This window comes from Haliotis asinina, chromosome 4 (assembly GCF_037392515.1).
Source record: "Haliotis asinina isolate JCU_RB_2024 chromosome 4, JCU_Hal_asi_v2, whole genome shotgun sequence".
In the NCBI taxonomy this organism is placed as follows: domain Eukaryota; kingdom Metazoa; phylum Mollusca; class Gastropoda; order Lepetellida; family Haliotidae; genus Haliotis; species Haliotis asinina.
Window position 1 is genome coordinate 64,190,032 of NC_090283.1, and position 69,503 is coordinate 64,259,534.

Below are 69,503 nucleotides of genomic sequence, written 5' to 3' on the forward strand. Positions count from 1 at the left end.
GAGGATACATTTGGGTAGTTTCACAATTTGTAAGAGAAGATGCAAGTGTACTACATCAAAAAGCAGGCAATAGCGATTTGGATGTCCCTATCCGATACATATTTTAGTTCTTAGATTCCCATATTCTCCTGTTTGTGTATATGTATTTTTATTAATTTTCCATCATTATTAACGGAGTAACAGCCACATTCTCAAACGTAATGAAATAACTGAAAATAATGCGACATTTTAGTTGACGTCACGGCATGTTTTGTGCATTTTGTGACGTCGGAAAAAGACTACTCTGGTTGCTGATTAGTATATATCTAACCTAATTTCCACTCAGTGTGTAAAAGATCTCGGCTTCTGTGTCAGAATTCAACACTTTTTAGCCAAAATATAAAATGAATGGTTTTATCACTGAAATAGTGTCCTGAATATATCAACAATTACATGGTTTTACTACATATCTTATTGTGAGCAACACGCGCACCTGCCTAGCATCAATTTAGCGTAAATGAAAATTTCATAACACCTGAATATTCATTGAGTATTCATTTAGGAAAAAGACTTTCCTTCTCATGATTATGAAATCAATCCCCTTCATAAGTATGCAATGAAAGGTACAAAGAGATCGCTTTTTCAGTAAAGAAGTATTAGAAAATGGACGTAAGGCTTGTCCAAATTAAGACTTGACCTGATTTATATATTTTTAACAATTTCCGTATAAATATTGTTTGAGTTAGACATTCTGCCAACAGATATATTTTAATCGCATTTGAATTGACTTTATTATCGAAAAACAGTGATAATGAATCATGAAACGTTTTGACATTCGCACCTGGTCAATTAATATTCATAATAGTTTTGTCTATAAAAACGACACAAATCAATACAATGAACAAGACAATTCCTTTAAATAGTAGTATGTGTGCCCCTACATTTCATAAAATGTACAAATCATTTTCATTAATATTATCCGTTTTACTTATAAGTTGGAATTAAATCGCTGTCTATTAACCTGTTCATATGAAACTGCAATATTTGTGCCAACGTATTGAATATTGCACATGGCGGGAACTAAAGCACATGTTGCAGCAATGGCTACCTGTGATCTTCCTACACTTGTGTAGAGGCTTAAAATGTGGATAATACAGTTACTGAGTCAATTTCCCATGTAAATAATATTCAAACAATCAAAAGCTTTCAAAGAATAAAAACGGATACCTTATATCCACACATGATATGGTGTTGAACATGGATATATGTAGATACTGAAATCAATTTCATGAACAAATATCTGAACGATGCGCAAAATATACATCACAATACTAAAAGTGCAATCGGAATGGTATGGGCATTGTGTTTACTCTTGTTCAACCGACCTTCACCTCAAAGAAATTGCCTAATATGTGCAACAATGTTGACGTGTGACATCACTACCGATGATCGATTTCTTTCAAAATGACGGCTTCGCTGAGAAGGGTACACGGGATTTTGCGACGACTTTTTGCTTGATTCAGGGATCTTTTGTACATAAATGTGAGATGTAAGTAATCAGAATTATTCTGACTATCTGTGTATTGTTATATGTTCTTATCGTTTACATTGTAAATGACGGAGGAAGCCAGAAATACCGATAAGTACCGTTGTCGTTCTGCGTGATTTTGCGTCAGTCATGGCGTCACGCTGCTCTAAAAGTTTGACAGTTTCTTATGAATTACCAAATTATTTCATTGTATCTATTTTCAATTTGCTGTTTTTTGCCACGATACTCTTCCCCTGAATATACTAAGCGTATTGAGCCATTGTAAGCAATGATTAGAGGGCTGGATGTTGGAAAATTTCCGAAAATGCTAGGCAGTGTAAAATTGGAAATTTTCTTTGTTTACATTTCAGTCAAGCGCTGTCTTTTTTGCACAGCGATCGTTTTCATACAAAGTATATTTCATTTCGTTTTGTCTAGACAGTTGGTACTGGTGACAAAGACCATTTGTAATTTGATTCTAAGATGCTTGGGGAGTTCAGTGATCCATTTGTCGCAGCTAACTATGAAGTATACATGATGTAATAGGCTTCTCAATACCGGCCTTCTCGAAACGTGATTTTGTAAACACTATCCAACATGGCGGAAAGCGCACTTCGGCGTTCGTGTAAGTGTATTTTCGAAAACATCCCAACCGATTCTGGGTACATCGGTGACGTTTCAGAATTATCATTCCTGGTTACATGAAAACTTGATATCAGTGATCATTAATATGCTATTTTTAAAATTCATTACTCCCAGTAATTATCCGATTTTCACATTTCAAAACATTCTGCAAATAATTCTGTGAATCTCGATTTTGTACAGTTTGAAAAATGGCGACATTTACGATGAAGCCTATTTTGAAAGGCGATTTTAAGCACTTTAGCTTGGTCTGAGATAATAGTGGATGGTATCAAGAAACTGGGAATTTTCCGCAGAATTCAAAACTGTGAAGTATTTATATATGCGTGGTATATTTATAATTTCATTGGACTTCCAAGTGAGGTATGTAGAGGAAGGACATATATGTCCCTGTGGCATCCAGGGGGTTAAGCACGCGCAATACACGCTGACTGTGGCGTGAGCTCAATGCCGCCTCTGTTTAACACGTATCCAGAATCAAACACGATTCGCACGAGGAAACTGAACTTTTCAATATTTAGACGACAACATGTTTCCCTCTTGTCTCAAATGGATATGATATATTAACCATGGTAAAACTGCACTCCTTTCCGTTTTAAACACGCTGTCAGTTTTGAATCGCGTTTATCAGGAAAGACGACCAAGAGTGACCGAGCTTGGCCACCGATTTATTAAGGTTTCTCTTACCACATATAGAATTGGCTTGAAAATTTGTTAAAGCTCTGAACTCACACGGCGGACTATACAGACAGCTAGTTCTGACGCTCGATACTGAGTGTACCCCACTTATACGGTAATGCAGGTCGGCAATATCACATCCATGCACACGGGTTACACCTATTTACACACTTTCAATAGTTTTGGCTCCGGTAGATAAGATAATCCTGAACGTAAATTGATCCACAAGTACAGATCCTCAATGTGCTGGGATATCCAAAACAATCTTCCGATGACGACTGCCAGCAAACGGTTACGATGACGTCACTCTCAGAAATGCATACGCTTGCAAGAATTAAAGTCATCCATATTTCCTGGTAACATAATCGTATTGCAGTGTTTAATTACTTTTCTGTGATCCATCTATTTGCACAATGACTATTGCTTTGAAGACGTGAAGATGTGGTAGAATATTTTGGTGGAGTGTCACCATAGGCAGGAGTAGTGATTTGGAAGCGACGTGACGTCACTCATTCGTAATGTGTTCTGTATTATTGCGCAGGTACGGTGAGAAAATATCACATTTGAATCTATTCGATAATAAAGAGGAACCGTCGCCTTGTTGAGTATGCTCAACGTTTATGAACGTCCAGGGAAAGATCATTCCATTGCGAGGAAGGATTAGCGGAGTTCCGGAGCGATGGAGGATTTAGAGGACGTTCCATTTCATCCTAGCGTGTTCAGTGGGCCAACTGTCACTGTGTGCGTCGCTGACGTCATACGTCAAACATGGCACCACCGCATGACGTCATATATGAATCACGATACTTCTGTATGACGTCATATTTCAGACACACCCAGCGTAGAAAACTGGTATCACACATATGGGTGAGATCGATTTCTAATCCCGTGAATGGTGATGACCTTAGACGGTGAAGACACTTTCCTGGTTAAAATTGGGAACCGATGACATGTGTCAACCAAGTCAGCGAGCTTGACTAGCTAATCCCATTAGTCGCCTCTTACGACAAGCATAATCTCTATTTTACTGAAGAGATGCCACAGGTGTCATATGATATGTGTCGTCTTGCAAAATACCTGGCACGACATAGCGTCAGTACTAGTGCCTGTCCATTGGCAGGTCGATTTACCTCATTTTTGATGAATTGATGACGATGACACTTTTCACTGATACACATGATGATTCTATCGCTAAAGATCTACCTCCCGCTCCGAGCTACTATCTCAATCGGAAGCAAAACATACTTGTTGAAACAATGTACAACATGGGACGTTCGCAAGGCTTCATGGGTGCAAATGGGGACACACGTCCTTTCTATTCAACCTGAAATGTACAGGAATGGTTAATCTACACATAGGGTGTTGTTTTTAAGACATTCCTGCGACGCATGATAATGCGAAGTTCATGTCTTCAGAACATGTAGGATGTAATCAACCTACATACCATACTGACAACTCCGTAAATTCCGTAACATTCCGAGTGGCAGTTTCTGGCCCGTGAAAACGAGAAGTCTGCAACCCGAAGAGTGGTCCCCCCTTGACAGTGAACCTAACCTCAGCAAAGTTACATTCGAGCATACGGGGTACGCCTAACTGCACGCACTCAATAGTTTTGAATACGGTAGATGGGATAACATTGAACGTAAATTGGTACATAAGTACAGATCTTCAATGTGCTGCGATATCCCAAACAATCATCGGATGACGACTACCAGCAAACGATTGCGATGACGTCAAACGCTTAAATATTTTATGCTTGCAAGAATTAAAATCATCCATATTTCCATGGTAACATCATCGTTTTATAGTGTTTAATCACTTTTCTGTGATCCTATCTATTTGCGTTATCGCTATTGCTTTGATGACGCGAAGATGTGGCAGAAACATTTTGGTGGAGGGCCACCATGGAGAGGAGTAGTGATTAGGAAGCCAAGTGACGTCAATCATTCGTAACGTTGTGTTCTGTATTATTGCGCTGGTACGATGAGAAAATGTGACATTTCAATCTATACGACCATAAACTAGTGCGTTTTTATGATGTTTAAGAAATGAATTACTCTGTCTGTCAGATACCGTTTATCTCACAACCTTGCACTACGTTAGATAGGGTGACATTTCAGAAAAGAAGGTAAATAAAGATCTAAATGACATATAACGGTTGAGTGTATCCTTAGGGTATTCCTCGATTCCATATGGGCGGTAGGATAGCCTAGTGGTTAAAGTGTCAAGCCAAAAACACAGGTTCGATTCCCCAATTGGGTACATTGTGTGAACCCACTCCTTGGTGTCTCCCGTCGTGATTTTGAAAGAGTGTTGCTAAAGCACGTGGAACATTTAACACAAACTCTGAAAAAGCTCAGTGATATGCAAATACTATCCAAAATAAACTCAGGATCACTCGACTCGCAACGGATCGTCTCCAAATGGATGGGAAGTTCCGATAGGCATGAATGTTTTCGAGTTCTGTCCGTCGGACACAAAAGCGGTCTGGCGTCCGCTCGAACTCGCAAACTAATAAACATATAATTCATGTGTATTCAATGAAACGTTGATCATAATCATCACATCAGGCCAACTCTATCAGGTTTTATTAGAAGTTATGTCGTAAAAATACATAAGTTTTTAAACTAAGTATCATTAGAAATTTAACTCAGTTTTCCATTTGTTACAAGGGAGGAGTGCAGGGAAAGGGACAGTCAGGTGTGTGAGAAAACATGGAGACAGCACAGCACAGGTTAATGAATAAATAAATTTGTCGGCACTTGTGCGTGCGCTTGTTGAACACCAGGCTGTCCCTTTCTCTGCACTCCCTGCTCGTAACAAATAGTGGTAAGTCAATATTTTCATGATAATTTGTTACACATTTTTTGTTTATTTTTAGGACATAAATTCTGCAAAGCAGAGTTGGTCTGAGGTTTTGATTATGATCATCGTTTCATTATGTATTTTAGGTTTATTAGTTTTCGAGTTAGATTGCAATTCATCGGTTCAGTTTTGAGCCGAACAAACTGTGGTATATTATGAGGTGACTGAGATTTAAATATGTGCCCCTTAATATGAAGATAACGTGTTTGGTGTGACTCATTCGCATAGCATATGAATGACTCCTGATATATCCCACGCGTAAGTTAACTTCAGTAGACAGCCTCTTCTTGTTCATGTACCACAGTTCCTGGAGTCGATGATTGAGCAGATGACGTAAAGACTCGATGCAATACCAAGGTGACAAGGTGCATAGCCTTTGTTGCAACAACGCCTCAACAGATGTAACTGTCTGCCAATAGTAAACGCGTCATAACTGGATTTGACCAATTGCAACATTACTGATGCGTTATTAGACTGAACACAGCCCCGGAACACTTCAAACGTGAAGTATGTAAAATGTCACAACGTCAGTTTATAAATTATGACATTGAAGGGGAATACTGCAAAGTTGTGATAACTCAAAATCATCAGACCTATGTACATAAGTGAGTTTAATTTACTTTTACGCCGCACTCAGCAATACCCCAGCTATACAGCGGCAGCCAGTAAATAACCGACTCAGGACCAGAAGATCAATATTGTTGGAACTGGTCGTCTGCTTGAACATGGCACATAGAGGGAAAGAATTGAGTGACGATGTGAAAAAAAAATAATACAGTTGTCATTGATGGTGTTGGTGGTTGTAAAATTTCTGAAATAGCATGAAAGAACAGATCAACCATCTCCACCTTTCGTCAGCGGTACACACCCGTGGTTTGAAAGAGAACACACCTCAAACTGGACGGACGAGAAAATTTGATACTCGTGCAGATCGGCAACTTTTACGGATTGTTAACAGCATGGTGGCGATAAACCGATGGCTCGAATCAGCTACCACCACCACCACCACTACTACTACTACTACTACTACTACTACTACTACTACTACTACTACTACTACATGGGCGATGGGATGGCTTAGTGATTAATGCGTTGGTTCGTTACGCCTACACTTGTCCACCAAACTACCCATCTTGTGCTGGCATATTGTTAAACACAACTATAGTCCGTTTGGCTCAAAAGCGGATCATAGAACTGCAGTCTAGCTAGAAAACGAATAAATATTACCTTCTCAATGAAACGCTGATCATAATCAGAACATCATACAAACTCTGTGAGGCTTTTGCAGAATATTTTTCCTTAAAATAAAAAGGTTGTTTAACAAACTATCAATAAAGTATTGGCACAGTTCACTATTTGTTACGAGGGAGGAGTGCAGAGAAAGGGACAGCCAGCTGCAGGTGTGCGAGAAAGCATGGAGACAACAGAGCACAGGTTAATGAATATATAACTTTCCCGGCTCTTGTGCTCGTGCTTCTCGAAATTCGCGGTGTCTTTCATAACTGCATAGGACTCTTAACACGTATTGGAGATGAGTGATATTCTCTGACGAAGATTGTGGAGGGAAAGACAGTAAAGTTCATATGTGGAAATATGACAGCTCATAATGAGGTCTTCGGTATCTTGGTGAGCATGCCCATGCTACTTAACAGTTGCAATGGAGTGCTTGACAGTGTTATGTTTTGGGGCTGCATCACATACGAATCTGTTGGCACTTTGGTATCTGTTGAAGGCAGTAAAAGTTCGCGAAAATATACTCATAAAAAAGTAGGGGGACTGTACATGTTATGCACGTGCCTCCCATGCAGTAATATTGTGTTTGCGGGTAGTGATAACGTGAAATGATGCTGCATACACAAGATGAATGTCATTGTAACGTTCCTCAATGGGTTTTCTTTCTACCAGGCTACAAAGTTCAGGTTCCCCTACTTTTATTGAAGAGTATATGTAGATGTACTAGAGGAACATTTGTGGCCTGTAGGTTTTTTCCACACGGCTCGTGGTTTTTTCGGGACGATAATGCGACACCCCACAAATTTAGATTCACGATGCAGTGGATAACTATCACATACCCACATTGATGTGGCCATGAAGTGCGGTCAGGGTGGGGTGCACACTTCAAGAGAGTTTCAATAGTCATTTAATAACTTTGGGGACAATAGCTGGGGGTTGCCATTGTGGGGAAAAACTGAACAAAAACTTTCACACCTGGCTGTACATAACATGAAACTGTTTTCAAGACTTATATGAAATATGAAACGTAAAACATGAAACATGAAACAATTTCATTGCGAAACAGTTTCTTCTGCCTCGTCTTGAGCCACTACCATATTCTGCTCCTTCGCCGTGAGCCCACGTGATATGTGACGTCACGACCATGCACAAGCTAGTCGACCAAGCCCTACGGTAATGTAAATCGCTTTGTTTGTCGTTTTCGTAACTGCTAGGATTGGGTATTGTGTTGCCTGGGGTTGCACCGTTCATTGCAATTCTTATTATAATTTCTCTCGTTCTTTGGATTTATGGCAAATCTGATTGAAAGATGAACAATTTATATGACGAGTCGGTAACTTTCAGTCCGACTGGCGGTAGAGCCTGATGTTGCAAATGAATCACTCTCTACGACTTGTTAAAATCAAGTATGATTACGGACTGATGAAAATTATCACCATATTATAGTAGCTTAATGATGAAACCGGTGTCTACACTGAATTTTGGACCAGTGATTGATATTAAAGTTAGGGATATTGGTATTTTTATGACTGATATTTTATCACTATGTCAGTGAATAAATACATTATTATTCATAATTTAAAAATTTTACAACTATCCCTAGTATCCCAGTATCCCAGTATATTTCGTGGGCCAGTAACTTTCAGACATAGCTAGCCCGACTGGCAAGCAAAATTTGGAAACTATTTCACACACCGGTTCTCTACGATATGTTCATTGTGGATATGCCATAACCAGAGTTTGCACCATCAGGTATTTAAAACACCAAATCAGAATCGGTCGTTCAATAAGCAGTTTCTTAGCATTCAGTCCAGACAGAATTGGGTGATTGGATTATTGTGTTACGTTTTCGCTTTCTTTAAACGCACACTCATCTCCAGCTGCATAGAAGGGACCATAATAAATACACTGGACAAAATAAGTTAGGGATATATTTTTTTTAATGACTGATATTTTATCAGTATGTCAATGAATAAAGACACCATTATTCATAATTTCAAAATTTACATATATCCCTAACTATTGTTTTTCCAGTATATTTGTGTCCAATGAGATTTTAAGCTGGTGTCATCTTGCGCAGAACTGGAGTTGGTCTTTTCAGCCTCCTATATTGGGACAAACTGTTTGAGCTAGTCATTTTATTTTTTTGCTGAGGCCCATCCCAGCAATATCAAGGCGGTTGACACCAAAAATGGGTTTCACACAATGTAGTCATGTGGGGAATCGAACCCGGGTCTTTGGTGTGACGCGCGAACGCTGTAACTTCTAGGCGACCTCATCGCCCCCGCTGCTCTAAGATTGTGAACAGATGTACATGTAATAGCTGTTTTAAATTTAGTTATTATAATTATATTATCTACCATGACTTCAGTAAATACTTGATTGTGATTGGATAATCAATGTCATTCCGAGGTAAATAACGACGTTATACATATCTCTGTTATATCATACATATGATACATATCGTTATACATACATAGTATGCATTTTCTAAAGTATCTTAACAACGCGGTTACAGTAGAATGAACATAAACTTTCTGTGTTGAAAATCAGAGGTATATACCAAATGTTTCATGACAAAGCTACGCGTTCGGTTTTAAATCTTATTTGGAGCAATTACAATTTATTTGTATACCTCTGATTTAAAAAAAGTATGTTTATCTTCTAATTATGACGTTGCTTAAAATATTATTTGGAACATATTCATCACCAACAGCACAACACACCTTGACGTCTTGTGGACAGTGGGCGGAAGTTCTGTGTATGGCAATGAAACGTTATTGAATTGAATGTGTGATACCACTTTTGATAAATAGCACGCGCGGGGTAATAAAGGTTATAAATAGTATGTGTTCTCGTGCGTTTTTCCACTATAATACTATAAACGTCCGTGTTCAGAAATGATTACAGCCGTGAATTATTTTTTGTCGCCAATTCTCTCGGCGAATTTGACATGATATATATTGAGAATCCTTGTCGGTTACGCGGGTTTCTAGAAACGAATTCCCGTCAAGTTAATACACACAGACACTTGTGATGATGGATCTACACGTACTGGGTCAAAGTCGAGCCAATTAAAATATTCTGTCAAGGGTTTATAGATGGTTGATAGAATAATTTTCAAAACTATGGTTTATGGTTTTTTCGTTTACCTCACCGACGTGACATCCAACTACAAGTGTGTGCACAATTGTGTGTTTGTGTGTGAGTGCGTTCGTGCGCGCGTGTGTGAGTGAGAGTGTGTGCTGGGATGGTGAGGGGAGTGAGTGAGTGAGTTTAGTTTTACGCCGCACTTAGCAATATTCCAGCAATATGGCGGCGGTCTAAATAATCGAGTGTGGACCAGACAATCCAGTGATCAACAACATGAGCATCGATCTGCGCAAATGGGAACCAATGACACGTGTCAACCAAGTCTGCGAGTCTGACCACCCGATCCCGTTAGTCCCCGTTTACGACAAGCATAGTCGCCTTTCATGGCAAGCATGGGTTGCTGAAGGCCTATTCTACCCCGGGACCTTCACGGATCGGGTGGTGAGGAGAGGGAGGCTTGTATATTACAATCACTTAGTAGATAAACATACTGTGTTGGAAAGTCAGAGGTATATAACGCGGGAGGTTTTAAACACAAAATTTAGAGCTATTATAATTTCGTTATATACCTCATGGTGGAACTACTAATGATGTGATGACGACATTGACAGCACGAAGTCGCATAGAACCAAACCAAAAATATCCACGGGGTATTGGCCATTTAAAATTTAATACCTGGTTCTACACTGATATCACATCAAAATGCAACGTCGCCGGCTCCTTACGTTCCTCGACCAACGTGGACGATTTATGTGATGTTGACTCGTTCATGACAAGATCCGAAATAGTCGATAGGGCCGAATGCCGACAATGTCATCATGGCGACCAGACGCTGTTGCTGATGATGACGTCATTGCTAGCATCCGGTTGCGCAGACGGTGACACGCGCAGGTGATGTGAGGTCATGTTGCCGGTGGTCACTGTCGGTGTTCCAGTTCTGGGACTGTCAGATGTATGGGCAGTCAGGCTGAAGCCTTCCACAGTTGAACGTTCTGGCAATATGTATGTTCGAAGTCTGAAACTTTCCAGAGGCTCGGATAATCTTGGCATTTTCAAGTGTACCTTTAACAGGTGTTCCACTCACAATCTGAATGGACGTTCGTCCCTAACACGCACTTGCACTTCAGCAAACAGCAAAAAGGTGTTTTGTCAACAAATACAGAATACTTGTGATTTGTAAGTCATCAAAAAGTATTAATGTTGTCTTATTTCAAAACTTACAGTGTCACTCTTTTGTAACGACAGTCTACATATTACTATGATTGCTTTCATAGTTCATTGCAACTTAGGTCTTTGTTTTGACTATTATGTATATGTTAGGTATGTATCGGCATCTTATCCCAACTGCGTATATCCATGTTCATACTGTCAATCACCGGATTTTCTGGTCACGCGAGTTAGTGAGTCCTGTAAATATTTCTTGTCACCACACTAAGAACGTAGCAGCTATTCCCGACCAGAAATGTCTTTTGTTTTATGAAGCAATGTTGGAAGTTTACCTAGAGTATAATATTTTAAAATATGCAGAAAGGGGGTTAGAAATTCCTCTAAAAATGTCAAATGGTAGAAACGGAAAACTATTGATAGTATGTGTGACTATCGATAGTTTAGTTTTTGACTTCCTTTGATAAATGCGCAGTGCAAAATATACGGGATGTTTTGGGGGAGATTTGTAGTTTTATTGAGTTAAATTTGTTTTACCTGTTTACTTGATCTGGGTTCAAAATATCGTGTCACTCCTCAAAAAAGACTGAATCTACTTAACTCATATAAACCCTACATTAATTTGGGAAATGACTTCAAATGAGACAATGGAAGGAGAAAAGGTTGATCGCAATATTTTTGTCCCTCAATAACCATCCCTACAAATAATAATCCCATGGCAAGGGGGTGCACTGAAGTAGGCCATCTCCTTCAAGGTAAAAGAATTAGTACAGTAACTGTGGCCTAAAGAAAACCCTGACCTTGACGAACTCTTGAACATTGAAACTCAGCTGTCTGATAGTAGGTTCTAAATCGCTTATGAGAGGTTCGTGCTGCCAACTGATATACATAACATCCAGGTACAGTTTAAGTAAAGAAGCGTCTCCTGGATTTTTAGCGGCACCGTGTGTTAGTGTGGCCAATAATGAGTACATGTGCGCTCATTATACAACGGTTGATTCTTAACGACGCATGCGTGACAGGAAGGCTGATGTCTTCTGGGCCCGTGGTATCTGTACACGTGATTAGCGAGATGACGAGATGTTATGTGGAGATTAAACCAGTCTCACGGACCATCTCCCATTTAGATAATACAGAGTACACCAATCTGCCACATTACCGCACTGTGCCCTGGGGTCGGGTGTCTTGGGGCCCGGGGGTGAGGCAGGGGAGAAAACAATTCACCGTGTCTCATTATCTTCTGGAAATAATGGGCAATCGTTTTCTTAATCAAAATGTGACGTTTTTATGACGTCTTCGCAACAAATTGTATGATGGTGTTTGACTGGATTAGAAAGGTTTATTTATTTATTGTGTGTTTTGTAATAATTAAACGCTGGATATCTTCCGTGTTGTGTTATACTGACAGCAGAGAAATATAGACACACCACTTGCGCTGAGTGTTCTATTTATGAAATATTGTAACAGTAAATTTGCCAAATCATTGATGTTTAATTCACATATTGAAGCGTGTCGCTTGTCACGTGTAACGCACCAGCAGTGACAGATTCAGATGGGCGTATGTGTAAGAGGGCGACAAGATCAGTGTGGTGTCTATAACAATCCATGGACAGCCTAAGTATTCAGTGCTGTACAGGGGCCGTATAAGTCTAAAACATAAAGAGTACATGTGCACTTATAGTAGGCCATTTCCTTGTATTTCCATGAGCCCCAGTGAAAATAGCATGAATAGGGTTAAAATATTTGGTAAGTTTTGACAAGTGCCGAAGATGTAACGTAACAAACGTATTGAAATACTTACAAACATTAAAAGGTAATTTCACATGTTTTCCTCTTACACAATTTTCGCCGATCATGTAATCATTAAAACAAACCCGTCATAACATGGTAAAATGCTTTGAAGAGTTACGAACGTCCGGACGCATGTTCTGCTCTAACTAGTCATCTACAGGAACGGTATATAGTATTATCAGACCCAGCTATCGGACACTTGCAACTGTATGTATATTATGCGTCTTTATCTGGCCATTACGTCACGTACGTGACCGGCTAACATGCTATCTACACCGATCATCGCAACGCGTCACAGCTACGCACACATGATGACGTCGTGCGTCTTGATAGAGCAACCATGCGAGGATTTGGAATGTCACCTTTTATCAGTACTGCTCTAAGATTAATTTTGCAAATGTCTGTAATTTCAGTAGTACTTGAATTTGTCACTGAACAAATTATATGTAACCACAATCCACACCATGTGCTATAGACGAATATAACATTTAAAACACTAGACGCATGAATTGGTATACAGTGACATCTTGTGCATTTAACTTTTTATACATCATTGGATTTATGACACATATACACCGGTACGCCTATTCCTCCTTATGTAAACTAGTATACAAGTTAAAATACAGCATATATCATACAATATACTGTCAGGGAAATGAAGAGATTATAAACTTACAGTAATATAAGTTAAATCTTAGACCATATTCTACGAGACACCTGTCAGATATAAGTTGTCGAAATGCAGTATCAACAAAGTATACTCATGGAAACAAATAAGGGAACACATGAAAGTACAAATGCTCCTTTATTTCTTTCCAGTTTTTTTTCAAGGTATGTATTGCACTGTGGGTGAAATTGTTGAAATAATCAAGGGAACACCCGTAGTTTCATATGTTCCCTTCTTGGTTTCCATGAGTATATATCTCTTGACTCATTCTTGATAATATACTTGAAAAGCTTGAGCATGCAGACATTATTTAATTATTAATTTGAAAGGTTGCTTTTCGGCAAAAGAAAGTATATTGAAATGCTCAAAATTGAAAATAGAATTGATTATAGGTTCAAGACAGTTGCAGAAATACTGCAAACCAAATCAGGCGCCGTACGACCATGATCCCGCTAATACCTCACTGTGGATGAGCCCTTTCCTTCCTCTCGTTACAATCAAACCTGCGCATGATATAGTCATGGCAACAAATAAGTGAACCTTTGAAAGTGCTAGTGAAAAGAAGAGAAGTTGTCGAATTGCAGGATTAACAAAACATTCTCATGGAAACGAAAAAGGGAACACAAAAAGTACTAGTGATCCTGTCTTCTTTTCTAGGTTTCTTCACAAGGTTTGTATTGCACTGTGGGTGAAATTCTGGACATTTATAAAGGAACGCTTGAACTCTCATAGTTTCCCTTATTTGTGTCCATGAGTATATCTTAAGGTATGAACATATACATCGTTACATACTCCATTCTTGTATCAATCAAACACACGTGCGTAATATCTTAATATCTGAAAATATATGTCATTACGTATTTCATCCTTGCCAAGATCAAACATAAGTACATAATATCTTAACATCGGAACATATATTCCATTACATCTTTCATTTTCTTCACGATAAAATAAGTGTGCATGATATCTTAATATGTGAAAATATGTATCGTTACGTATTTCATTCTCGTCATGATCAAACATGTCTGCTTAATATATGAAAATGTACACCGTTACAGATTTCATTCCTGCCACAATCAAACATGTGCGCATGATATTATAATGTGTCAAAATCCATATCATCATATCTTATAATTCAGTATTTTTGTATTTGTATATGTATGTCATGTGATCGATCAAGGTTGGAATAACGGGGCAAGGCGTGGCTGTAGACTGTAGTGATTTTACTATGTAGAATTTCTGAGTATACGAACATGCCAAAAGTGCGTTCAAGAAATCATTAAAAATATTTAATATCTTTGAAATGTGTGATACATATGTCCCCATACATCACGCTGGTGAGAATGAACGTAGCCGCTTGTAAACTGGATATTACACTGTTTTTCATATATTTAGCTCTGGGCAAGACATGAATTATGACTTTTGAAAGCTACAGTCAAGTAAATTCAACTGCTCATGTGTGAAGAAATTGATTTTGATGAGGGATACTCCAGTCAGTATTCTGCTCTTTCGTTGACGAATTCGGTTACCTTCTGAAAGCCACACTCTTGTACGTGTGTTTGTTTGTTGTCAACCAATCCAGACAAGTGGGCCCGTGAAGATCCGGGTTCGGACTTGTCTTCTGGAACCAATGCTAACGGGTTCGGTTGGTGAGGCTCGCTGACGTGGCTGACACACGTCATCGTATCCCATTTGCTCAGATTGATGTTCATGCTGTTGATCACTAGATTGCCTGGTCCAGACTCGAGTATTTACAGACTGTTGCCATATAGCAAGAATATTTGCTGAGTGTGGTGCATACTGAACCGAGGATATAGTTCAATACTTGGACGAATCAAATTCAGATTTTCACAATGTGCTTTAAGAAAATATCCGAGTCGTTTCTCTTACCAAAGCTCACGATCTTGTACAAATTTCATTCATGACATATAAAACGTACCTCGTGGAATTTCATTTACCATCTCTGCCATGTTGAATTAGGGCGAGGGGCTATGGTCACATTAAAGTGCTCAGCGTTATTCCGTCACAATCCTTTGAGCGTGACGGGACCCGCCATAAAGAGATTTTACTGTCAAACTATCGTAGATGGGAACGCACATTCCACGCACTGCCCGAGGCGACGTAATATGAAGTCCCAGTCATTCTTGTCACAGGCGTTGAGGGGAGACGTTGAGCCTATCGGCAGCCTGTTGCTCCTGGTGAACATTGTGAGTAATCATCACCTGTCGCGGGGACTCTCGTTGAGGTAGGGTTTGGTGATTGTTAATTTAATGTCACCCGACATTGCCGGTTGTCTCTACGCTGCTCCACAAAGACACGTCTGCTGTTTGCTGGATAGATCCAATCGCCGGTGAAAGCGGATACAGTTTGCTTCGTCCTTCCTACTTGGACAACTTTTTATCCTTCGTGCACATGAACCTTAAGTGCAAGTGATATTCATTGGACGATGTGTCAGTGAAATATTGACCTTTGAAGAAGAACTATAGGCTCAGTTCAGAACCGTCTGCTCCGATCGTCTGCATCAAATGCGGTCGGCAGCTCAGGATTGATGACACTTCGTGACACGACAGCTGATCGCTGTACAACGTTGTATTATACAACGTACAATTATAACACTGTTTTAACTTGTATCGATAATTGTGATAACGGCAGATTATCTTGATTGGATGTTAAACGCGCTGACGCCACAATACGAGAGTGAGTAATCCACATATCGAGGACTTCACCTTGAGACAACTTGTGATCTGTTATTTTGTCGTAAACATACAAGGCACCTGTCAAGAAAGTTATTCTGGTATCATTCGTGCCTTAGCGTATAGCTTGTCAACAGAGCTTGTCCATCAGTGACCCTGTGTGGAGTTTGTGAGACAGCGTGTACAAGGATATCATCTACGGCATGGATGTAGAAACCAGATAAGTCGACAGCAGCAGCAGAAATGGCGGAGTCCCCATCATGGGTGAAACAATTCGGCGCTAGCCAGCGTCCACGATCGCAGTCCATGCAGCCGGGGTCATCGGCGTTCTGGGATGCCAGCAGGACAACGGTGAGTACTACACAGTAACGGTCAAGTTCAGCTTGGTGTCATAACTATCATCTGACTTTGTTTTTAAATAGTAGGCATAAACGTGTACGCTTACTTTTATGTGGGCCCGTGAAGATCCAGGGTAGGATAGGTCTTCAGCAACCCATGCTTGTTGTAAGAGAAGACTAATGGGATCGGGTGGTCTGGCTGACTTGGTTCTCAAATGTCATCGGTTTCCCAACTGTGCAGATTGATGCTCATGGTGCTGATCATTAGATTGTTTGGTCCAGATCCGATTATTTACAGACCACCGCCATATAGCTGAGCGTGGGGTAAAACTTGAATCACTCACTCACTCGCTCATTCACTTTTACGAGATTTCATTTTTTCGAAGCTTGCGTTTCTTTTGCTGTTTAGTATTTAATGTTATTATAGGCAGTCTTCCTCACTGCCTCCAAAACTTGCTATAACAATAATACTCGTAATCAGTGTGCAGTCGAAATATAATGCCGTGTCCTGGCGGAGTATGTAAATAGGTGCCGCATGAACAGCTACAATGTCAGCAGATTACATCTATCTCTCTCCCTCTGTCTCTCTCTCTCTCTCTCTCTCTCTCTCTCTCAATCACACACACACACACACACACACACAAACAGGTGCCGTTGTTGTGAACTTTCTGACTGACTTTTAAGACACAAATTAAATAAACTTTGCAAATTGCGCATAACGCACCTGCACTACCCTTCCATCCAACACCACCCCTCAAACCCTAAAGCCCCACCCCACACTAATTCATGGCACTGTTCTTTGAAGTGTGGCACTCTAAGAATGAATATTCCAGAGATTGTTGGAATAACGGAATCATCTTCCTCCGATAATTCAATATGGCATAAATTATGAAACATTTGTCAGTCTTATTACCTTCAACATGACATGTCAGATTAACCGTACACCCTCGGCTACTGACAGAGAGGTTTAGAAAACCCAACATCCCTACATGATGTATGGCCTGGTGTTATTTCTGAGAGTTGTGACTTCATCGTAGAGACTTTAATTTATTTATCTGTTTCCAAAAAAATCAAACGTTGATCGATCCCACCTTACTCAATGCATCATGTAGTTTTTCCAAGCGTACCTGATTGCTTTCAGTGAACATATGGACACACCCACTCACCGTATAACCATTAACTTATCGTGACACGGTTATATACAACGGACGGCTTGTCATAAAAGAATAAATGGTTTATGTAAGTTGTTAAGCATCAATATAAGTCAGTAGACTAGTCTTTGAACCTGTTTCCTTTCATAAAATGAATCAACGCCTCCCTGTGACAATTATGCTGTCAATGAAATATTTGTGCGCAACTTGAAACTGTCCACCGGGAATTCTTGGCCCTTTAGTTTTGTTTCTGTGCATGTGACAGGCGTGCGAATAAATGGCTATCCTTAAGCTTTCAATTTTCAATTCTGTTTGCTTAAACACGTGTATATGGATCTAATGACACATTTACCTGTAAACTATGCAGCGCGGGTGATATAGTCTTGTGTTCCTTGGGCAAGTGGGTAGCCCAGTGGTTAAAGCATCCGCTTGTCACACTGAAGCCCCAGGTTCGACTCCCCACATGGGTACAATATGTGAAGTCCATTCTGTTGTTCCCTGTCGTGATGCTGCTGAAATATTGCCAAAAGGTGCGTAAAACTAAAATCACTCACTCTTGTATTTCTATGTCTCACTATAAAACATAAAAACCAAACGTTTTGTGTGACATAGATAAAAAACATCAAGAGCTGAAGTATGGAACACATTTCATGTGATGAAGTATGGCGATACTGTGTCTTAAACGCGCAAGCGTTCGTGCATGCATGTATATGTATGGGTGTCCTAGTCCAGATTAATTCTGGCATGTGGTGCTAGTATACTGTGATGTCATACTATGCAGCAGTGCAATGCGGATAATCCGCTCAGACATAAAGTTAGGGCATGAGCTCCCCATGCCTTGTTTTGTCTCCAGGCAAGGTAACGACAAGTGCCATATTTCAACATATGTATGTATGACGCTGTCTTTTACTGTTGCACTGCGCCTTTGGGTGTGACATGCTACAATACTACCCTGTGTCCTCACTGAGTAATTGAGGTTTATTTGTTTGACGCCTCATTCAGCGATTATCCACCCACCTGACCTTGACCTGTAAGTAGTCAGGTTCGGACCAGACAATCCGGTGGCCAATATTTTGAGCTAGGGTTATGCTGACACGTAGTGAACCCATATATCGACCCACCCGATCCACTGAGCGCGTCTTGTGACAGCCATGGGTTGCTGGGCAGCTGTGTTACTTTACTCCTAATTCATATCAAATAATAACGGCCTTAGTTTACTGTTATGTTGATGTAAACATGTGTGATACAACGGACATTTAGAATAGCGTTTAAACGATGAATCAACTTTCCTGAGTTTGGCAATTTGTTTAAGGCTTTGTTTACGTAAAAAAACCAAATGGGGTTGCCATTTCACAGTGTCATTGCTACACAAAAACAGCCTCTTAAATCAACAGCACTCTTGTCACAGAAATTATGAAAACCCCTTTTATAAAAAAAATTATCCAAATGCAAATCCAGAAACAATTTAAATCCGATGCCGTTGTTATACTACTCACACGACGTTAGGGGTCATCGAATCTTTCCTATGTATACTGTTATTATTATAAGCATTGGGTAGACCTTACCCTCTTTTGAGTAGTATACGTAAAACGTGCTAAGGTGTTGGCTGAATAGTTGTATGATATAAACGTCACGTCACTGGAAACATTCTACCTGTCAGTCTCGCGCATTAACTTTACACGTTATCTACAAGGGACATCACTTGGCCACGTTATACATACGATTACCGCTAACCCGGCCCAAAGACATTTGTCATATTTTTTTGTCGTGCGTGAACTGGTTTCTAGGGGGGAGGTGCGCAAATGTATGCTGCGTAATACAAATTAATAACATTTCAAGCGAGGTTTCTTACGACCTGTCACAGAACTTCTATCATAAGTTATCCAAGCTTTGTATGTATGCAGATATATTAGACTTAAGTCGTTTTTATGTAAACGGAAACGCAGCATACTGTTTCCACGGCACGTGGTTAGCACATAAGTTGAGGATAATATCCATATGAAAAAAACGTGTTTCTTTTTGTTTTGTTTTGTTTTTGAATAAAAGAATAATAAAACAAAAGTGCCTCAATTCACTGGGCGGATCCGCAGTTACGGCCCTTTGCATACCTGAATCTTGTGATACCATGGAAGAATTTCAGTATCGGCGTAAGCAAGAGCCTTACTCATGATATTCACGATATTCATGCCAGCAAATTGTTAATTACACCTGCACCAGTTTCCCTCACTCCCTTTCAGCCATTCATCTGAAATGTGATGTTGTTGATACTCAATGCGGCTTAAAACAATTCAGTAATCCATATAAATCTATATATAACTCCATTGAATGACCTGCCGAGATAAATGCCGTAAATAGTTAGGGAAACTAGAATTGAAATTCTTTCAGACGGATCACCGTAAATTATCCGTGACACCAGGTGTTCGCTTTGAGACACCTGCGTGGAATAATCGTACGGCATGTCAAGGAACATCCCAACACCACTACGGGACGTATCTCTTTATGTTAACATGGGATCATTCATGAACCTTTTAGTATAACATACCCAACAGAAGTTAATTTGATAACAGTCAGGTCTGAAATACGGCAAGACTACTCTCAACGAATCTGTTAACAAGTTTCAGAGAGAATATTAACTTGTTAAGCTCCTCAATGTCCGGTAACAGTCGTCACGGTGACGTAATCAACACGACAGCTGTCACAGCTCTCCATCACCGTTACGGGTCTAATGACTCGGCGGTAATGTTCAATGATAGGCAATGATTGTTAACATGATATACGACTGGTAAATTCCCTTTGTATAACCGCTGATAAGGTAATCCATATGTCTGACCTTCAGAAGACCTTGACAACAGCCAACAGGGACTATTGGCATCTTAGAGAAACATCTCATTCTCATGATTGTATATGAATGAGAGATTCAATCATATTTTCTAGGTTACAAACTTAAATAAGAAGTTAACTTGGTACTGGTTTGGCCACGTTAAGCGTTTAAAGTTTCAAATTGTTGGTAAACGATTTAAAAAGCGAATTAGTTTGTTTTTTCTTATAATTAACACTGCAGGTACTTGAATACTGATAAACTATACGGATAACAAGTTCTTTTATTTTGTGAGTGCGACGTTTGGATACAAACCGTTGTCAAGCAGGACCTACATTTTCGAAGCTGTCTCAGCGCTAAGATAGCCGTCAGTTAATGGTAGCCTATAGCACTCACGACTATCTTACAGTCCCTCCTGGATTCCTGGATTTTCCTGGAGAAAATCGCGCAATTTACCTTTCCATGCAGAAAAACGTCTGGTGTGCGGAAAACACATTTTCGTGCAGAATCCGTGCAGAATTTGCCACTTTTTTCGGCCGCGGAATTTGCTTATTTTAAAAATCGAGTGAAACTGACTGACAGCCGAAATAAAAAGTAATGTCAAAAGAAGGATCGGTTACACATAAAACAAACTGACACATTTACTATGACAAGATTTTCAAAATAATCATGATTACAGATGCTTTATTAATAAAGCAAGGCTTAGGCATCGTTTCAAATAATATAAGATGAATTTGGCACTACAATTACGTTCTCAAAATCGATCATTTTGAAAACGATCATTTTGATTTCGTTTAAATATAAAATTGTTACTTGCATGAAAGCGGAAGTTGTTCATCTGCATCAAAGTTACAAATTAGAGGAGAGAAATAACATTTAGCAAGTGTTTAGTTCTCAAACACGGAAAAAGTGTGGTTGCTTTTACTCAGGATATGATGTGTACTGTCGACTTAACTTTATATCTGTTTTTGAGAATTAAACTATGAAGACTATGGTCTGTATAATGTTTTTGTTGCTCTTTCTAAATGTTTAACCGCAGAATGTTTTGCAGAACATTGAAAAATGGGATGCAGAATTTGCTTAAATTTACCTCGGAATCCATTAGGGATTGATCTTAGCGCTGTCCCCTTAGCGCTAAGAGAGCTTTGAAAATCTAGGCCCAGGGCTATGATATGTTTTTATTGAACGTACAACATAATTAGCATATCTGGCGTAATGTCTTAAATTTCGAGAGTTCGTAACTGAAATTTATAAAATTAAAACTTGAAAGTAATAACATTTTCACAATACTTCATAACAACTAGTGCTATTTAAATTACTCTTGTTTAAGCTACTCTTGTTCTAAAATTAACATACATATTTCTTGTGGCGTACGTACAGCTGACGTGAATATGCTTTTGTGTTACGGCAGGAATATGAAAACTACAGTTGTCTAAATTGATGACTCGCGTAGCTAATAAATTATATTAAAACCTCGTGAAAAGTGACAGAAAAAACACCACACCTTTTTCTATGTCACCTGTTCTTATTAATCCTATTACTCTCAGTACAGCTTGAATGTGTTTCTCGGCAATTAATATACAGGGAGAGCTCTCCTGGTATTGTTCAGGCATTGTTCGTGTGTCATCAATCAGGTGACAATACACCTGACAAAACCGACAATCTTATACATTGACAAGAGCATTCAATTAATCAACTTGTGTCTGCACGTGTTTAAGTTGAACTCGTGACTGATCGGCGGTCAATAATGATTCGTCACAACCCTTAACCATATTAACTGATGTGTATAATTTCATTATCACCGTCATTTTGCATTTGACTGCATTTGTTCGAAAAACGACCACCCAAACAAACAAACAAATGACGTATTTCAAGCTTCACTATTTGTTGTATAAGTGCGTCGGTTTGGTTTTACGCCTTATTTAGTAATACTCCACCAACACCATGACGGGGGGCACCAGAAATGGGCCTTAAACGTTGGGGAGGGGTGGGTGGGTGTCGAACCTGGGTCTTCGGCGTGACTAGCGAACGCTTTAACCAATATATATCACTTTTACCTCACCGCGGCTATATAAAATCCATTACTTTGCAATCTGAATTCACGCTTGGTATGTGAATATTTTGTAAAAAGAATAAAAATACTGAAATTAAACTGCAAACCAGCCCCACTGAGATTCCTGGGAAAATATAGTCTTACTTTGCAAAAGACTGTAGCATTTCAGAAAGGGCGTGGCGAAAAGGAAAGCGCTATTGTTCAGGAAATATAACTTTGACTAACCCATTTTGCCTTCACTCACGTGTGCTGTCCCTTATCCCAGCCCCCGAGACATGGCGATAGCATTTCCGCGTGCATGGCCACTCAGCGTTCACTGTGTCACGGCCACCTCTGACGTCCATCCTAATGTGGATGTACCAGATGTGCTTAGACTATCATTTCATCTCTGCTGCACATCCCCCGCAGCACGTATTTAGCGGCAAAGGTGCGCCCGATGTCCCAGTCATTAAATTTATTTACGATCCTGTGATATGGCCTGCATGTACACACTCACTTCCATATAGATATATAAATATCGTTTTTAATGTACTGGGATGGGATTAGCTATCTGTTGTATGACTTTATATGTTAAACTGATGTAACCCCTCTTTGATGTAACAGGGTAAACACCCGTGAAGATTCGAGCTAGATTGGATCTTCAGTAATCCATGCTTGTCGTAAGAGGCCACTAACGGGATCGGGTTGTAAGGCTCATTGGCTTGCTTGACGCATGTCATGGTATCCCAGTCACGTAGATGGATGTTCATGCTGTTGGTCACTGGATTGCTTACTCAACTCCAGAAACGATTATTTACTGAGTGCGGAATTAAACAACAAACAAACAAAACAAAACAGTGCATAGACGGGTAGTCAACGTGTCTCCAAAGACTTAGAAATGGCCTCATATATACTACTCAAGATCCTTGTGCAGGTAGGGGATGGAACTCTATGACTTACGACTAAAGGCAGAAGAGTTGCCATTTCTGTCATAAAATTTCTGAAATGTTCATTTTCAAGAACTATAAGCGACTTTTCGCTTGAAAACACAACATCTGACAGCAGACACGCTCTCCTAAAGCTTCACATTGCCGCAACATTCTTAAAATGTTCGTGTACATTCAACACGTCATAAGACGTTTCTGTCACATTCGGGACAAGACGAAAAGGTTTTCTTTTGCACCTAGGCTGTCCATATTTATTTCTGTGTGTCCCTTCCCCAGGCGAATAGCATGAAAAGTCTTTCATTTCCTTCAAATCTATATAAATATACTCTTACGGGTAGAGGCCCGTGAAGGTCCCGGGGTAGAATAGGCCTTCAGCAACCCATGCTTGCCATAAAAGGCGATTATGCTTGTCGTAAGAGGCGACTAACGGGATCGGGTGGTCAGGCTCGTTGACTTGGTTTACACATATCATCGGTTCCCAATTGCGCAGATCGATGCTCATGTTGTTGATCACTGGATTGTCTGGATAGCAGTAATAGTGTTGAGCGCGGTGTAAAACTAAACTCACTCACTCACTCTTACGTGAAGGGAGGTGGCACCGGCTGCCTAGTGGTTAAAGCGTTCAATTGTCACACCAAAGGAGCTGATTCCCCACATGTTTTTTTGTGAAACGTATTTCTGCAGTCCCTCGCTTTGACGCTGATTTAATATTGCTACCTGTAGCGTAAAACCACACTCACTCACTCTTACACTAAACGTACATTAATAAAAAGATAAAATTTAAATATAAAAGAAAAAGTTTCAAAGGTATATGACTCGATCCACATCAAACATTAATATAAAGACAATTACCAAATTGCTCTTCCCGGGTAGAGCTACACGTGAAGATCCAGCTACAATATTGATTTTCAGTAGCCGATGCTTGTCGTAAGAGGCGACTAACAGGATCGGGTGGTCAGGCTCGCTGACTTGGTTGACACATGTCATCGGTTCCTAATTTCGCAGATCGATGCTCATGCTTCTTTGAGCGGCAATTTAGAAGTTGGGGAGTACAAGATTGACAAACTTTATAGATAACAACTTATTTATTCCGATAGTTCGACGTTTCGGTACAGATTCATTCCTGTTTGACAACGGTGCAACAATCTGTACCGAAACGTCGCACTATCGTCATAAAGAAGTTGTTATCCATAAAGTTTGTCAGTCTTGATGCTCATGCTGTTGATCACTGGATTGTCTGGTCCGGACTCAATTATTTACAGACCGCCAACGTATAGCTGGAATATTGCTCTGTGCGACATAAACTAAACTCACTCATTCTCGCTGACTGAGATCGGAGAGAAACATATATAATGTATGGTTTGGCTTACATGACAAAGAGTCTGGCGAGAAACACATAGATCTACCTGCTGTGTTTTTTAGGGGGTTTCGTGTTCCAAATACGACTTGACAGTCTGAAAGGTTTCCTTGACGAAGATGTCACAGGCTTACATGCATTCCTGTCAATTAGGATTGTGACTCTTGTCAAAATGAGAAGGTGCAGGGATTATTTAACATGGGCAGGATGGAAGCATATGGGCGCGTCGACACAGCGGCACTTTCATCGTGATTTCATGTAATGCATCTCGCCCTCCTGTCATTCACAAGAGTTTTTAGTGCACCTTTTTACTTGTCTTTCAGTATTTTGTCCCAAATGATGTAATCCTTCTGTCAAGCCCCATAACGAATCCTAAAACATACGTTTGATTAATACCTCCATTTCAGCTGTTTTACATTCTTACACCTTTGGCGACATTCCACGAAAGAAATTAACAAGGGTGTGTTAAAAAATTCCGATCCGTATTTAACGGAATAAATATTCAAACAGCACCCAATGCCACATTCAGTGTACGTTTGCTTTAGGGTGAGTGGGTTTGGTTTTACGCCGCACTCAGCAATAATCCCACTACATGCCAGCGTCTGTAAATAATCGAGTCAGGACCAGACAATCCAGTGATCACGAGTATCGATCTGCGCAACTGGGAACCGATGACAAGTGTCTACCAAATCAGTGAGCCTGACCACCCGATCCCATTAGTCGCTTCTTACGGTAAATATAGTCACTTTTTATGGCAAGCATGGGTTGCTGGAGGCCTATTCTACCGGTCATTTTGCTTTGGATTCACTTCAGGTGAAGAGTTTGTTTTGCAAGGTAATTTTCCCTTCGATATTTGTGATTGACATAATAAAGGTTTTAGCAATATTTCATCAAAAACACGTCGGTGGACCAAGAAATGGGCTTCATGTATTGTTGGACACTGTGAACCGTTATAGGTGAAAATCGGTAAACAATTTGGGGCAGATGGCCAAAGAATGTTACCGTGAGGTTTTTGATTTAAACACCAAACAAACAAACAACAGACATAACCTTCCTGAACTATGGACAGGCTGTCTGTAGAGATATGCACATACCTTTGAAACACTAAACAAAAATAAAAAACCAAGAGAGATTTTGTGTCTATCCAATTCAAAACCGTAAGTATCGTTTTATTAACAAAATTACTCGTTTTTAATAAAATGTTCCCAAATTACATTTCTAAATCGCCGTCTCCAGGTTGAAACTTCTCCAACAACCAGCACATTCCACTGTGTAAATCATACCACTCTGCTTCTATAAATGTACCAGCGCTTATATAGTGTCAGGACGGGTCATAAATGCCACATGCGACAGCCCAAGATGCGCAATAATCATGAAGCACGTGCTAGGGCGTGGATTTCACTGCCACTGAGGTACCAATCTGCGTGCAACACCTGCTGCGCGTGCTAGTATATACTTGCCACTAAGATTGGGAATATTTGGACGAGGAAGCATCTATTTTGATTTGTGCCTCACCAGAAAAAAAGGAAACCTCAACGAAATGGGACATTTTCAGCAACGTTGGGATATATTTAGATCGTTGGGAAATAGCTTAAATTTCTGACAGTCAGTGGGCTCGTTATTTAAAATAAGGAGTGTTTAGCAATTAAATATCCAGTTGAAGCTTTAGCCCAGTCACGGGTTTGTTACTCCTGTGAGGAATCGAACTTGGTTACGGCGCGACGAGCAAACGCGGTAAACACTACACTACCGCTCTACATTTAGCATTTGAATTGAATTCAAACTCTCAGAGAGAATTATGATTATTTCCACGTTCCGTGTGCTGACAATACGTAAAACGTCCTATATAATTTCAAAACTGCTTTGGGTACTTTTAGCAAAATATGTTGATTGAATGTTATAGGTTTTGTAAGAGGCAATTTTAACGATGTTTGATATTTTATGGTACCATGCATTTTCGTACCTGACCTGACTTTGCATGTGTTTGTAACGTGCTAATGGCGGTACAGGGTACGCATACCTTTCGAAAACATTTCGTAATATCACGTATTAATAAACCCATGAAGACACTCGCTAGAAATGATCCTCGGCAAATCATGCGTCTCTTCAGAGGCGACTAACGGGATCGAGAGACACCAGCCATCGTATCCCAGTTGCAGTCGATGCTCAGGCTATTGATCACTGGGCTGTCTCTGTTAGACTCGATTATTTACAGCACGGTGCCATACAGGTGGAATATGGCTGAATGCGGCGTTACATAACAAACATATACACCGAACAAATATCAATTAAATAGGGATTTATAAAACATTTATATATAATAATAATATATAACATTAAGTGTTCATTTAAGTGTTCTCGTCACGATATGGCTGAGATATTGCCGATGTGACGTTAAATATCAACTCACTCACTCACTAATATAAACTGTTTCGTATAACTGTATTTCTCTTCATTTAATATGTATATGATCATTGAAATGATGTTTTTCGATATTATTTACTCTCTGTTATATTTTGCCGATACCAGCGTATAATTTTCGGAGCCCATTTCTGGTAGCAGCCTTGACGTTTTTTGATTAGTCGTAATATTACTCTTTCTCGCAATCACGTTAATGTTGTTATTGTGACATGTAATTATCTAAAGCGTAAATATCGACAGCAACGGTCTCTTTTCTTGTAAACTTCGAGTGTATGCTGGAAGGCAAGCTAATAATTTTTTTTATGAATGTCAAAGACTTTTTGCTGGGCCTCATAGCATGTGGTGCGTGTTTCAACTGGAAATACATTGTATTTAGCGATCGTAAACGAGATCAAACAGACGTTTATTACAATCAATCTTTTTAGCATTCATGAAAACGCTTTCGTAAGTACACAGGAAAAAAAAACGAAAACAAAACAACCATACATGGTAATTTATCGCCCAGTGCTATGAACCAAGAATATATTTACATACACTAAGGCATTTGGTTATATTAAGGAGATTTTTAAGAGGAAAGACGCGTCAGTGAGGTACAGGAAGGTCAAAGCCGGGGCTCGGACCATAAAGGGCGTTATACACGTTGATCGGGTGGTCAGGCTCGCTGACCTGTTTGACACATATCATTGGTTCCCAGTTGCGTAGACTGATGCTCATGCTGTTGATCACTGGATTGTCCGGATAGACCGCTGCCATATAGCTGGAATATTGCTGCGTAAAACTAAAACTCACTCACTATTTCTTTATAAGCGTTTGTTCGTTGTTCCGTAGCTCACTATATTGAACTGCATTGGTTGAGCAACCAATTGGTCTTCAGTAACCATGCTTGTCGTAAGTGAGTAAGTGGGTATAGTTTACATCGGGTTTATTAATAGTTCAGCAATATCACAGCGGGGGACTTTAGAAAGGGCTTCACTCATTGCACCCGTGTGGGGAATTGAACGAGTGAACGCTTTAACCGCTGCGCTACCCTATCGCTCCTTCATGTCCTTGGAGGCTTCTAACGGTGTCGGGTGATCACACGCGCTGACAAGCCTGACGCCTGCATGTCATCGTAAACCTAGCTGCGTACGTCAATTCTCAAGATGTTGATCACTTGATTTTTGAGTGCGATCTTAATCACACCGAACAGGTCAGAATGAAAGCTGTGCAGTGGCGTACAACGGATTATTACTCGCCCGTTGAAGATACTGCAGTGTAATATTTTTACGGCAATATTGCACTAGTGTAATACCGTTTGACGTATGACGTCAAAATGGTTCAAAGTTGTGACGTCACAATGCTAATGCTAATGCAATTTTACTAGCCCTTGTTTTACTCTCGGAAAGCTGAGAGTCCTCACACTGTGGGGAATTTCGCCGCAGTTTCTGTCAATGTATGTTGGCGAGTAATAAACAGAATACTAAACTCGCTTCCGTGAAATACCATTTTCATTAAACTCGTTAAAGATTCAGGATCAAACTCGCTCGTTTGATACCAAATCGTTAACTCGTTAAATGAAAATGGTATTACAATGAAGGTCGTTTAGTATCCTCTATATAGCTGTGCAATATTATACAGCTATATTTTCCACTCTGGCAATCGTATCGGTGAACTCCAGCTTATCTTTAGCTTTGTGCAATGCTGAGGAGCCGCTGGGTGGGTGTATACAGCTCTGTATCTAGGTAGCTGTGTCATTGTGACGAACGTATTATAAGGCCGAAGGGCATGTGCGTTTGGAAAACTGAAAAGATCCAGCCTAATCTTTCGATCTCACCTTAGGGAACTGACTAATTTTGAAATATTCATTCCTCCCTTGTTTCTTTTCAACGCGTGAGATGGCTGTTGTACGTATCAGATCGTATGCCATAAGAATACTTTGAACTTCAACGAAGAGTAGAGTGCGCCTTTTTTTATTTTTGTGTAAATATTTAAATATTTTCACACTAAACTTCTGTAAAAATGAAGAATGCATTTCTCGTAATAATGCTGAATCACTCCTCAGGGATGTTACCAGATAATATATTCCGGTGTTTAAATTACAGTATTATTTTAAAAGTTCGAATAAATTAAATCAACGCAGCATTAAATCGACTCTTGCGCCATCTACCGGCCAAACATTATTTCAAGCGAAACCCACAGAGTTATGTTCTTTGGAGCGCTCTTTGCAAATACCTTACGCACAACTTGTGATTGAAACCTTTTCGGCAAACGCTGACGACATCCCATGCGACAGTTTTCGATGTATGGTGCAAATGTTTACATTCGAGGTTTTCAGTTATTCATTTAAGGTATATGGACCAGAAAATCCAGTGATCAACATCGTGAGCATCGGTCTATGCATATGGGATATGATGACGTGTGTCAACCACGTCAGCAAGCCTTACAACCAAATCCCATTAGTCGTTTCGGACGACAGGCATAGCTTACTGACGGCCAGTTCTAACCCAGATCTTCACGGATCTTCACTGGTTGTAAGCATGGAAAGCACTGTACTGAATAGACGCCAATTGCTAAACGACTACCGTACCTGGGCTCTCATGCAAACGTTTCAATCGTCATCCTAATTTTAAACGCAATTCACTCTTTAGAAACAACACGTCACTGAAGTGACCTTTCTAACCCTGTTTACCAACAGTGAAAGATTTGTCAACAACATAGTAAGTGATTACGTTTCACATCCCATCTGCCGTCTGTCGACGTGTGCATGCACGTCATCAACGACAACATGGCCAAAACACCCAACCCACACAACATCAAACACAGACATGAACAACCTCTGTTTACCAATCCCTCAGCCGAGAAACATTATCAATGTCCAGTTCTCGCCATCTTGTTTTCAAAGATACTTCCGGTGTCGAGCTGTCATGTCAGGTCAGCATATACCCGTCAAGAGTCATGGACGAGCGTGTAAAGAACGTCTTCTTCTTGAAGAACAGGATGTGTTGTGTCCGTTGAGGGGTCCTTTCAGTTCATCATCTGAAACAATAACAGACCAATGGCGTGTTTGGTTCATGTTTGGGCGGAGGTGACAGTTTACGAATAGGATTAACTATCGACCTATCTTGTTTACCTCTGTCTGACAGATCGTCACAACTCTGGCTTCAGACGTTTGCTGGGATTTGAGACACATGTGTCATCTGTTACCGTCAAAGGGCAATTAGGGAGTAGGTCTTCGATTAACTCACTTTGTCGTCTTGTTTGTACTACATGGCTTCATTCAGCCCGCAACACTGACGTACTGACGTAAGCACGACTGGGTGTATGCTAGTCTGTCATACTAACAATCTGAAACAGTTAAGGTCTTGTTGATCTCTCGGACAATTTTATCCAACATAGGCCAAGCAAGTATAATAGGTATGTGCCAAGATGTTGGCTTCTTATTATATTTTGTTGAAGTCTCTTTGGATTTCTTGTTAAAAATGTTTTATCTCAGATAAAGATCACTAGTCGTTAGTCTAGGTTTCTGGTTTGGTTGAAGTTTCATCCACCGAAATTTTTACTGAATTTAACTGTAAGCATCGTCTTTTTCATTCCACTAATTTGATAAATTCAATTAATTTAATTTAAGACACTTCACAGCATTCAGTCAGGGTTCCATATGCCATCCTGAGACAGTGTTGGTCTCAAAGTGTTGGCAGACCGGGGAGTCATCAAAAACAGATGACAGTCAGTCCTTTTCACTGCCACCCAAGGCATTTAATACGTTTCAGTTGCCTTTTCTAATGAACGTTAACGATCAATGACTAGAAGAAGCATGAACAACGGCCATATCCGGGACCTAGCACTTTCAAAGTCATTAGACGTGTTACTTCTGAGAATTGATGATAGCTTGTCAGCAATTTTCAGTTTATTGGTGGCGGATGGGTAGTCTAGTGGTTAAAACGTTCGCTCGTCACGCCAAATATCACTGTTCGATTCCCACATTGCTGCGTTGTCAAGCCCTTTTCTGTTGCCCCTTGCTGTGGCGCTGCTTGATACCCACATGGACAGTCTATGTAAATATATGAGTAAAAATAGCAGCATCCAGAGTCTAGTGGTAGAGTCTGTTATGCGCCTGCGTTTTTAAACTTATTTACTGCCTGTAATATTACGTATTTAATATTTTCAAAATCAGGTGATGTCCCTAAAGCCCTGCTTTTAATTGAAGATGATGATGATTGGTGTTTGTGTAGTGAAGCGTACCAAATGAACATTAATGACGTGACGCAAGTTCATGCTGGTGTACATGTGTTTTGGTTTACGCCCCGCCCATATCGCATGAACTTATTTCAATAAAAGAGCATTACCTCGGTCAACTTTGACCAAAAACATACATTTTCATTCAAATTTGGCATTAGCTTGTTTTCTAGAGAGTGAGTGAGTGAGTCGGGTGTTTACGCCGCGTTTAGCAATATGGCAACAGTATACAGCAGGTGGCGTCAGAAATGAGCTTAACACATTGTACCCATGTGAAAATCGAACTCGGGTCTTCAGCGTGACGAGTCAACGCTTTACCCACTAGACTACCCCGCCGTCCCATTGTATTTGAAGGGGGAAGTCCTTTCCTCAAAAAGCTAATTTCTCCAAAATATGCATTTCAAGTTTGGCGTTAGTGCTATGAAACAGTATCTGGTGGTGATTACGATGAGGATGGTAATAAGTATTTATGAAAACAGCGGACACCCATGTACAGCAGCATGTCGCAAACTTGTTAATTTTAACTTTAAAAAGTACAAACAATTAACCACTCCTGTCCATGCACGTACACAGTGATTCTTGGAAATTGTTGATTTCGTCTCATTAGAAGCTATGAAAGTCTGACAGCGCAAGCGCGATGCATGTTAAACTCCATGTAGGGCCATCCATACAAGTCCATGTACGGTGTTGACAGGTGCGTGTTTATTGCATAGTGGCAGATGTGACACATTGAGTTACCTCCCCTGATTGCCGTCAGTCACTCAGTCCCGAACTGTCGTTCTCAGAGAAGGTGGCGCCGCACTCAGGGAGAATAGTTTGTAGGGCTCAGTGGTCGGTCTCTGGATTATGCCGAAACCACTCTCAGAACGGAGATCAGCTCCGATAACATGGTCTTCAAATCCTTTCGCCTGTGAAGTGAGTATTGCTACTAAAATGATAATGCTTTTAAAAAAATGACCAAGAGAGGTGCCAAGACTGCGCATGTTAATTGGTAACGGTTTTGATGTAGACCGACGGAAAATTCCGCCAGACTTCGTGTAAGACTTCTGTATACTTGTAAAAAAAGCCTAATATCAGGCTTCCTCAAGTTCATCAATTCTTTGTCTTACAGAATGTTATGAAAAATTGACTGAATTTATTTCTTATGCGGTAATGAGTTGTTAGAAATTCGAAACAGAATCCTTGCTTCTCATGTTTTGTAGATGTTTGTTTACTCGTGGCGAGTGAGCACTATGGCTACAAAGCTTCCACTCATACTCAAATACAAGAAACTAGGTTTTGCTCTAGATATAACACTAAATGTTGTGCCAGCATTTACCTTAAATAGCATTTAAGGACTCAGGACTATGAGGAAGCAAAGACACTACGATAACGCTAACGTGGTCAATGTGTGTTTGGTTGACAGAATTTGTTGAAAGCAAACGAGTTTTATGCTCTTACATGCAATAATATTTCATCCCTGTAGCCTGTGAGTAACGGAGGTCTTGAGTGAGTTACAGCCCCCTCAAACAGTATTCCACTAATCACGGCATTTCATCTTCAGTTTTGGAGAAGGGGCTGAGTTCAATCAGGTCTGCTCGCACCCATGATCACAAGTATGGTTGTGATCAAGAAACATACACGCAGCTAACAGGGTTCCAATTCCATGACGCTAGGATCTTGATCGTGTTGCTTCTACTGAAACTAACCGTAGATATACTGAACAGCAAAAGAAACGCAAATAGAATTACGGTAGCCCTTACAGATTGCCATTTCAAGGAAACTTTGTAATGTCTATGTATTCTGAACAGCAAAAGAACTCAACTCTGTTTTCTATCTGGTTTTTAAGTAGGAGAAATAAACACGAACGCTGACGGTTATGAGATATTATTGTTTCGAAACTTTTGCGTTTCTTTTGCTGTTCAGTATAAATACACGGTGAAGTCTCACTTGTATGATGCTGTGGTATGAGCATACTTTGTTTCACTGTTTTAGTACCAGCCGCTGAAATGGCAAACAGAATACAACTACGGAAATACGCCGAGTTCTTCGCCTGGGGCCAAGGCAACTTCCGGTCAAGGGCCAAGGCCATCAACTCAGACGGGTTCAAGGTCAGCTTCGTCATTATTCCCTAGAATTGGTTCTGGTGGGAACCTGGATACGATCCCTGAAGATCAGTTTCTGGAACGGGGAACAGATTTCCGTTTTGTCGGCGGTGTCAGGAACCCAGTGTTTGAAATGAGTGACCTGCAAAACCCGTTTCGTTCCCAAAACAGACGTTATTCTGAAAGTGACCTGTTAGATAGAGACTACGATCAGAACGGTCAGCGTAACGAGGCGCCCCACTTCCGGCGACAACAGTTAGGCCCTGATGGGAATGGCGATAGTGATCACGTGAATCGGCGAAGAGGTTTGTATGACCATGACCCACGAAGTGACCTGCGCAGAGACACGCGCAATGACCCTCGAAGTGACCCTCGTAGTGACATTCGTAATTCCCGTACTGATCTGCGACCTGATTCTAGAACTGAACTGCGCCCAGACTTACGTACGGATTCACGAAGTGACCTGCGCGGTGACCAGCGCAGTGATTCTCGAAGTGACCTGCGCGGTGACCTGCGTAGTGATTCCCGAAGTGACCTGCGTGGTGAAACTAGGAGTGAAGTCAGCGTAGGCGGAAAGAGTGCTAAAAGCGGGCGTAGTGAGAGCGTTGTGAGCGGTAAAAGTGACGACACAAAAATTACATCGCTCACCGCAAATAGTGACCGACGTCATGCGGGGTCAAGGTCGGGCAACGCACGTCGCCCAAGCTCGACTGCAAGTCGGCGTAGTGAGGAGTCCGCACGATCCTCATCACTGATTTCAAATAATAATAACAATAAACCTGAGCCGACAGTTCAAACCTCCAACACTATTGAGATCCCTATCGAGTTTATAGAAACACCCGCTACCCGCATCAAGAAACTGTTCGGACCTCTTATAATGTGTGTGCTGGTCATCACGCTAGCGGCGAGTCTTGGCGCCGCCATCTACTTCGCTACGGTTTTGAAAGGTGAGTTCACAGAATGTTTCTCATATTTATATCCTCACGAATATGATATCAATGCCTCCTCGGGATGTTTGGGGTAGAAGATGTCAGCTACTTGATGTTTCCTTGCCCATTGTTCTGCATTAACACTGAAGGGACTGTTCGGTATGGTATCTCAAGAGGCTAACACGGTAGTCCAGTAGTAATCCGGAATACTACACGCACGCACTCACGCACACACGCGCACACGCACGCAAGCTTGCAAGAGCAGCAATCTTGAGCGCGAATATTTAGTGTGGCCCGATGAATTGTCCTTATATCTCACATCACTTAACATTTTTTTTCCTGCGCGCAATACCAGCAGTGGTTAGAATATCGGCAAAAAATAAATTTTTTGAGTTCGGTATTGAGTTCAGTAACATCAGAAGTATCGTAACGTTGGCTTCAGCAATAATTTGAGCAATATAACAAATAATTAGATTAATGTAAGCACAATGTTAGCAGTATCAGAATTAGTACCAAAAATATCAGCAATAATTTAAGTTTAAGTAATCAACAAGGGCGGAATGATGCCTCAAACAAGACAATTCTAACCTGAAGGAGTTCCCTTGGGCCCGATGAGCGCTATCTTGTGTTCGAATCTTAGGTTCGATCACATTATATGTCTTGGCTTGACTACTAAGGCCTGTTAGACATGTACCTGAAAGATAACAATCCCCGAAACGGTGTTTCCAACATGCATATATTTTAGTCAGAGGGGATTTATTTTCATTCCAAAGCTTCCCCGACGGAGGGATAGCCCAGTGGTTAAAGCGTTCGTTTGTCATCTTGAAGACCCGTGTTCGAATCCCAACATGGTTACAACGTGTGAAGCTCATTTCTGGAGTTCCCACCGTGATATGGTTGGAATGGTGCTAAACCGTGCGTAAAATTAAATTCACTCATGTCAAATCTTCCCAGACATAGAAAGCTATATGGCGGCGGTCGGTAAATAATTGAGTCTGGACCAGACAATCCGGTGATCAACAGCATGAGCATTGATCTGCGCAATTGGAAACCGATGACATGTGTCAACCAAGTCAGCGAATCTGACTACCCGATCCCGTTACTCGCCTCTTACGACAAGCATAGTCACCTTTTATGGCAAGCATGGGTTGCTGAAGGCCTATTCTACCCCGGACCTTCACGGGTCAGACATAGTCCAGTCATATTGCTTCATACAATACTCTGGTCCACGATGCGGGAACACTGGTCACGGCTCGAGGCGACGTTGACGCGGTTTAACGTGACCCGGTCAGTGTACTAAAGCCATGTATAACATCTCGGTCACTGGTCTAACGCGAGATACCGTATGTTCTCGCGTGGCCTGGTGACACGGTAAACTGTAACCGCTTTTGGAGATGGGTGTCGACAGCAATAAAGTAACGCTGGTAAGGATTATACACATATGAAAGTGCCACGTGGGCAGTGTGTCTTCACAGGGCGTCACGTGCTTTTGAAAGAAAGAGGTCGGATATCAAGGGATCTGGAACAATAGAGTCTGTTCTAGATTATGATTAATTCAGGAGATGTAGAACTCGTTGTAAAATTCAAACCGCCATCTTCTTTATATTCCAAGAACGTAGTCACCCTGGTACTAACTGTATCGGGGGCGTGGGGTATCCTAGTGGATAAAACGTTCTCTCCTCGCACCAAAGACACGGGTTCGACTCTCGATATGGGTACAATATGTGAAGGACATTTCAGGTGTTTGCAGCTGTGATTTAGCTGTAATACTGACAAAAGTGGAGCTGGAATACTGACCTATAACTGAGCGAGCGAGTGTCTACTTCGCTTGTTTGCAATAGTCCAGTATTATGGCCACGGGGCAGCATGGCGAACGAACACTTCAACCACTAGACTACCCAACACAACACACAATTTCATTTACCCATTCCACTTAAATATCGATAGCAGATTTTGTCAAATCAATTATTCTCGTCTCCGACTTGAAAGTAGTGACCTTAATGCGCGCAAATGTGAAAGGCGTATATCTCCAACATCATCTTTGTCTGATGGCCATAACTGTGAAGACTCAATTTCGGTTTCGTTTTGAAACCCAAACTCTCCCTCAGTAGTACCATCAATTTCAGTGGACTCGTTTATTAATATAACAGGAGATTTGATAAAAACAAATAATTTGTTCATATGCCATATACTTTGTAATAATAGCTGGCATTATTTTTAATCACTTAAAAGATATTTTTCGTGGAAAGAAAGCTAAAAATGTTAACAATGTGTCAAAATTTATTAAATGCATCAATAGAAGTTCAGCTATAAATACATGTACTTAAATGTTTATATCACTCTCCAATGGCATGTATGTATATATATATATGTGTGTGTGTGTGTGTGTATGCATGTATGCACGTACGTACATATGTATTTAAGTGTATGAATATGTATAAATATGCATTATTGTATTCTACATCATCCTGTCTTATGTATATATCTCGCCAATGCCATCATGATGTATGTTTGTTTAAAAGTTGTTTTATATTTTAGTCATGCACCACCGTTGGTGGAAGTTGAGAAATAAATAATACCCTTCGAAACCTTCACACGCACACACGTCATCCACACTGTGCATCCATGATGACATGTTTACCCTTCCTTCTGTTGTATCCAGTAGCGATATCCATATAAGCTTATGCTTGTTTCCCCTTGGAGCGGTGGGGTAGCCTAGCGGATAAAGCGTTCGCTCGTCACGCCGAAGACCCGGGTTCGATTCCCCACATGGGTACAATGTGCGAGGTCCATTTTCTGGTGTCCCCCCGCCGTGATATCGCTGGAATATTGCTAAAAGCGGCGTAAAACCAAACTCACTCACTCACTTGTTTCCCCTTCATAGGAAATAAGAATGTTTAAATCATACAGCTGGAATATTAGAACAGCAGACCACTTGACAGTACTTCCCTGTAATCGTTGCAATAACATAAAAGATAAATTGGATTTTCTTGTTTCGGGTTGTTAGGACATCACATCAATAAACAATAAATTGTTATTTATTATAGAATAGGACATTTACTGCTTTTGTGCCCGACAGTAACGAATTGTACGGAGGCGGATTTATCGAGTGGTAGTTACTTTGTGGCTGCCATTCGGTGTGGCAGATGTCAGTGCCACAACACTGCCCGGAGCTGCCGTGCTTTCTGTTTTACGTGACAGCTTCCAGGCTCGTTACAGCAACGACAGGTTTCGGTCGCTAACCAAGGTTTCCGTGCATTTTGTTCGGTTCAGAACAAACTCTCAAACGATTAACAATTCAGTGTTATGAAAAGAATGACGAGGGTACACTTGTATTGCTGTCAAAGACGTAAAACCGTTCTGAAGTATGTGCGTATTTAAGAGTTTCCTGGTGAGGACACAGTGTGACTGAACGAGAAAGGCTTTACGCTGCTTATAGCAATATTCCATTATTACCACGGCAGGGGACACAAGAAATGGCCTTGACACATAATACCTTACGGGGATGCGAACCAGGATCTTCAGATTGGCGAGCGGACGCCTTGTCTATTGTCCATTCCAGCATCACAAATGCATTTCGGTAGGGGTCAGATTGATAAGAGGGAGTCGCGTACAATTCACTCAGAATTGAAGACTGATGGTAAGAACAACAACAACAAGCAAACAAAATAAATATAAACAAACTAAATACAAAAACAAAACAAACACACACACACCAAAAAAATAATCACAAACAAACAAATAATAATAAAACACAAGCCTCATGAACAGTAGTGTCGATCTGGTTGCCAGGATGGGTCTGTTTACGAAGGCATTACAGGATCCGGTGATCGTGGATTTGTATTCCACATTCATCCTTTTGGAGGTCTTCGACTTGTCACAGCACCATTCATGTTTTCTATATCCTTTCACCTTAGACCTGCACCAGTAACATTGGGCCGGCACTTAAATTTGAAATTCTATTCAAAGTAACTTTAACGCCCCAAAACACATGTGCTTGACATCGTGGATTGAGGTTGGAAAACAAATTTACGGGCGACAAAAAACCTACATGGTCAGTTGTACCATATGACATGGGAGGCCATTACATCATTCTGTGTTTCAATTTCCCGTCACGGTTTGATTGATAACACGGGAAATATTAAATATTATAAAAAAAGAACACAAAACAAAATTATAATACGACAAAAAGCACAATGCACTTGAAGTATTGGCATAAAGATCATAAGCCCTAAACTCATGTTTAAAAAAAATTATTTGCAGAAATGTTGTTATGTATAATCTACATATCTCTATATTTTTCTTTGCAGATGCTCAACAACAAACAATAGGTGAGATTATATAGCAATACGTATATGAAATACTTAACTTTCGGGGAATTACAAGTATATAACTATGATTAATTAAACGACAAGATTATTTTTGATAGTGATGCAACTGATTCGGGTATCAACGTGTTTTAGATTCTAAGCAGGTGGTGACATTTATATAATGTTAGTTATTTTCTTTCAAATTAAACTTTATACTTTCACTTGTCTAGCACATTATGCCAGATAAATAGATGATTCATTAATCTTCTTTGTTGACAGAACTTTACCAACATATTTTCTCATGATTCTTCATCAGGCTATTGTTTGAGAGAAGAATCAGTTTAGTTAAATGAAATCTGTCTTTTCTGATCAGTCAGTTTTAATTGTATGTATTTTTCAGAGATCTTAAGGGCACAGCTTGAGATGTCAATGTCAACGTCCGGCGTTAACGTCCAAACGTTAAGTTTGCGTCAGCGACAGAATCTTACTGAGTCTTACTGCAAACAGGTGAGATGCGTGCGTCATAGCAAGGTCAACCACACTGTGATTGAAGGACTTCAACACAGAGCCATTGTCTACACAGATGATTGAGTATGCTGACAATATGTAGAAAAAAACGTGTCGCAATCACAAACACCGGGACATTTGTCAGTTTAGTGGAATGCAGACAGGAAAATGTAATATTTTGGCAAGTGACTATGTGACAAGATTTTGTGACAGTTTCAGAGTAGATTCCTGTCTTTTCGACGCTAAAGTGGTTTGGGATGTTGGTTTGGCGAGTTTGGCGCATTTACTGTTTTGATGTTCCTCTGCGCACCTTGATGTGGTTTAAATCTAGATGAAATCCTTTACTGTACTCTGCCACGACCCGACTGTTGCTTGTCTCTGTATTAAACACACAGAGAAACGCACAAACAAATATAAAAACAAACTCACAAAACGTAACATAGTTTGATAGTGGCCTGTACTAGTCAGAAGATGTTGATTTTTTCCGTAGTTAAAGTGATTCTGTCATAACTTACGGCTGTTGCTATGCAGAACGCAGTCGTCATTTATGGGTGTTCGTAAACTTGTTTTGAGGGCATTTTTGTAAATTTCTCTTTTTAGATAGTGATAGAGAGTATTGAACAACGTACATATGTTACTAAACTGATACAATCATGCTTGTCAGCGTGAAACGTGACTTCCGTGCATATTATTTGTCTTCTCAGGGTAGACTTTGACTCCGTGCATATTATTTGTCTTCTCAGGGTAGACTTTGACTTTCGTGCATATTATTTGTCTTCTCAGGCTAAACTTTGACTTTCGTGCATATTATTTGTCTTCTCAGGGTAAACTGTGACTTTCGTGCATATTATTTGTCTTCTCAGGGTAAACTTTGACTCCGTGCATATTATTTGTCTTCTCAGGGTAAACTTTGACTTTCGTGCATATTATTTGTCTTCTCAGGGTAAACTTTGACTTTCGTGCATATTATTTGTCTTCTCAGGGTAAACATTGACTCCGTGCATATTATTTGCCTTCTCAGGGTAAACTTTGACTCCGTGCATATTATTTGCCTTCTCAGGGTAAACTTTGACTCCGTGCATATTATTTGTCTTCTCAGGGTAAACTTTGACTCCGTGCATATTATATCTCTTCTCAGGGTAAACTTTGACTCCGTGCATATTATTTGTCTTCTCAGGGTAAACTTTGACTTTCGTGCATATTATATCTCTTCTCAGGGTAAACTTTGACTCCGTGCATATTATATCTCTTCTCAGGGTAAACTTTGACTTTCGTGCATATTATTTGTCTTCTCAGGGTAAACTTTGACTTTCGTGCATATTATTTGCCTTCTCAGGGTAAACTTTGACTCCGTGCATATTATTTGCCTTCTCAGGGTAAACTTTGACTCCGTGCATATTATTTGTCTTCTCAGGGTAAACTTTGACTTTCGTGCATATTATTTGCCTTCTCAGGGTAAACTTTGACTCCGTGCATATTATTTGCCTTCTCAGGGTAAACTTTGACTCCGTGCATATTATTTGTCTTCTCAGGGTAAACTTTGACTCCGTGCATATTATTTGTCTTCTCAGGGTAAACTTTGACTTTCGTGCATATTATTTGTCTTCTCAGGGTAAACTGTGACTTTCGTGCATATTATTTGTCTTCTCAGGGTAAACTTTGACTCCGTGCATATTATTTGTCTTCTCAGGGTAAACTTTGACTTTCGTGCATATTATTTGTCTTCTCAGGGTAAACTTTGACTTTCGTGCATATTATTTGTCTTCTCAGGGTAAACATTGACTCCGTGCATATTATTTGCCTTCTCAGGGTAAACTTTGACTCCGTGCATATTATTTGCCTTCTCAGGGTAAACTTTGACTCCGTGCATATTATTTGCCTTCTCAGGGTAAACTTTGACTCCGTGCATATTATATCTCTTCTCAGGGTAAACTTTGACTCCGTGCATATTATTTGTCTTCTCAGGGTAAACTTTGACTTTCGTGCATATTATATCTCTTCTCAGGGTAAACTTTGACTCCGTGCATATTATATCTCTTCTCAGGGTAAACTTTGACTTTCGTGCATATTATTTGTCTTCTCAGGGTAAACTTTGACTTTCGTGCATGTTATTTGTCTTCTCAGGGTAAACTTTGACTCCGTGCATATTATTTGTCTTTTCAGAGTAAACTTTCACTTTAATGCATATTATTTCTCTCCTCAGGTGGATCTGTTTTACAAAGAAAGTTCCTTGTTTCAAGACACATATAAAAAATGCCAAGTGGACTCAATCACGTAAGTCGTTTTGAAACTAATAAACGATAGCAGTTTGTAAACACTGCCCGTGTCTTACTAAGCCGAAAGGCGTTTACAATGATATTCACGCGAATCAATTATTTAAATCAATTAAATCAATAAGAGGCATTTTTTTCAAACGGTATAATGCTGTCAAGTTGTGTGCAGTCATTTTCTCAACCATCACCATATCCTTTATAGGTTTTAGAAAAGATAGCTTGGATTCTGGACGTTTGGAAACATACAGTTTTGCAAATGAACCACATGGCTCATGGTTTGATATCACTCGTTGACCAAATATTCGTCTTGGTTTCAGGAACACCAAGATTAAGTTTACCCTGTTCTTTGAGGATGAGGAAGACAAGGCAACTACAGACAACATTGTTGACGTCCTGAAGGGCCGTGCTACAGATAGGGGCAAGTCGATGGTAGGTGCAGCTTCCCATCATATGCCTGAATCATTGTTTAGTTTTAATATTAATGGTAAATGTATACTGTTAAAACGAAGGAAAGGAACACATTATGAAGTGGTCATGACAGGAAAGTGAGTGGGTGAATGAGTTTAGTTTTACGCCGTTTTAGCAATGTTCCAGCAATATCACGGGATACCAGAAATGAGCCTCACATATTGTACCCATGTGCGGAATCGAACCCGGGTGAACACTTTAACCACCAGGCTACCCCGCCGCCCTTGACAGGATAGAGACAGTGCGGTTACAGTCAAACGATTGTGTCAAACATTTATATGGTGAACAAACGGTGGTCTCAAAGTAAAGGCTGACACCATGTCCATTCCTTACTTAATCATCCACTTGTGGGTGTTCATGCTGTTGATCACTGGATTGTCAGGTCCAGGCCCGATTATTTACAAACTGCCGTCTTATGGCTTGAATATTGTTGAGTGCGGACGAAAATAAAACTCAGTCATTTTGCGGTTGATCTTCGGAAAGGCGTTTTTTTGTGATTGTATGTGAAGAATTGTTCTTTTGAGTAGTGTACATCGAAAATATACCAGGGCCCCGTTCACAAAGCTACCTTTGTTACGACTGCCGTCTGTGTTGAAGTAAAGGGGTAGGGCAGCTCTTTGCATCAGGCTTGTAAACCTGTAATGGCATACATTTGAAGTACTTGCTGTATACCAGAGAAAGTATTTTGTAATCAGGAGTTATTGCGTTGTGTATCGAAACTATGTAGCGTTTTCAGGTTCTTTTCCATGTTATTGACAGGTCCAGATAAACCAGTTGAAACTGGATATTGACAGTGCCAAGGTCACAGTAGAGAAGGTCAATGATGACGAAGAATTAACGTCTACATTTGCGACACCTCCGTCGTCTAAATATTTGACGACGATTACGACAACAAAGTCAACTTCATCTGCATCAACGTCATCGCCTGTCGTGACGTCATCTGCCGCTTCTGTTACACATCAGCCCCGATCTTCCAGTAAGAATGTTAGATCTCGTTTCGAGTGAGTGAGTGAGTGAGTGAGTGAGTGAGTGAGTGGGCCAGATTCAGTAGTGCTTCGGACAGTGCTCTCGCATAATAACAGTGCTCTCGCATAATAACGGTGCTCTCGACTGTGAACAAAGCCAGTAAACTCGGTAGCACGACCGCATGAATATGCAAATGAGTTCAGATTTCAGGAGCTCTTTTGAAGCCCAGTACATCGACTCTGAAACTAAGACATCAAATCACTACACTACTGACTCATCTTTAGGCTGGGTTTCTTTTGTGTAGGAATTTCTGCTGGCTTCAAATAAAAAAAATAATTACACGATGAATCGTCACTGAACGGTTGTAATCAAACACAGTTTCTAAAGTAGCATTATGTGAAAATATTGCATAAAACGGATATAAAAGTGAAATTGACAACCTGGCGATTTTTGTTAGTAAATGCCATATATATGTATATATATGTATATATAAGTAGAAATAGATATACATTAAGAAGAAAATATGTATTTGTCTCGTATAATTGTTATTTGACATATTGTACATACATTATGTGCAAATTGTTTCTTATAATCAAACACTTTCAAAAAAAATTCTTTTTCTAAAACTAGTCACGAAATACCAGGTGGGTGTGTACTTTGTTTTCTACGTCAGAATATTCCTCTTAATCTCATAATAATCTCATTACCGTCACATTAAATAAATACACTGTAGTGAATGCATAAATCAGGTGAAATGTTTGTATGTTCCAGCACCGGACCCATGTGCTGGAAAGACGGGCGACTACATGCAACATCCCCGGCAATGCAACCTCTACATTCAGTGCCTCAACGGTGAGAGTGTACTGTTTACCTGCCCGACGGGCACGGTGTTCAACATCACGCTCAAAGTGTGCACTGTCAAGAAGGACAACATGCAGTGTACAGGTAAGAATAAACAGCTTTGGAAAGTATATATATATAAACTGCAAAATTGTTGACCTGTTATGTCAGAGTTGAGTTAATGTAAATATTTGAAGTCTAACACCAATCGAAAATATTCTTCCATTAAACCATTAGAACCATCTCTACATAAATACAGTCAGGCACCGCTGTTTCAAAGTTGACGTACGTGTCAGGGTGTCGACATAACAGAAACGTGACTGAAATTATACAGAAAACGCAGGTTTGCAAGCTTTTACTTCGAATTTCGAACAACCGTAATTTCGGTACATTGAAATTTCGACACAACTGTTTTCAGATTTATGATAATCAGGAGTAGATCAATTCATGATGCCACGAATAGTTAAATTCTCAGTAAGACCACCTCAACCTTTTGAGAAAGGATGGGTGCACACTGTTGAGAAATGCGGGGCTGCAGTTTCAGTTGTCATCTAACAAAAGGGGACAAAAGGGGAATAAGGATAAAAGGCGACTGTGCTTGTCGTAAGAGGCGACTAACGGGATCGGGTGGTCAGGCTCCCTGACTTGGTTGACAAATGTCATCGGTTCCCAATTGCGCAGATCGATTGTCTGGTCCATACTCGATTATTTACAGACCACCGCCATGTAGCTGGAATATTTTTGAGTACGGCGTAAAACTAAACTCACCCACTCACTCACTTAAACGGCCATCATTACATATGTGACCTTGACCCTTCCAGCCGACCCCTGGGACCCCTGCAAGTCCAACAGCGAGCAACAGTACTACCCCTACCCGGAAGACTGCAGGCTTTTCTTCCAGTGTCAACACAACAAATCAATAGTTCGTGTGTGCCAGAATAACCACGTCTTCGACTCAGACCAGCAGATCTGCGTCCCTCCGTCCCTCGATGTCAAGTGCCCCTCCCCTGCCATCCCTTCTCCTCAATCCCTCATCACGCCAGTCAAGCAGACAACAGGCGACAGTCACGTGACAGGAACGACAAACAAAAGCGGAACCGGAAGTACAACTACCCTGCCACCTATAAAATATCCAGGAAGACCAGGTTGGTTATGAATTCAGCTTTTTCTTGAGTCAAGGGAGGTAACATTGTCTCAGTGAGCTAGCGCTGGCAAATAATACGAATTTAGAGTCAGTTCTTAGAAAATATTCCTTTGATGGCAAGTTTAGATGAGCTCCATTATAGTAGTACTGTGTGTTTATGAACTAGGTTGTTCCTGGAAACTCAGACGTGTTAGAAATGGACAGACGTATTTGTTAATGGGGTGCGCGTGCATGGACCGGTAACGTGATATTGACGGGGTTGTTTGTCTGTACAGGCAGGTCCTGAAACTGACGGCCCCCTTTCATGGAAGTAATTTGCATAGCGATCGTGGAACATTGGGTCTAGTGGGTAAACCTTTCACTCTTCAATTCCATGAAACCTGTTCGATTTCCATCATTTGTGAACTCCAGTTCTTGTGCCCCTAGCCGTGACAGTCATGACGTCGTTTTAAACTTGGCGTACAGTCCAAGTTTGAAGTATTCACAAGGCAGGACTCATGAATTCGTCGCTTAGAAGACTTAGAAATAAAATATAATCTCTTCTCTTGCAGCATACTCTTCAACTCCCTGTGCTGACGGCACCAATGGCGGATTATACCCTGACCCTTCCAACTGCAGTCGTTACATCCTATGTGAATACAAAAACGAAAGAACCATGTCATGTGCGAAGGATCTCTACTTTGATCCAAAGATCAAAGTCTGCATACCTCCCAAGAATGACCTCAATTGCCCCGACATACGACCATGTGAGGATAGCGACCAAGGCTTTTTTCCCCATCCGCGAAAGTGCAACAAGTTTATCATGTGCAACGACGGAAAGGAGGTTATACAGACGTGCATGCATAGCCTCGTTTGGGACCCACGCGTGAACTCTTGTGTTCCAAAAACGAACTCTATCAGTTGCCCGGATGAAGACACGTGACTATAATGATGACGTCACCCTGATGTGTATCTGTGATAGAAGACATGTTAGAGCGGGACTCTAACTTTAATATATTCTTCCGTGTTGTGATCAGTTCTTTATTCAGTGAATGTGTTGTACGTTTTCTGAACAGGCACAGTCGGAGTAATTCAGTAGAACTGAATTCTTGCATTCATATTGTACATTGAATCACGGCTAGTGACTCCCGGGATCATGAGTCAGAAAGTGCCAGAGCATCCTGTGCTGATCATGAGAGGCGAGTAACTAGTTCGGGTGGTCAGATTCACTGACATGGTTAGTCGAGTGTCAGTATGGGCCTTTGCTCATGATATCAAAAACTGGATTGACTGAACGAGATAACGGACCACTGTAGCGCAACTAGAACGTGAGACGTTACGAACCACACACACGAACAAATGATATAAAAAGCTGCTACAGAAAGCAAATATATGTCCTACGGGTTGCTGTTGTGTTGCTGTGACGACATATATTCATGATGACAGTAAACAGCACAAGGAGAAACCATAGTAAACAAAAACATTGTGAACAAATTGATAAATCCAAAGCCGTTAAGATTCCTCGTTAGAAATTTAATTTAGTAACATTAGAAATACCAGTATCGCTGAATAACCTGATGATATTTATATATACTGACCAACAAAAGTAACGCGATTTTCGAAAATATGAAACGTAAGTGTTCATGTTTATGTCTTCCATTAAAGAACTTGACAAAAAAGCCAGAGTTGTGTTTCTTTTGTTGATCAGTATACAAATACGCGTACAAAGTGTCTTTGATATGACAATCTGTGAGGGCTACCTTAATTCTGGTTTAGTACAGAACAAGTACTTAAGTTACCTATCCCGATGTATATGACGTCATGAAACCCATCAAAGTTCATTGTCCACTGTATGGATGCATGTTCTTTATGTTCCTGGGTACAATGTGATGTTTTTGATATATTATTTGTCACTGTTTATGTTCACTGTTCTATTTATGGAATAAAACCTCCGTGTTAACCTGATCTTGCTTTTATTATCTCATGAAGCTGCTCTTGAAGCTGCTCTTGAAGCTTGGCACCAGTGAGTGAGTGAGTGAGTTTAGTTTTACGCCGCACTCAACAATATTCCAGCCATATGGCGGCGGTCTGTAAATAATCGAGTCTGGACCAGACAATCCAGTGATCAACAACATGAGCATCGATCTGCGCAATTGGGAACCGATGACATGTGTCAACCAAGTCAGGGAGCCTGACCGCCGGATCCCGTTACTCGCCTCTTACGACAAGCATAGTCACCTTTTATGGGAAGCATGGGTTGCTGAAGGCCTATTCTACCCCGGGTAGACCATCACGGGTCGCTTGGCACCAGAGTCTCTGCCTATTCCTGATATCATACCACACGATACCCCTCTGTGTCCGCGATTCTACTGATATCTGCTAGTTTGGCGTGTAGTAAAGCTTCTGGAAGCATAATGATGTCACAGTTATCACACTTTGCATTTTCTATATTGCACTTTACCCATAACAAATTAATAATTTTGTCCCTAACAGCTTTCCATACAGTTGCACTGGCTGCCAGCGGGTACATCCGGGACTCTGGCACATGCTGCTCCTGCAGTGCGTGCACTGAGGTGTTGCAAAAGCTGCATGTGCCCGGCACGCACCATGCTGGCAGTGGCAGCTCAATTACGTCCTGTAATTTCACTAATTACAGATGTATTTATGACGCATGTTTCGGCAAGTGGCATTGAAAAAAAGCATCGAACACCAGCCCAATGGTCCGGTTATAACGAACCTGCGACAATGATATCACCAGATCCGCATTATACTATCACTAGAACAAAAACAACAACAACATCATTGTCCACAACAACAAACAGGTTTGTCATGATACCGCATGGTTTGTATATATAACCACTGACATCACGTGGTTTGTATATTATTTGATACGTAATGTCAATGGTATCACTTGGTGTGATCCGGGTTAGAATCTGTCTTTACCACCCATACATGTCAGAAGAGACTCTCGTAATATTAATATCTCATTGGGTTATTTGATGTTTTTGTTACAACGTGTCTCCATATGTTTTCAATGAATAACTGACAGGCTGACAAATTTGCCATGAGGACTTTTCATTTACAGCAAAGTAGAACACTCTAACACATGGACTGACAGCAAACGTAATTAAACTGTGAGTGTATTATCTCCTTTTCAAATGAGGTATACCATCAAGCCTCGACTTGGAAAAAATGCAAATCGAACTTTAAGAATCGAAAAGAGCGGCTACTTCATCGTCTCTAAATTACTGGCATGTGAATGCATCTGTCTTCATTCAGTTTGTTTATCAGTTCTACCGGTAACTGAAAGAGTGGTTTGTTTGTTTGTCATTGTTGCTTAACGACGCACACAACCACATTACACGTTTATGTAGCGAAGGTGTGTAACCAAACAGGCTTGTGATCAGACAACCTTGTGATCAACATCATGAGCATCGATCTACTCACATGGAATACGATCACATGTGTCAACCAAGTCGACGAGTCTGACCACCCTATCCAGTTAGCCGCCTCTTACACAAGCATGGGTTGCTGAAGATCTTCACGTGTCAGAAGCAGTAGAAAAATCATTGAGTTGATGCGAGTAGATCTTCAACGACGTTTTAAAACGTTATAAACATCAATAATAACAGTCTATTTGTCATGCGCATTACTCCATCCACAATGATCGAATGATCGAATGCTCGAAGCGCCCATACAATCTGTGCATTACAGTTACAAAGGCGCTTGAAGGTTTTAGTCAAATGGCTTTATCCCACCGGGTACCCATATTCTGCTGGGTGAACAGAGGCGATCTATGAGACCACGTGTGCCAGTTCGTTGTGGAGCAGGGAGAGGGCTGACAACACTCTCTGGGGACATTTTGTTATCACCCGGGCTATCACTATCATTTCTCGAGAGTTCTGTCTGGAACATGGTTAAAACGAATTTGACATTAATGTGGGTCCAACGATTGAAGCAGCGCTGAGGTAACCTAGTGGTTAAAGCGTTGGCTCTTCAGGTTGAGGACCCGGGTTTGGTTCCTCACAAAGGTACAGTGTGTGAAGCTCATTTCTGGGGACCCTCTACGTGATATTATTTCAACATTCTAAGCCATACTCACTCCTTCTCCCAAAGTGACCGTAACCTTGAAGACCCGGGTTCGATTCCCATCAGAGATACAGTGTATATAAGGAGGATAAACATACATGGATGAACACTTTATTAGAGTGACAACGACGTTTCGGTGTAGCTTCTGACACCGTTTTCAAGCAAATGTGTGTGTGGCCGTTCAGAAAATCGAGAAACAGTGTCCATCTACATTTCTACATTACAGTGTGGCTCGACAACAGAACTATAATACAAGAATTAAACACTCATCACAGCAAAAATAAGCTGGTTTCCAGGGAGTTTCCTATAGTTTCATTGCGGTTTCCATGTATAAGTTTATTGTAGGTTTCAGCCTGGTTTCCATGTTGTAGTTTCCAACCTAGTTTCCATGAAACTGAAACTTACTTATGCCGATCCTTTACCCGTTCCACCGGAAAAGAGGTTTCATGTCTCACACGTACCAAACCGGGTATTTTACACTGTTGCATAATGGTAAAACCTTCAGGATGACAACAGCAGAATAGAACAAAAAGTTATGAAAAGTTTATTATCATTCAACAAATTTCAACAACTATGCACGCATACATTAATTAAGCACTACAAATACATAAATATTTCCCAAAACAGCTTTATGATATGACCATGCAAAATTCTCATTTAAAAAAGAACATATCCCGTGCTATTTATTCCCTATTGAAAAATATATATCCCTTTCATAATTCCAAAGTCTTTCAAGAGTCATATTCAATGGTGTTATTCAGGTGTTCTTCATCTGGACTTCTTACTGCCCAACTGGGAATATCCAGTGGCACATCACTTTCCTTCATGTCAGTGGGATGTCTTGCCCATGTTTTCATGTTCTTCTGGCCTCTTGCACTGGCTTTATACATTGTACGTTGGAAGTTTCTTGCTTTCCCAGGAAAATCCAGTCGACAGCAGTACATTCTTATCTTCGTCATCTAACATCCCAGGTGATGTCAGTTCTTTCCTCAAGAGAGGAAGTAGGAGGTGTCAAAGCTGGTGCGGGCGAGGTTGATGATGCTGTCTATGGTGAGGTGGGTGTCCAAGTCATCTATCCTGTTGGCTAACTTGCTGCGGAGGATGTCCAGGGCTTCTTCTAGTGGGATGTTGGTGAAGAGGTCCATGGCGTCGTAGCTGACCGTGGTGCCTGTGAGGTTGGATTCTTTCAACTGGTTGACGAAGGATGAAGTGTCGCTGATGTAGGAACTGCCATCTTTGCCAAGTGGAGCGAGGAGACGTGAGAGGAATTGGGCGGTGTTGTAGAAGACTGAGCCTCTTGAGCAGACTTGGATCTGGGCTCTGCGCGGTTCTTGTGGATCTTGATGGTAGCTCTTCTGTATGGGGCTAGGGAGTTGATAGGGTTCAGCTGGTTGAAGATGATGTCATTGATTATCTCGTCTCATGGAGGTCCTTCAGGGTTTTCGTGTGTTGTCTTTCCAGTCTGGCCGTCGGATCTTTTTTGATGTTGAGGTATGTGGTGGAGTCTGAGAGGCTGTTGTTGACGAGCTGGATGAATTCCGGGGTGTAAATGATATGATGACTGCTGCTTTGTCCTTGTCAGCTTCGGTGATGGTGATGCTGTCATCCTTCTTTAGTTCGGTGATGGCCTGTCTTTCTTGGTGCATGAGGTTGGGGCGGGGCTTGGGAGCGTCCTTGATGGTGTCTATGATCTGGTGTTGCTGGTGATGAAAGCATCTGTGTTCATCTTGGCGGCGACTGGGACATACTTCAGGCTTTTGGCAAGGAGGGACGTCTGGGACGGTTTGGGAGGCTAACTGCTTAGGTTGATGACTGTCCTGAGGTTGGTGTTGTTGTTGTTTGCTTCAGGAATGTTGGAGGTGGAAGGGTGACTGGGTGAACTTGGTGATGTGGGTAGTTTTCACTTTCTAATGGAGGTGCTGCTTTGTGTTCTCTGCTAAGGACTGGGTCTTGTGGTAGAGGTCAGGCTCAAGGGTGTGCTGTAGGTAGCTTCAATGTCGTTTTCGAGGTGGGACTTGTAGCGGCGTAGGTGCTGTATCTGGTGCTTGACTATTCTGGTGCTGGCATTGTGGAGTATCTTGTTGATGGCAGGTGAGCGAGGGACAGGAGATGAGAGTTGAAATCCTCTGGGAACGAGGTTGTTGTCTCGGCATCGTAACAGGAAAGTTAGATGATTACTGGTTTTCACAAATTTGCTAATAGAACGGTTGTACCTGTTGATCAACAGTGTGCCAATATATAGCCAATCCACCCGTGTACATCCTTTACCATCATCCCTATCATGTACATCATCCTTAATCCTCATCCAATCATGTGTATGCCATACTATCTACCAACAACAACAACAGTTACTGGCGCCAAAGGAAACTACAAGAGGCTATCGAGATCCGGAGACAGAAACCAGCAATCGACCGTGACAGAGGAGTGTACCTACCAAGTGCATGGGACTTGTTGATAAATTGATCTCTTCTATCTGTGTACATTCCACCTATGTAATTCACTAGTGTTTACACAACAGTGTATCAATATATAGCCAATCCACCGTGTACATCCTTTATTATCATCATCCCTATCATGTACATCATCCTTAATCCTCATCCAATCACGTGTATGTCATTACCATTGGCTTCCATATCTTAATCCCCATCTTACCATTGGCTTCCATAATTGTTATCATAACTGTCGGATTCCTGTAGGTGCTTGTTTATACTGGTTAACTCATTCCACCTGTTACTTTATTATTGTTTACCTGCACATATAAATATAGCTCTGTACCCCCGTTCTCATTCCTCTGATGAAGGAGTAAGCATTAACTCCGAAGCGTTGTGTTCTAATAATAAAGAAGTTGATATCCATAAAAATCTTCATTCTTATGTATTTCACTTCTAAATGCCCTTCAAAGGCTTAATTTGTGGAGGTCAAGAAACAGAGAATCTCTATGCAGATGTGTTTGATGGCGACGTTTGGAAGGGTTTTGTGTGTTCCATGGCACCGATTTCTTGACACAGAAATGCCATTTTGGCTTAGCCTTGAAAGTTGATTGGTTTGCTCTCTATAAGAGAAGGGGAGACATATCGACTGGCGCCTCGTATATGGTTGTGATGAACCTACCTAGAGAGGAAAGATACAAGACTGAAAATGCCATTCTTGTCGGTCTCATCCCTGCAATGAGGAAAGAACCCGTGTCGTTGAATCCTTTTCCTGGAGTCACTTGTTGCAGAACTGAAGGCACTGTGGAAGGGTGTGAAGATGACACTTGGCGCTGACCCTACCATAATGACAGTGAAGGCTGCCTTGATGTGTGCTGCAGCTGATGTCCCTGCATCTAGAAAACTCTGTAGCTTCATGGGAATGCATTCTTAGTTAACTGTTGTCGGTGCTTTCAAATTTGATATTAAATCGAAGTGTATCTGTGTAGATATTGTAAATAATATTGTTTACAATAACTATAAACCTTCAAAAAGATTGCAGTAAGTCATATCTGCACCGTCAGACGCAAATATTTGGTTCTATGGAGGCATTTTGGCATTGTTGGCAGTGCGTATTCATGAGTTGCTTGAATTGCTACAAACTTATTTCCAACTGAAGTTAGATATAGTGTCACAAAAGAACCCAACTACATACTGGTTAATTTGCTCATATTAGCATCTGAATATTCCTTTTGTTGAATGGATTCTGATAGATGAACATTCGATAACATGACTAACTGATGAGATGTAATTCACAAAAAGTGTGAAGGCGTTTTAGATAGCAACGATACGTTTGAGTTTTATTTGAAATTCTTGTGTGCAGGGGGTTGTGGCTAAAATAATCGAAACTGTTGATTATAAAATTGATCGATTTCACGAGACTTGATGAGCACATCATTATCTTATCTTAAATTACTTCCATTAGACTTTTAAGCGTTTCCAGAATGGTTGAATTAATATGGTGAAAACGTTGTCATATATTAATATATAGGATATTTATGTATCCATGCAACTTTGCTTGCTCAAGGGGCTGGTATTTGTTTCCCTCGATCATTTAATGTCAATCTCAGCGTCTCATCGTATTAACAATCTCAACTCCCTGGGGAGTGTACAGCTATTGCTGCCACTAAGCGCACCGAGTTTATTGTGGCTCTCTCATCCTAACGAGGTACCCACTTACAGCTGGGTGGACTGGGACACATAGTCATAGTGCTTTGTCCAAGTTTACTGCACGTTGCTGTACCCGCAAGTAGGTGTATGCACGTATTCATGTGGCCACTGTCTGGTCGTATAACAGCGGATTCGTGGGTTCTTCTAAGTGCACGGGGTTGTGTATTGTCCACTAAGGTCTGTGACAACACGGAAAGAGTCTGCACACAAAGTTGACTCCAAGGCTTTTAAGCCTGGCCACAGGTGGGCCCGATACCACAACTTAGCTGGATCACGAGCCTGGTGCTTTAGGCAGTTCTCCCACCGCCCGCCGCGTCACACCATCGATGAAACTGCTGCCCCGGAGTGACATGATTATATATAGAAAAGAAAAGTAAAAATCGGAGGAGCATACATTTGCATCTCAAAGTTGAGATATATCTGTTATGGGTGACGATTTTGTGTAGTTTTCATTGCTACAGGCTTATTTTCCTGCTGAAATAAAGTTTAATTGTTATAAAAAATGGATGTCATTATTGAAATATATTAACAGACGTTACGTTACGACGAATAACATCACTTTCCTGAACAACTAAAAAAATACCTGTACTGTTGTCAATTGTTTGTCAACCACCATTATCTATCCTCATGTAAGAATGTCGAGTTTTGATTGGTCCACGTGACTCTGATAAAATACCATGTACATCCATCACGATCCGCGAGCGAGAGTATAAAAGTCGTGTACTCCCGCTACGAAACACATCTGCAGCTCAGCTGCGAAGCTACAAGGACCTCAGAGGAAAGAAGCAGAAGACAAGCGCCAAGAAGGCAAGTCGCTGTGAGCCCTCTCACAGGGACTGTTCCCGACCAGCCATGGAAAGCATCACCTTCTTAGTGACCGATCAGGTCCACAGTAGACACCAAGGTAACGCTAAGGAGAGGAAGGGAGTGGCCGTGTCCACTCCCAAAGAGAGGAAGAGGGGAAAAGCCGTGTCCGCCCCCTATGGCGAGGATAAGGGAATGGCCGTGTCCAACCCCCATGGTGAGAGGGAGGGGTGGCCGTGACTACCCCAAATGGGAGGCGGAAAGGAACGGCCGTGTCCGTATCCCATGGTGAGAGAACGGGAGCGGCCGTGACCACACCCCAGAGGGAGAGGAAGGGGGTGGCCGTGTCCACCCCCAACAAGAAGGGAGCGACCGTGTCCACTCCCAAAAGAGAGAAGGAGAGAGAGGAAGCGAGGGGGAGCTCGCTCCCACATATTTGAAAGGACAAATCATCTGACAGTTACTTATTGTGTTTTTAGACCAAGTCACAATTGGTTCCATGGAATTCATGAAGAATATGAATGCCATATATCTGTAATAAAAAAGTCACCATTTCAAGATCTCTCTCATATATCTGCCAAGATCTTTTGAAAGATATGAAATAGTTTCAGAGTTGTGCTCCAGCAAAGTGTTCATGGAACTGAGAAAACAATACATCATAAAAACCTATAAATAGCAAAAGGCACCACTTTGGGTGGAATAAAACGGAATAGCCGTGACTATTCCCAACAAAGCAGGGGAAGCAGCCGTGCCTGCTCCCCAAAAGGCGACTGGCAGTGATGGGGAAATGCCGCCCCCTAGCCAGGACTCGATCAGCAGGGAGATCAAGCCCGAGAGCCCGCCCAGCTCTCGGGGCCAGCACACATGCATAGGGGTAGCCGTGACTACCCCACAAAATGTAGAAATGGACTGTAAGTCCGATAACAAGGGAATGTCCAGCCCTCAGAGGGGAATGCCCAACCCCATCAGAGATAGCTCTGATCTGAAAAACGGAGAACTTGCACAGTTCCGTCCCGGAAAGACCAAGCTTCACTTTAGCTCGGAAACCGATAACCTCAAAAAGAGAAAGTTTGCCACGGCAAACTTCTCATCCGCGCAAGCCGCGATGACAGTGCCTGAAGGGGGAATCAGTTTCAGCGGGCTTAACTTGTCTGAAAGGGAGCAGATCAACGAGCTTTGGATCAGGAATTCTGAGAGATCCAAGGAAACTGCTAAGCAAACCAAAGCCCCCGCTGAGGTTAATCCTCCGAAACAGCCGGCGTGGGAGAGGCTAGTCTACTGTAAAGACTACAACCTCACCCTCACCAGCAGAGTCTCTGCCCAAGCCCTTAAGGAGCTAGGCAAATCCATCTCCATCCGCAAATAAATAAAGCAAACAGGGGATACGTTGTTAGCGGCAGCAACGTAAATGAATCTTTAAGCCTCCCCAACAGAATCCTTGGCAAAACTATGTAATGGCTCTATTCGACGGGAAATGACGAGGGAGGATGTATGGGATTCAAGCTTTTTAATTTGTGCGTTCTGGTGATCCAGCGTAAGCCGATAGTATTCAAAGGAATTCCTAATTTTCAACATATCACATTTAAGTTCAAGATCAACTTAGAACAGTCATTACAGATTCATGCAGATCATGCAGATTTAGGTTACAATGTACTTCATTTCATTTCTTAAGATACAAATGCCTTAAGATACAAATGCCCATTTAAAATATTACATGATATATAGTCTCACAATACATACAAAGAAGAAAAGAAAAGTAACAGAGCCAAGTGTCATGTCCCAAAATTGATACACATGCATGCACTCACGTATATATGGTACACAGCCTAGCGAGCACATGGCGACGCCCTTCCCTTCCACGACCACATGGCATACACGCTACCGTCTGCAGTACACAAACAGCACAATTCATTCAGTCACAAATCACCTTTGGGACCAGTAATGCGCAGAAAACTATACAATAAAGTAACATTAACTAAGTTTATAACGCCAATGCTAAAGCTTATTCGGTAAGAGTTCCACCCGTACCCCCCCCCCTCCCCCTTTTCAAATGTCACAATAAGACGGTGACAGTCGAAGTGTGAATAAAAAATGCAAACAGTACTAACGATGATGTAGGAAAAATAAGGAAATAACTCATGTAATTTACACTTGCAAAACACTCACTTGGAATAGAACACTGAACTGTACGAACGGAGGACGACATGACACCCGGTAAGAAGGAAGTGGATGTATGACATATTCCATACAACTAATTCATATACGAGGACGAGCATCAGTTGGTGTGAAAGCAATAAATATATACCTGAATTTAATGATTGCCAGGATAAATGGAGCCGATATCTGTAAGAAGGTTTGTGAAGACATCCTCACTTTTCATAGTGCGGTAAATATATTCCGCGAGGCGGAGACTGAAGTCGATCCGGCGAGTGTGTGTACTTGGCAGCTGCCTTTTTATACACTACCATCTGTTTTCTATCAAATTAGTACAAGCGCCAGTGACGAGATCTGTACACACAATCAGTCAGAAATGCAATCAGTCCAAATGTTAGAGTTACAAATACAATTAACTGACAATATTACTCATGAAAAGAGTTTTAGAAATTACCTTTGATATTGTCAGTATGGTTGACATTGGTGTGGGTGTACCCCAGGCCAACCAGTCCGTCATAACCCTTCCAGCAGTCCGTAATGATATGAGTACCCCTAACCGCATTGTCCGTTATAATCTTCTCCAACGTCTGTCGGTCACGTTTGTCCACTGGTACTAAAAAAAACTTCCTACTTTCTATACAAATTCCACCCAAAACCCACTGACCCTCTACTACTCTACCCCGATGATACTTACGTTTACCAAACTTACTCTCATCAATTTCTACAGTCATGCCAGGACCCCCTGTCATGTTCGAACTTTCCCTTTCCACAACTGAAGAGCAAACCTCTCTACAGTACATGAAATAGTCCGATACAGTTTCTCTAGATGTTTTCAGGACTTTCCCATCCTTATCTCAATCAATACTCGTCTCTGATTGTGTCTGTGTAGCTCATCTTATGAGCGAAACAGTAAGTGAGGAGAATAGTCTTAGCCAACGACAAATTGGACCCAGAAAACCATGTACCCCTCCGTGCAGGAACTTGATTATTATTAGATTTTTTGCATAACTTTTTGTTTCATTGAAACCTGAACACAACGTTTTTACCTTTCCTGTTAATACCGTATGTGCGGGTAAGTATTTGGTTACAGTTAGGGCAGTGAGTTTGTGCTGGTAAAACACCGTTGCGTTTACAAAATTCAACAGTGCACTCAGGGGTGCGCAAGTTAGCCGATAAGGTTAACAAATTAATGGGGACGGTAGCTCTGACCGTAGGATCAGAAACAGAGGACTGGTTAGGTGCAGCTGTAGTGGGTGAGGAGGATGTGCGATGGACATGGGGGCTGCGATGCAAGGAAACGAGCGGGACGTTTAATGGTGCGTTTAGGTCGGGAAGGTGTATTAACAGAAACAGGAGATGGAAGGGGTGGTGTTGGTGAATTAGATGACGAACTAGCATGCGTTAGTAAGTAAGACAAACCAGTGCTCGAAACGTTACTTACAGAAGAAGCCTGGCCGTCAGACGTATGTCCCTCAGTCATAACGTCTGGAGAAAATTGAAAAAAACCCACGTGAGTCATCGTGTGAATCGTCTCTCAGTCTACGCTGACCTTGGGTGATGTCACCAGAGGAGAGGAGGTCTAGTAAAGGATCAGGAAAAGATTGGTCGGTAGACGGAGTTTTAGATAGATTGGGTGGGAATTGATCATCGGACGACATTTTTTCAGCAGACAGGAAAGCAAATGAATGAAAGAAAGAGCCGAAGTTAATCTCACTGCTCAATATATAACCTCAAGGCACTTGAAACATCTGCTTTGACAAATAATGCACCCAAGCAAACTATTTAGAAAAACACGGAAAGAACACGATGAGCACGAAGTTACCGTGACATAATGTGGGTCACCGACAAAATTCTACTAATTCAACAGACAACTGCACAACAAATTTATAAACAGAATTAGTTTTTATGATAGTAGTATGTGACATCACACTCGGCGTGATGATGATCGGAAAACACCTGCTATTAACTACTTCTTCATAGCCGTGATAACACGACCGGAAGATAACGGGAAGCAGACAAGACATACAGGACCTCGGATCGAGAAAGCGACCCAAGCAGTGTGTGAAGTGCCTCTGCTATGGACTTGTCAAAGCAGGCACCCTTGGCGAGCCACCTCCTCGTGGTGGGTGCTGGGTAACGCTAAGTGCTCGCCAACCCCCGTTGTGGACCCGGGGGCATATTTGGTCCACCAGTCCGTTAGCCGTGGGTTGCGGCCCTGTGTCGGTGGAGGAGGGGATCCTGGTGGTTGAGGGTAACAGGGGCCTGCAACCGTGTTCCTGTTGCTCAACACGCAACTTTGGCCCTAACTTCACCTAGACGGGAGGTTGAATAGGCCCAATTCAATCAATCGGCTGGTCACGCCAAGCCCTGTGCATGGTGAATACTTTTGCACATAGTACTTTAATTATATGATCTTGGCTTTTTTGGCTTTCAGTGTACAATTTTCAACCTGGCATTTGTTCTGTTTGATTCAACAGCTTTTCAAGTTTTTATTGGCTGGAGTATAACATCCCTGTAGCCCTGGTGGAACAGACTGGTTTCCGCTGTGACACCGTCCTCGTTGACACTCCATGGTGGGTGGGGAGCAGGGTTGTCGAACACTTTTCCTACATAATGGCTACCTCCATTCCTTCTGGTTCATCGAAGAATAAACGCCGGTATGTTGAATCTTCGTCATCTGATGAAGGCTCATCTGACTTAGTTGACTCGTGGCCGAGATTTATTGTCATCTCATCTGCTGATGAAAACCCTCTAAAGCTGAACCCCTTTGCTATTTCCAAGGGCATCCACGGTGTCTGTGGAGAAGTTAAGGATGTAATGCGACTTCGAAATGGCTCTCTGTTGGTGGAATGTGCGCGTAAGCAACAATCGGACAATCTGTTGAAATTAAAACAGTTTGTGAATACACCTGTTGTTGCCTCTGTACACAGAACTCTGAATTCCTGTAGAGGCATTGTCAGAGATAGGGCTCATTGTCTTTCTGACATGACTGAGGAGGACATTGTTACTGAGCTTCCCAATCAAGGGGTCATCGCTGTAAAGCGATTTTCCAAAAAGAAAGACGATGGCACAACAATCAAGCTCAATACGTATTTGTTCACGTTTTCACATTCCGTCCTTCCAAAATCTGTAAAAGCTGGATATTTCAACATTGGGGTGAAGGTGTATGTACCGTCTCCTATCCGATGTTTCAAATGTCACAAATTTGGTCATGGGGCCAAGTTCTGCCGCAACAGCTCGATATGTTCCCGTTGTGGTAGTGCACACGAACGTTCTGAGTTTTCGAATGGCATTAAGTGTGCTAACTGTGATGGAAACCACTTAGCCTCATCTAAATCCTGTCCATTTTATGAACGCGAGACAAAAATTCAACATATCAAACACACTAACAATATCTCGTATTCTTCTGCAAGAAAGTTGGTACCCCTTTCTACCACTTCATCAAATTTATACTCAAATGCAGTCTCTTCTCGAGCTCTTGTTTCCAGACCTCCTATGACATCAAAATCATGTCAAACATCCTTATCTTGGGTCAATCAACAAGTCATAATCAGTGACACTATTCAGACATCTCCGGTTCTGATTGATGTATCTACATCAACTTCTCAGACAGAGGCTGTAGCATCACTGCCGTCGGTAGATTTATCTTCAGCAGCACAGTGTATCGCAGAGGAGAGATCACAGAGTCAGAGTAAATCTTCAAAAAGTGGCAAAAAGGAAAAGAAACAATCCAAAAGGACCAGAACCAGAAATAAATATAAAGTGTTAAATGCTAAAGCAAGGCGCACATTTAAGCAAAACAAACGCCAGTCTTGGCAAAAATATGTTTCGAAAATAAATTCGCGAACGCCGATGTCCACGGTATGGAACATGATCCAGAGAATAAAAGGTAAAGGTACCAAATCAACCATACATCATCTCAAAACTGGGCATCAGTTGTTAACAGATAAATCTGATATTGCAAATAAACTGGGAGAAACTCTTGCCCAACACTCTTCCTCGTCTAATTATGTTCCCAAACATGTTCGTTTGCTAAACCATGGAACGTATGGTCAATAACCGACTAACTTGGTACTTAGAGTCAAATAATTTAATCACAAATATACAATGTGGTTTTCGTAAAAATCGCAGTACCATAGATCATTTAATTCGATTGGAGTCATTCGTTAAGAACGCCATCTTTAGCAAGCAGCATGCAGTGTCAATCTTTTTTGATTTAGAAAAAGCTTATGATACGACATGGAAGCATGGCATTTTAAATGATTTACATGCTTTTGGTTTACGGTGTCGTTTGCCTCAATTTATATCCGAGTTTTTAACTGACAGACAATTTCAGGTACGCGTGGGTTCTACCCTGTCTGATCATTATACTCAGGACCAGGGCGTCCCACAAGGCAGTATTTTGTCTGTCACACTCTTTAGTATTAAAATTAACAGTCTATCAAAGGTTTTAAATGATTCAATTGATGGATCACTCTTTGTGGATGATTTTAATATTTCTTGTCGTGGAAAAAATATGCATACTATTGAACGACAACTGCAGTTATGTTTAAATAAAATAGATAAATGGTGTCTCCAAAACGGCTTTAAATTTTCTAAATCCAAAACTAATTGTATACATATCTGCCGCAAATACAAACCACATAAAGACCCTGAAATATTTTTAAATGACACTCCCATCAAAGTTGTAAAGGAGGCAAAGTTCTTGGGTATACTTTTTGACTCCCATTTAACTTTTCTTCCACACATTAAATACCTAAAAAATAAATGCTTGAAGGCACTAGATCTATTAAAAGTTGTTTCCAGTTCCAAGTGGGGAGGGGATCAATCTACCCTCCTACACCTGTATCGATCACTGGTTCGCTCGAAACTTGATTACGGCTCCATTGTGTATGGTGGAGCCTGCAAAAGCAACCTAAAAATATTAGATTCAGTCCATCATCAAGGTCTCAGACTCTGTCTTGGCTCCTTTCGAACTTCACCTGTTGACAGCCTGTATGTCGAGGCTGATGAACCACCTCTTGAACAGCGACGTATAAAATTAGCTTTACAGTATATAACAAAACTGCATTCGAATAAGTCAAATCCTGCATATAACTGTGTCTTCAATCCTCTGTATGAGGATTTATACAATAAGAAATCTTCTCTTGTTCCGCCTCTTACTTTAAGAATGAAACCACTTATTTTTGCTACCGGCATTGAGCTGGATAATATAGCTCTTTCCTGTCTTCTTTCTTCTCCTCCTTGGCAGTTGGTTAGGCCACAAGTTGACCTAACATTAACTACATTTAAAAAATCAGACACTAATGAATTACAATACTAACAAGAATATAATCAATTAAAACATAAATATAGCAGTTATAAATCCTTATTTACAGATGGGTCCAAGGACGGTGGCGCAGTGTCTTGTGCCACTGTCATTGGATCCAGAACAATATCTTCTAGATTGCCCGACAACAGCTCTATTTTCACAGCTGAAGCTAACGCCATATTAACGGCTCTCAAATATATTCAAGGACATCCAAAACATAACCAGTATATAATCTATTCCGACTCTCTTTCTTGCCTTCAGACTATTAAAAACACTTCTTGCAAACATCCACTTTTAATTGAAATTATTGTATTGTATAATGAACTTGCTACTGGCCAATACGACATCGTCTTTTGTTGGTTACCCAGCCACGTTGGCATTTCTGGTAACACAATGGCTGATCTTGCTGCCAAGGCAGCACTCAACAAATCTGTGACACCACTTCGTATTCCTTACACTGATTATAAAGCTACCATTAGATCGTATATCCGTGATCTGATGCAGAAGAAGTGGGACACCCAAGTGGGCATACATAAATTACATGCAATAAAACCTTCTGTTGGTTATACCTACTTGGGTTGTCAGTCCAGATTTGAAGAGGTCATCATGCGGCGATGTCGTATTGGCCACATGAGATATACTCATGAATACCTATTGAAAGGTGAGGATCCTCCGTTCTGCATCCCTTGTGATGAAATAATCACGGTCAAGCATGTCTTGCTTGACTGTGTCGAATTTTCCATCACAAGGGATACCTATTTCAAATCACGAACAATGAAGGATCATTTTAATAATATAAGTTCTCATTTAATTATTCAATTTTTAAAAGAATTAGATTTGTTAAATGACTTGTAAATAGATAAATATTTTAGTACTGGAAGTTTAAATTCGTAGCTGTGCTTGTTAGTGGCTGTATCCTCGAGGGGGGTTAAAGTACTGTACAATTATTGTCCTCCTGAGAGGGTACGTAAGTCCACAAACATTCAAAGTAAATTCAAACTGTCCATATTTTTAATCGTAGAATATGTGTCTTTTTAATATATGGCTAGATTTCCTAAATTGATAACAACTGAAGGGATGATGTAAATCCAGCTAGGGTCCATGCAGGAAGCAAATGTACAGTAAGTCCCCATGGTCCCTAGTATGGTGATCTACCTTCAGATGTTGGTGATATATAGCCCGTATTTTATGTTGTTTTGTCCAAATAGTGATATTAGTTTTAACTTTCTACACTAGTTTTAAATGATAACTGTGATATTCTAGTTATTTTACTGTCCTTTGACGACAGGTTTTTATAGTATATGCACATTTCATTCAATATCAAACATGTTCTCGTCACGATATGGCTGGAATATTGCCGATGTGACGTTAACTACAAACTCACTCACTCACTCACATGTTAAAGCAAATTACCTCAAAGAGGCAAAATGTAGGACATACTCCAAGCCGGAGAGCGTCTGCAAGGTCGGCTGCTCACCCTATTGCAGGAACTGCAAAGTTCAAGGGCACTCAAGCCTCTCGAACTTCTGCAGGAGCGTGCAGACAAAAAGGAAAAGTCTAAACACGGGGACTTTAGCAAAACAAAAGCACCCACAAGCTTTCAAGGGAAGTGGTAAGGCGGGAAGCATGGATTAGTCAACCGCCGAGACACAAAATCGTAAAGACACTGCGGCAACCAGTGTCAAGGATGAGGGCAGAGACCATATAAAAATCTATTATATGGTCTCTGGTGAGGGTAAAACCAAACCCAAGCGGAGACGGCCATGAGGCAAGCGGGGCAAAAAAGACCAAACAAAAGTGGCTCTCAACACTGTTGACACCACACCAAACGGCGGTAGGCATGCTGTACCAAGTACAGACAGTACCCAAACAGAGCACAACCAGACTATCCCAGACACACTGGTTGAGTTCGTTTGTGCCGCCTTACTCAAACTAGGCACACGACAGGGCAGCAGTGCGGTGTCAAACCTCATTATAGTTTGGGAACTGGCCACCAAATTGCTGTCCTACGGGCAGTCTGCTACCCATTTCAAACAGCAGATTAACAAGCTCAATTATATAGCTTGAGAACATCATGTACTTGAAAATCTTGCAATGGAATGCCAACGGCCTGAGGTCAAACGGTCACGAACTTAAAGCCCTAGTTCAGCAAAAGGCACTGTCACCCCATTCAAGAAGCGAAACTGGGGAAGACATCAAACTTTAACATGCCTGGCTACAAACAATACCGCAAAGATAGAACGTGTCGAACAGGTGGTGGACTGGTTACTTTTGTCACCGACAATTGTACATCCAGTGAGGTCGTATCAGAGACCCAAGTCATCTCGGTCACGTTGGCAAATAGCAACGAGATAAAAATCGCAAATGCCTACCACAGGACTGCCGATCCCACCAACATCGATGAGCTTAACAAACTCACTGACTTGGTCGGGCATTCAAACCTAATCCTTGGCGACTTCAACGGCCACAGCCCGCTGTGGGACGAGGAAGCCAAACACTCAAACTGCTTCGACAGGATGGTGGAGGACTGGGTAGAGTCACGGGGACTCGTAATTCTGAATGATGGCTCTCCAGCTAGACACTGTCCCATCAGGGGCGGATGGACAGGTCTTGATCTTGCTATTGCCACAAACGACCTAGTCCACAATTGCCAATGGCAGGTCCATGATGACAGTATGGGAAGTGATCACTATTCATGCATCACACATCTATGCGGCCACCATGTAAATCCTACAGAGCGGTGGAACTTCTCCAAAGCAGATTGATCCCTATTCAGAACGAAATGCAATAGAATCGACCCGTCTGAAATCATCTCTGATGATATTGAAACCTTCTGCCTCAACCTGACGTCAGCTATATACAAAGCAGCCGGGGCTTCAATATCTCTCACCGAGCCAAAAGACGGCTCCCGTGCCGTCCCATGGTGGAATGGTGGAGTGGGGAAATAGCCAAGGCTAGACGCATTAGGAAAAAAAGGCTCTAAGCAGGTTAAAAAGGGACAAATCTGCCGTAGGACAAGTTCGAGAAGCCAGGAAAAAAGTTAAAGATCTCATTGATCAGGCCAGAACTGATTCGTGGTAAAAGTTCTGTGGGTCGCTTAACCGCAAAACAAACAGTAAACAAGTCTGGCAAGAGATACATGCTATCAGAGGGAAACGCAAATCCGCTTGCAGTCCCAAGATAACAGGGGCTACATCCATACCGGATAAAGCCAGTATCTTAGCCACCCACTTTGCCGCTGTCAGTAGTAGCAACAACTTCTCTGAAAAGTTTACAACGTCAGAGAAGCCACCACCACGGCCCAAAAAGCCCCCAGGCGAACAGTGTGGAGGAGTTCAGAACTGCCATACACCACAAAAAGGTCCTAGTCCCGGAGAGGACATGGTGAGCTACGAGATGCTAAAAAGGTTGCCGGACAGCGTAGTCAAAGTCGTACAATTTTACAATCTGATATGGGATAAGGGGGAGGTACCTGCACCATGGAAACATGCAGCAGTCATACCTCTGCTCAAACCAGGGAAGGAGAAGGCGTCCGCCAACTCATATCGCCCAATATCCCTAACATCAAATCTGTGCAAGAGTATGGGGGCAATGGTGAACATACGCTTAAAGCACCACCTTGAAACAAACGTACACTTATCTCATGACCAAAGCGGGTATAGATCAAACCGCTCATGTCTTGACCACATTTTCCGACCGGAAAATGATAAAAGGTTAGCCCAGGTCAAGAAAGAGTACCTAGCTGCTGTCTTCCCACATGTCAACAGAGCGTTTGACATGGTATGGCACGATGGACGCCTCCTTAAACTAGAAAAAGTTGGTGTACGAGGGAAAATGGCAAATTATGTTCAAAATTTTCTGCAAGAAAGGTCGATATCAGTCCTCCTCGGGGACCACCTGTCCGAGCGACACAGGTTAGATAATGGCATCCCGCAAGGAAGCATTATCAGTCCCACGCTATTCAATATCATGATTGACGACCTATTTGAACACGTCCCACGGGACAGCTACACCAACACCTCTAAGTTCGCCGATGACGGGGCTGTATGGGTCAGACATCGAGAGCTATCCAAGATCCAGGCTCAACTCCGGGAAGCTGTCGATGGGATGGAAAAATGGTGCGACAAATGTGGTTTTCAAGCGTAAGGGTTGCCGTGTAAGCCACACACCCTGTCTAAAACTCAAGGGCAAAGAGGTCAAATTTGAGAAATCAGCCAAGTTTCTCGGGGTCACCTTCGATCAACATCTCACCTGGGCCAAACACATAGACAATATCACCCAGAGATGTCAGAAGGACCTCAACGCAATGAGAGCTGTATCTGGCAGCTCATGGGGAGCGAATAGCGAAACTCTTGACCCTCTATAATCAGGAGCAAAATGGACCATGGACTATGATAAAACCAAAGCGTGGCTTAAAAAGAGACCCAACACAACGCCAGGTGGGCTCAGGGTCATCCAGTTAAGGCGAGAGCATGGATGCGATAGAACCTCCCACCCAACCAATGACATTGCAATGTCCCCCATGAAGACACCGGTCCCCAAATGTCGACACCACTCTCACAAATGAAACGCCTAAAAGTGAGAATCCAATGCTACTACGTGTCAAAGCGCTCAGTAGGATTGACTCGGTTTACTAGGACTCGGCGCACATATATCCTGATGGATCAAAAGATCCCGTGACAAATAGAACTGCCTACGGCATCCCCATACACACAGCTTCCTCCAGCCACACAATCTCGGCACGCCTGTCAATCGGTCTACACAGCGGAGCTAGAAGTCATACACCATGCACTTAGGTACTGTCGCAACCTTCATGAGAAAAGAGAGGTTATCCTCTCAGATTCTCTCAGTGCAATCCAGTCACTGGCAACTAAGCACTCCAGCAGTAGACCTGACACGATCCATGATATCCTGGTTCTCTTTCAGAAACTAAGGCAGGAAAATGAGGAGATCACGCTGTGCTGGATACCATCTCACGTTGGTATACCCGGCAATGAGAGAGCAGACAAACTAGCCAGACAGGCGCTAGAATTGAATGTGTCACTGGAACATCCCTATTCAAAGAGCGAAATCCGAAGCATGATCCAGAATTCAATCACTAGCAAGTGGAAGAGGCTATGGGACACCTCAGACAAAGGCAGTTACATCAATTCCGCCCCAATGTGAAAGGGAAGCCACTAGGCCCCTCACAAAATAGGCGAGTTGATATCATGATCACAGGTACCACCAAAACCTCATACAAAAACTGTCCAACATGCCACACCAAGGCCATGGTCTCTCATATTATGCTGGACTGCCAACGATTTGACACAATCAGGCAGACACTTAAAGAAGAAACCAAGCTAGATACATTGACAGCAAAGCAGTTGTTGGCTCACACTGAGCACCACGCATTGTATATACCACTGGCCAACTTTCTTCTGGACAGTGAACTATGTCAGTCTATATAATGAAATTATATCAATCAGCCAGTCCTCCGGTTTATTTCACACACAGGGAGAATATGACACCAAAGCTCTCACACCTAACCGCACTATGGTTGGCAATCTCCCCCACCCCCACTCTGGGACCATTGCACGTGTGCAACACAACCGCCGCCGTGTCTACTCCCCTACAGAGATCGGAAGGAGTGGCCGTGTCCACTCTCAGGATGAAGTTCGGGGAGGGGCCGTGTCCACTCCCAGGGTGAAATATGGGGAGTGGCCGTGTCTACTTCCCTGCAGAGAGCGAAGGGAGTGGCCGTGTCTGTTCGTGCCTAATTGTGAATACTTTGGCGAAATTCTATTCAGATATGGTAGTACGTGAAAACACGAACGCCTAGCGGATTTCACTGACTATGTTTTTTCACAACTGTAGACTCCAGTGGTCCAAGTTAACTCAGAATGAGTGTTAGCTAGTGAACTATCCACCTGTTTTTGTCTGTTTCCCTGTTGAAAATTTTTTCTGACCCCCTATTTAGCTTTCCCAAACATGTTCCATTTTTGTTCGCAAGCTTGATAAGTTCTGAGATGTTATAATTCTCATTATTGAGATGTTGTAATTCTCATTATTGAGATGTTGTAATTCTCATTATTGAGATGTTGTAATTCTCATTATTGAGATGTTGTAATTCTCATTATTGAGATGTTGTAATTCTCATTATTGAGATGTTGTAATTCTCATTATTGAGATGTTGTAATTCTCATTATTGAGATGTTGTAATTCTCATTATTGAGATGTTGTAATTCTCATTATTGAGATGTTGTAATTCTCATTATATACCGAAGTTAGGTATACACAGTATCATAAAATGATCACGAAAAGTATTTTCCTGTTTTAGAATCAATGCAACTTAAGAATTTTAACAATGTACTATAGTCCAAAACCATTGTAACATATTCTTTTCCGAACTCATGCCTTTCCAACAATGAAGGTGTCAATGCGAAAGTTTTAACAGCATTCCATTCATGGCCGGTGGTGATATGAGTTATTTTAGATATAATGTGGTTTCAATGGATACATGACTTTGACTGTGACTTTGACAGATGATGAGAATGTCATCATGTCCGGGGCAAGTCTTCCAAACTATAAATGCAAGATTCATCAAACTTAGTACAAATGTCAAGCATGATCCCTAGATGTGCCTTTTGGGGATTAGACCCAGATATGAAATATGTTTTTTGCGGTCTCCATGGAAACATGACTTAGGCTGTGGCCTTGGGGATGTTATCTGGTCCGGAGAAGATCTCCTATACCATGCATGGTACACATCTTAGCCAAGTTCACCATGATCCTTAGATATGCCTTTTGTGTGAATTTTTTGTGTGGTTTCCATGACAATATTGACTTTGACTGAAATTGGTGGGTCATTGTTTATTCAACAAACGTAGCACATAGATTGGTCTAGTGATATAGTGGTGACTTCTGGTAGGTTTGGAGATGCCTTTCCATGGCAACAAGTTCACTTAATTTGGCGGTAATGTTCTTTTCAGAAGCAGAACTGTAAAAATACTCTCCCTCCATTCTGCCATATGCACACCAAAACACTGACACACTGTAATCATAATTAGTAGACATATTCCTGAAGAATGTTTTCAGTTGCGGGGGACATTGATGACTGTCTTCTTGTTACCATTGGAATTGAGCAGGAATAGAGTTATCGCTCTTCTTTCAAGAAGTTCGTCGTTTACACGCCAGCGTGAAATCCTCATGAGTCACGAGTCGCCATTCGGCTTGTTTCGGAAATAGCACGAATGTTCGGAATGTGGTCAAAGTTTACAGCGTCTGATATGTCCAATAAATCTCGAAAAAACGACAAATAATCTCCGGAAACATATTGGGATAATTTATGCTTTCCGTTGCAGTCCATTGGTATATTTAACACTAGAGCTAAAATTAACACGGCGTTCTGAGAGGCGGATGATGAATGCACGTATCACAGTTACTCATGCCTCTTCAACAAGCACAGAAAACTGGGCGCCGTCTCACATAGCACCTGTAAGCCTAAGATCTGGTAACTCTTCTCTTAGCAGTCGTACGTCTTCCTCTGTGCTCAACAACATTCCAGTTTTATCACTTCGTTAATTGTTAGAGAAACAGATGGTTAATATCCAAAGATCCAAAGATTGAGCAAAGGTCCTTGGGATCTCAGCCAATCGGCAAAGTCATCGGAATATTGCTGAAAGCTGATCTGTGAGCGCTATGAAGCCGAAGGAAGAGAATGTTTTCACAACCGTATGAGAAATAACCCTGTTGTGGTCCGTTTTGTTAGAATCATGGCAAGTGCTGATAAAAATGTGATATTAAGTTTGGCAGTGTTTCTATATAAAGTCTTCAGGATCCGAAATACACAAAATAAAAATTAGATCTTCAGTATAATTGTTTGATAGGTTAGCGTAGTAGTTTATTTTTCTTT

General features: G+C 41.3%; 1 protein-coding gene across 2 annotated transcripts; it reads left to right on the forward strand.

Annotated features, from left to right (window-relative positions):
- The first annotated feature begins 16,488 nt into the window (after positions 1-16,488).
- On the forward strand, positions 16,489-47,077 carry LOC137281775 (uncharacterized). 2 transcript variants are annotated; one of them, XM_067813389.1, is made up of 10 exons: positions 16,489-16,684; positions 33,587-34,643; positions 38,936-38,956; positions 39,336-39,442; positions 41,646-41,716; positions 42,033-42,144; positions 42,943-43,159; positions 43,921-44,094; positions 44,811-45,134; positions 45,685-47,077. In XM_067813389.1, the coding sequence occupies exons 1-10, from the start codon at positions 16,577-16,579 to the stop codon at positions 46,053-46,055; spliced, it is 2,562 nt and encodes an 853-aa protein (XP_067669490.1). In that variant the 5' UTR covers positions 16,489-16,576; the 3' UTR covers positions 46,056-47,077. The 2 variants fall into 2 exon arrangements, with proteins under 2 accessions (XP_067669490.1, XP_067669491.1); XM_067813390.1 differs by lacking the exon at positions 16,489-16,684 and adding an exon at positions 32,378-32,527.
- Positions 47,078-69,503: the final 22,426 nt, after the last annotated feature.

What these genes read in the sequence shown, in the direction of transcription:
- LOC137281775 (XM_067813389.1), top strand. Translation starts at nt 16,577, where the DNA reads ATGGCGGAGTCCCCATCATGGGTGAAACAATTCGGCGCTAGCCAGCGT. An exon ending in CTGAGTCTTACTGCAAACAG is followed by an intron (nt 39,443 to 41,645) that starts GTGAGATGCGTG and finishes TTCTCTCCTCAG; the next exon opens with GTGGATCTGTTTTACAAAGA. An exon ending in ACATCAGCCCCGATCTTCCA is followed by an intron (nt 43,160 to 43,920) that starts GTAAGAATGTTA and finishes TGTATGTTCCAG; the next exon opens with CACCGGACCCATGTGCTGGA.